Genomic DNA, 71,871 nt, shown 5'->3' with positions numbered 1-71,871 from the left:
GGGTTGCAGGAGAAACTTTTAGTCTGGTTTCTCAGTCTGTTTCCTAGTGCCGGTTTGAAGTTCCTGCAGTTTTCCCTGTAATACAGAGTTGGAGCTCGTACCTCCCCATATATATGTATGGAGTGGAGTTTGCAAGTGAAAAGAAACTTTGTGTTCCGATCAAGCTAGGTGATGTTTGGCTTTCACACACACTTGTCTCACAGAACTGAGCATGTGGAGAGACGTTCATTCATCTAGCAAAGGGAACGGGTTGCAGGAGAAACTTTTACTCTAGTTTCTCAGTCTGTTTCCAAGTGCCGGTTTGAAGTTCCTGCATTTTTCACTGTAAAACCGTGTTGGAGCTAGTACCTCCCCATATATATGTATGGAGTGGAGTTTGCAACTGAAAAGTATCTTTGTGTTCCCAACAAGCTAGGTGAAGGACGGCTTTCACACACACATTTCTCTCAGAACTGAGCATGTGGAGAGACGTTCGTTCATCTAGCACAAAGGGAACGGTTTGCAGGAGAAATTTTACTCTGGTTTCTCAGTCTGTTTCCTACTGCCGGTTTGAAGTTCCCGCATTTTTCACTGTAAAATCGAGTTGGAGCTAGTACCTCCCCATATATATGTATGGATTGGAGTTTGCAAGTGAAAAGAAACTTTGTGTTCCCAACAAGCTATTTGAAGGACGGCTTTCACACACACTTATCTCTCAGAACTGAGCATGTGGAGAGACCTTCGTTCATCTAGCACAAAGGGAACGGGTTGCAGGAGAAACTTTTCCTCTGGTTTCTCAGTCTGTTTCCTAGTGCTGGTTTGAAGTTCCTGCAGTTTTCACTGTAAAAGAGAGTTGGAGCTCGTACCTCCCCATATATATGTATGGAGTGTAGTTTGCAAGTGAAAAGAAACTTTGTTTTCCCAACAAGCTAGGTGAAGGACGGCTTTCACACACACTTATCTCTCAGAACTGAGCATGTGGAGAGACGTTCGTTCATCTAGCAAAAAGTGAACGAGTTACAGGAGAAATTTTACTCTGGTATCTCAGTCTGTTTCCTAGTGCCGGGTTGAAGTTCCTGCAGTTTTCACTGTAAAACCGAGTTGGAGTTCGTACCTCCCCATATATATGTATGGATTGGAGTTTGCAACTGAAAAGAAACTTTGTGTTCCCAGCAAGCTATGTGAAGAACGGCTTTCACACACATTTTTCTCTCAGACCTGAGCATGTGGAGAGACGTTCGTTCATCTAGCACAAAGGGAAAGGTTTGCAGGAGAAATTTTACTCTGGTTTCTCTGTCTGTTTCCTACTGCAGGTTTGATGTTCCTGCAGGTTTCACTGTAAAGCCGAGTTAGACCTAGAACCTCCCCATATATATGTATGGATTGGAGTTTGCAAGTGAAAAGAAACTTTGTGTTCCCAACAAGCTAGTTGAAGAACGGCTTTCACACACACTTTTATCTCAGAAATGAGCATGTGGAGAGACCTTCGTTCATCTAGCACAAAGGGAAGGGGTTGCAGGAGAAACTTTTCCTCTGGTTTCTCAGTCTGTTTCCTAGTGCCGGTATGAAATTCCGGCAGTTTTCACTGTAAAAGAGAATTGGAGCTCGTACCAACCCATCTATATGTATGGAGTGGAGTTTGCAAGTGAAAAGAAACTTTGTGTTCCCAACAAGCTAGGTGAAGGACGGCTTTCACACACACTTATCTCTCAGAACTGAGCATGTGGAGAGACGTTCGTTCATTTAGCACAAAGGGAACGAGTTACAGGAGAAATTTTTACTCTGGTTTCTCAGTCTGTTTCCTAGTGCCGGTTTGAAGTTCCTGCAGTTTTCACTGTAAAACCGAGTTGGAGCTCGTACCTCCCCATATATTTGTATGGATTGGAGTTTGCAACTGAAAAGAAACTTTGAGTTCCCAACAAGCTAAGTGAAGGACGGCTTTTACACACACTTATCTCTCAAAACTGAGCATGTAGAGAGACGTTCGTTCATCTAGCACAAAATGAACGGGTTGCACGAGAAACTTTTACTCTGGTTTCTCAGTCTGTTTCCTAGTGCCGGTTTGAATTTCCTGCAGTTTGCACTGTAAAACCGAGTTGGAGCTCGTACCTCCCCATATATATGTATGGAGTGGAGTTTGCAATTGAAAAGAAACTTTGTGTTCCCAACAAGCTAAGTGAAGAACGGCTTTCACACACACTTATCTCTCAGAACTGAGCATGTAGAGAGACGTTCGTTCATCTAGCACAAATGGAACGGGTTGCAGGAGAAACTTTTACTCTGGTTTCTCAGTCTGTTTCCTAGTGCCGGTTTGAAGTTCCTGCAGTTTTCACCGTAAAACCGAGTTGGAGCTAGTACCTCCCCATATATATGTATTGATTGGAGTTTGCAAGTGAAAAGAAACTTTGTTTTCCCAACAAGCTAGTTGAAGGACGGCTTTCACACACACTTATCTCTCAGAACTGAGCATGTGGAGTGACGTTCTTTCATCTAGCACAAAGGGAACGGGTTGCAGGAGAAACTTTTACTCTGGTTTCTCAGTCTGTTTCCTAGTGCCGGTTTGAAATTCCTGCAGTTTTCACTGTAATACAGAGTTGGAGCTCGTACCTCCCCATATATATGTATGGAGTGGAGTTTGCAAGTGAAAAGAAACTTTGTGTTCCCAACAAGCTAGTTGAAGAACGGCTTTGACACACACTTATCACTCAGAACTGAGCATGTGGAGAGACGTTCGTTCATCTAGCACAAAGGGAACGGGTTGCAAGAGAAACTTTTACTCTGGTTTCTCAGTCTGTTTCCCAGTGCCGGTTTGAAGTTCCTGAGTTTTCATTGTAAAACCGAGTTGGAGCTAGTACCTCCCCATCTATATGTATGGAGTGGAGTTTGCAAGTGAAAAGAAACTTTGTGTTCCCAACAAGCTAAGTGAAAAACGGCTTTAACACACACTTATCTCACAGAACTGAGCATGTGAAGAGACGTTCGTTCATCTAGCACAAAGGGAACGAGTTACAGGAGAAATTTTTATTCTGGTTTCTCAGTCTGTTTCCTAGTGCCGGGTTGAAGTTCCTGCAGTTTTCACTGTAAAACCGAGTTGGAGCTCGTACCTCCCCATATATATGTATGGATTGGAGTTTGCAAGTGTAAAGAAACTTTGTGTTCCCAACAAGCTAGTTGAAGGACGGCTTTCACACACACTTATCTCTCAGATCTGAGCATGTGGAGAGAATTTCGTTCATCTAGCACAAAGGGAAGGGGTTGCAGGAGAAACTTTTCCTCTGGTTTCTCAGTCTGTTTCCTAGTGCCGGTTTGAAGTTCCTGCAGTTTTCACTGTAAAAGAGAGTTGGAGCTCGTACCTACCCATATATATGTATGGAGTGTAATTTGTAAGTTAAAAGAAACTTTGTGTTCCCAACAAGCTAGGTGAAGGACGGCTTTCACACACACTTATCTCTCAGAACTGAGCATGTGGAGAGACGTTCGTTCATCTAGCACAAAGGGAACGAGTTACAGGAGAAATTTTTACTCTGGATTCTCAGTCTGTTTCCTAGTGCCGGGATGTAGTTCCTGCACTTTTCACTGTAAAACCGAGTTGGAGCTCGTACCTCCCCATATATTTGTATGGATTGGAGTTTGCAACTGAAAAGAAACTTTGAGTTCCCAACAAGCTAAGTGAAGGACGGCTTTTACACACACTTATCTCTCAAAACTGAGCATGTAGAGAGACGTTCGTTCATCTAGCACAAAATGAACGGGTTGCACGAGAAACTTTTACTCTGGTTTCTCAGTCTGTTTCCTAGTGCCGGTTTGAATTTCCTGCAGTTTGCACTGTAAAACCGAGTTGGAGCTCGTACCTCCCCATATATATGTATGGAGTGGAGTTTGCAAGTGAAAAGAAACTTTGTGTTCCCAACAAGCTAAGTGAAGAACGGCTTTCACACACACTTATCTCTCAGAACTGAGCATGTAGAGAGACGTTCGTTCATCTAGCACAAATGGAACGTGTTGCAGGAGAAACTTTTACTCTGGTTTCTCAGTCTGTTTCCTAGTGCCGGTTTGAAGTTCCTGCAGTTTTCACCGTAAAACCGAGTTGGAGCTAGTACCTCCCCATATATATGTATTGATTGGAGTTTGCAAGTGAAAAGAAACTTTGTTTTCCCAACAAGCTAGTTGAAGGACGGCTTTCACACACACTTATCTCTCAGAACTGAGCATGTGGAGTGACGTTCTTTCATCTAGCACAAAGGGAACGGGTTGCAGGAGAAACTTTTACTCTGGTTTCTCAGTCTGTTTCCTAGTGCCGGTTTGAAATTCCTGCAGTTTTCACTGTAATACAGAGTTGGAGCTCGTACCTCCCCATATATATGTATGGAGTGGAGTTTGCAAGTGAAAAGAAACTTTGTGTTCCCAACAAGCTAGTTGAAGAACGGCTTTGACACACACTTATCTCTCAGAACTGAGCATGTGGAGAGACGTTCGTTCATCTAGCACAAAGGGAACGGGTTGCAAGAGAAACTTTTACTCTGGTTTCTCAGTCTGTTTCCCAGTGCCGGTTTGAAGTTCCTGAGTTTTCATTGTAAAACCGAGTTGGAGCTAGTACCTCCCCATCTATATGTATGGAGTGGAGTTTGCAAGTGAAAAGAAACTTTGTGTTCCCAACAAGCTAAGTGAAAAACGGCTTTAACACACACTTATCTCACAGAACTGAGCATGTGAAGAGACGTTCGTTCATCTAGCACAAAGGGAACGAGTTATAGGAGAAATTTTTATTCTGGTTTCTCAGTCTGTTTCCTAGTGCCGGGTTGAAGTTCCTGCAGTTTTCACTGTAAAACCGAGTTGGAGCTCGTACCTCCCCATATATATGTATGGATTGGAGTTTGCAAGTGTAAAGAAACTTTGTGTTCCCAACAAGCTAGTTGAAGGACGGCTTTCACACACACTTATCTCTCAGAACTGAGCATGTGGAGTGACGTTCGTTCATCTAGCACAAAGGGAACGGTTTGCAGGAGAAATTTTACTCTGGTTTCTCAGTCTGTTTCCTACTGCCGGTTTGAAGTTCCCGCAGTTTTCTCTGTAAAATCGAGTTGGAGCTAGTACCTCCGCATATATATGTATGGATTGGAGTTTGCAAGTGAAAAGAAACTTTGTGTTCCCAACAAGCTATTTGAAGGACGGCTTTCACACACACTTATCTCTCAGAACTGAGCATGTGGAGAGACCTTCGTTCATCTAGCACAAAGGGAAGGGGTTGCAGGAGAAACTTTTCCTCTGGTTTCTCAGTCTGTTTCCTAGTGCCGGTTTGAAGTTCCTGCAGTTTTCACTGTAAAAGAGAGTTGGAGCTCGTACCTACCCATATATATGTATGGAGTGTAATTTGTAAGTTAAAAGAAACTTTGTGTTCCCAACAAGCTAGCTGAAGGACGGCTTTCACACACACTTATCTCTCAGAACTGAGCATGTGGAGAGACGTTCGTTCATCTAGCACAAAGGGAACGAGTTACAGGAGAAATTTTTACTCTGGTTTCTCAGTCTGTTTCCTAGTGCCGGGTTGTAGTTCCTGCACTTTTCACTGTAAAACCGAGTTGGAGCTCGTACCTCCCCATATATTTGTATGGATTGGAGTTTGCAACTGAAAAGAAACTTTGAGTTCCCAACAAGCTAAGTGAAGGACGGCTTTTACACATACTTATCTCTCAAAACTGAGCATGTAGAGAGACGTTCGTTCATCTAGCACAAAATGAACGGGTTGCAGGAGAAACTTTTACTCTGGTTTCTCAGTCTCTTTCCTAGTGCCCGTTTGAATTTCCTGCAGTTTGCACTGTAAAACCGAGTTGGAGCTCGTACCTCCCCATATATATGTATGGAGTGGAGTTTGCAAGTGAAAAGAAACTTTGTGTTCCCAACAAGCTAAGTGAAGAACGGCTTTCACACACTCTTATCTCTCAGAACTGAGCATGTAGAGAGACGTTCGTTCATCTAGCACAAATGGAACGGGTTGCAGGAGAAACTTTTACTCTGGTTTCTCAGTCTGTTTCCTAGTGCCGGTTTGAAGTTCCTGCAGTTTTCACTGTAAAACCGAGTTGGAGCTCGTACCTCCCCATATATATGTATGGATTGGAGTTTGCAAGTGAAAAGAAACTTTGTTTTCCCAACAAGCTAGTTTAAGAACGGCTTTCACACACACTTATCTCTCAGAACTGAGCATGTGGAGTGACGTTCGTTCATCTAGCACAAAGGGAACGGGTTGCAGGAGAAACTTTTACTCTGGTTTCTCAGTCTGTTTCCTAGTGCCGGTTTGAAGTTCCTGCAGTTTTCACTGTAATACAGAGTTGGAGCTCGTACCTCCCCATATATATGTATGGAGTGGAGTTTGCAATTGAAAAGAATCTTTGTGTTCCCAACAAGCTAGTTGAAGGACGGCTTTGACACACACTTATCTCTCAGAACTGAGCATGTGGAGAGACGTTCGTTCATCTAGCACAAAGGGAACGGGTTGTAAGAGAAACTTTTACTCTGGTTTCTCAGTCTGTTTCCCAGTGCCGGTTTGAAGTTCCTGAGTTTTCATTGTAAAACCGAGTTGGAGCTAGTACCTCCCCATCTATATGTATGGAGTGGAGTTTGCAAGTGAAAAGAAACTTTGTGTTCCCAACAAGCTAAGTGAAAAACGGCTTTAACACACACTTATCTCACAGAACTGAGCATGTGAAGAGACGTTCGTTCATCTAGCACAAAGGGAACGGGTTCCAGGAGAAACTTTTACTCTGGTTTCTCAGTCTGTTTCCTAGTGCCAGTTACAAGTTACTGCCGTTTTCACTGTAAAACAGAGTTGGAGCTAGTACATCCCCATATATATGTATGGATTGGAGTTTGCAAGTGAAAAGAACTTTGTGTTCCCAACAAGCTAGGTGAAGGATGGCTTTCACACACACTTATCTCTCAGAACTGAGCATGAGGACAAACGTTCATTCATCTAGCACAAAGGGAACGGGTTGCAGGAGAAACTTTTACTCTGGATTCTCAGTCTGTTTCCTAGTGCCGGTTTGAAGTTCCTGCAATTTTCATTGTAAAAACGAGTTGGAGCTAGTACCTCCCCATATATATGTATGGAGTGGAGTTTGCCAGTGAAAAGAAACTTTGTGTTCCGAACAAGCTAGTTGAAGTTTGGCTTTCACACACACTTGTCTCACAGAACTGAGCATGTGGAGAGACGTTCATTCATCTAGCACAAAGGGAACTGGTTGCAGGAGAAACTTTTACTCTAGTTTCTCAGTCTGTTTCCTAGTGCCGGTTTGAAGTTCCTGCAGTTTTCACTGTAAAACCGAGTTGGAGCTAGTACCTCCCCATATATATGTATGGAGTGGAGTTTGCAACTGAAAAGAATCTTTGTGTTCCCAACAAGCTAGGTGAAGGACGGCTTTCACACACACATTTCTCTCAGAACTGAGCATGTGGAGAGACGTTCGTTCATCTAGCACAAAGGGAACGGGTTGCAGGAGAAATTTTACTCTGGTTTCTCAGTCTCTTTCCTACTGCCGGTTTGAAGTTCCCGCAGTTTTCACTGTAAAATCGAGTTGGAGCTAGTACCTCCGCATATATATGTATGGATTGGAGTTTGCAAGTGAAAAGAAACTTTGTGTTCCCAACAAGCTATTTGAAGGACGGCTTTCACACACACTTATCTCTCAGAACTGAGCATGTGGAGAGACCTTCGTTCATCTAGCACAAAGGGAAGGGGTTGCAGCAGAAACTTTTCCTCTGGTTTCTCAGTCTGTTTCCTAGTGCTGGTTTGAAGTTCCTGCAGTTTTCACTGTAAAAGAGAGTTGGAGCTCGTACCTCCCCATATATATGTATGGAGTGTAATTTGTAAGTTAAAAGAAACTTTGTGTTCCCAACAAGCTAGGTGAAGGACGGCTTTCACACACACTTATCTCTCAGAACTGAGCATGTGGAGAGACGTTCGTTCATCTAGCACAAAGGGAACGGGTTCCAGGAGAAACTTTTACTCTGGTTTCTCAGTCTGTTTCCTAGTGCCGGGTTGTAGTTCCTGCACTTTTCACTGTAAAACCGAGTTGGAGCTCGTACCTCCCCATATATTTGTATGGATTGGAGTTTGCAACTGAAAAGAAACTTTGAGTTCCCAACATGCTAAGTGAAGGACGGCTTTTACACATACTTATCTCTCAAAACTGAGCATGTAGAAAGACGTTCGTTCATCTAGCACAAAATGAACGGGTTGCAGGGGAAACTTTTACTCTGGTTTCTCAGTCTGTTTCCTAGTGCCCGTTTGAATTTCCTGCAGTTTGCACTGTAAAACCGAGTTGGAGCTCGTACCTCCCCATATATATGTATGGAGTGGAGTTTGCAAGTGAAAAGAAACTTTGTGTTCCCAACAAGCTAAGTGAAGAACGGCTTTCACACACTCTTATCTCTCAGAACTGAGCATGTAGAGAGACGTTCGTTCATCTAGCACAAATGGAACGGGTTGCAGGAGAAAATTTTACTCTGGTTTCTCAGTCTGTTTCCTAGTGCCGGTTTGAAGTTCCTGCAGTTTTCACTGTAAAACCGAGTTGGAGCTCGTACCTCCCCATATATATGTATGGATTGGAGTTTGCAAGTGAAAAGAAACTTTGTTTTCCTAACAAGCTAGTTTAAGAATGGCTTTCACACACACTTATCTCCCAGAACTGAGCATGTGGAGTGACGTTCGTTCATCTAGCACAAAGGGAACGGGTTGCAGGAGAAACTTTTACTCTGGTTTCTCAGTCTGTTTCCTAGTGCCGGTTTGAAGTTCCTGCAGTTTTCACTGTAATACAGAGTTGGAGCTCGTACCTCCCCATATATATGTATGGAGTGGAGTTTGCAATTGAAAAGAATCTTTGTGTTCCCAACAAGCTAGTTGAAGGACGGCTTTGACACACACTTATCTCTCAGAACTGAGCATGTGGAGAGACGTTCGTTCATCTAGCACAAAGGGAACGGGTTGCAAGAGAAACTTTTACTCTGGTTTCTCAGTCTGTTTCCCAGTGCCGGTTTGAAGTTCCTGAGTTTTCATTGTAAAACCGAGTTGGAGCTAGTACCTCCCCATCTATATGTATGAAGTGGAGTTTGCAAGTGAAAAGAAACTTTGTGTTCCCAACAAGCTAAGTGAATAACGGCTTTAACACACACTTATCTCACAGAACTGAGCATGTGAAGAGACGTTCGTTCATCTAGCACAAAGGGAACGGGTTCCAGGGGAAACTTTTACTCTGGTTTCTCAGTCTGTTTCCTAGTGCCAGTTACAAGTTACTGCCGTTTTCACTGTAAAACAGAGTTGGAGCTAGTACATCCCCATATATATGTATGGATTGGAGTTTGCAAGTGAAAAGAACTTTGTGTTCCCAACAAGCTAGGTGAAGGATGGCTTTCACACACACTTATCTCTCAGAACTGAGCATGAGGACAAACGTTCATTCATCTAGCACAAAGGGAACGGGTTGCAGGAGAAACTTTTACTCTGGATTCTCAGTCTGTTTCCTAGTGCCGGTTTGAAGTTCCTGCAATTTTCATTGTAAAAACGAGTTGGAGCTAGTACCTCCCCATATATATGTATGGAGTGGAGTTTGCCAGTGAAAAGAAACTTTGTGTTCCGAACAAGCTAGTTGAAGTTTGGCTTTCACACACACTTGTCTCACAGAACTGAGCATGTGGAGAGACGTTCATTCATCTAGCACAAAGGGAACGGGTTGCAGGAGAAACTTTTACTCTAGTTTCTCAGTCTGTTTCCTAGTGCCGGTTTGAAGTTCCTGCAGTTTTCACTGTAAAACCGAGTTGGAGCTAGTACCTACCCATATATATGTATGGAGTGGAGTTTGCAACTGAAAAGAATCTTTGTGTTCCCAACAAGCTAGGTGAAGGACGGCTTTCACACACACATTTCTCTCAGAACTGAGCATGTGGAGAGACGTTCGTTCATCTAGCACAAAGGGAACGGTTTGCAGGAGAAATTTTACTCTGGTTTCTCAGTCTGTTTCCTACTGCCGGTTTGAAGTTCCCGCAGTTTTCACTGTAAAATCGAGTTGGAGCTAGTACCTCCGCATATATATGTATGGATTGGAGTTTGCAAGTGAAAAGAAACTTTGTGTTCCCAACAAGCTAGTTGAAGGACGGCTTTCACACACACTTATCTCTCAGAACTGAGCATGTGGAGAGACCTTCGTTCATCTAGCACAAAGGGAAGGGGTTGCAGGAGAAACTTTTCCTCTGGTTTCTCAGTCTGTTTCCTAGTGCTGGTTTGAAGTTCCTGCAGTTTTCACTGTAAAAGAGAGTTGGAGCTCGTACCTCCCCATATATATGTATGGAGTGTAGTCTGCAAGTGAAAAGAAACTTTGTTTTCCCAACAAGCTAGGTGAAGGACGGCTTTCACACACACTTATCTCTCAGAACCTAGCATGTGGAGAGGCGTTCGTTCATTTAGCAAAAAGGGAACGAGTTACAGGAGAAATTTTTACTCTGGTTTCTCAGTCTGTTTCCTAGTGCCGGGTTGAAGTTCCTGCAGTTTTCACTGTAAAACCGAGTTGGAGCTCGTACCTCCCCATATATATGTATGGATTGGAGTTTGCAAGTGAAAAGAAACTTTGTGTTCCCAACAAGCTAGTTGAAGGACGGCTTTCACACACACTTATCTCTCAGTACTGAGCATGTAGAGTGACGTTCGTTCATCTAGCACAAAGGGAAAGGGTTGCAGGAGAAATTTTACTCTGGTTTCTCAGTCTGTTTCCTAGTGCCGGGTTGAAGTTCCTGCATATTTCACTGTAAAACCGAGTTGGAGTTCGTACCTCCCCATATATATGTATGGATTGGAGTTTGCAACTGAAAAGAAACTTTGTGTTCCCAGCAAGTTATGTGAAGGACGGCTTTCACACACATTTTTCTCTCAGACCTGAGCATGTGGAGAGACGTTCGTTCATCTAGCACAAAGGGAACGGTTTGCAGGAGAAAAGTTACTCTGGTTTCTCTGTCTGTTTCCTACTGCCGGTTTGAAGTTCCTGCAGGTTTCACTGTAAAACCGAGTTAGACCTAGAACCTCCCCATATATATGTATGGATTGGAGTTTGCAAGTGAAAAGAAACTTTGTGTTTCCAACAAGCTAGGTGAAGGGCCGGCTTTCAAACACACTTATCTCTCAGAACTGAGCATGTGGAGAGACTTTCGTTCATCTAGCAGAAAGGGAAGGGGTTGCAGGAGAAACTTTTCCTCTGGTTTCTCAGTCTGTTTCCTAGTGCCGGTTTGAAGTTCCTGCAGTTTTCACTGTAAAAGTGAGTTGGAGCTCGTACCTACCCATATATATGTATGGAGTGTAATTTGCAAGTTAAAAGAAACTTTGTGTTCCCAACAAGCTAGGTGAAGGACGGCTTTCACACACACTTATCTCTCAGAACTGAGCATGTGGAGAGACGTTCGTTCATCTAGCACAAAGGGAACGATTTACAGGAGAAATTTTTACTCTGGATTCTCAGTCTGTTTCCTAGTGCCGGGTTGAAGTTCCTGCAGTTTTCACTGTAAAACCGAGTTGGAGCTCGTACCTCCCCATATATTTGTATGGATTGGAGTTTGCAACTGAAAAGAAACTTTGAGTTCCCAACAAGCTAAGTGAAGGACGGCTTTTACACACACTTATCTCTCAAAACTGAGCATGTAGAGAGACGTTCGTTCATCTAGCACAAAATGAACGGGTTGCAGGAGAAACTTTTCCTCTGGTTTCTCAGTCTGTTTCCTAGTACCGGTTTGAATTTCCTGCAGTTTGCACTGTAAAACCGAGTTGGAGCTCGTACCTCCCCATATATATGTATGGAGTGGAGTTTGCAAGTGAAAAGAAACTTTGTGTTCCCAACAAGCTAAGTGAAGAACGGCTTTCACACACACTTATCTCTCAGAACTGAGCATGTAGAGAGACGTTCATTCATCTAGCACAAATGGAACGGGTTGCAGGAGAAACTTTTACTCTGGTTTCTCAGTCTGTTTCCTAGTGCCGGTTTGAAGTTCCTGCAGTTTTCACCGTAAAACCGAGTTGGAGTTAGTACCTCCCCATATATATGTATGGATTGGAGTTTGCAAGTGAAAAGAAACTTTGTGTTCCCAACAAGCTAGTTGAAGGACGGCTTTCACACACACTTATCTCTCAGAACTGAGCATGTGGAGTGACGTTCGTTCATCTAGCACAAAGGGAACGGTTTGCAGGAGAAACTTTTACTCTGGTATCTCAGTCTGTTTCCTAGTGCCGGTTTGAAGTTCCTGCAGTTTTCACTGTAATACAGAGTTGGAGCTCGTACCTCCCCATATATATGTATGGAGTGGAGTTTGCAAGTGAAAAGAAACTTTGTGTTCCCAACAAGCTAGTTGAAGGACGACTTTGACACACACTTATCTCTCAGAACTGAGCATGTGGAGAGACGTTCGTTCATCTAGCACAAAGGGAACGGGTTGCAAGGGAAACTTTTACTCTGGATTCTCAGTCTGTTTCCTAGTGCCGGTTTGAATTTCCTGAGTTTTCATTGAAAAAACCGAGTTGGAGCTAGTACCTCCCCATCTATATGTATGGAGTGGAGTTTGCAAGTGAAAAGAAACTTTGTGTTCCCAACAAGCTAAGTGAAGAACGGCTTTAACACACACTTATCTCACAGAACTCAGCATGTGAAGAGACGTTCGTTCATCTAGCACAAAGGGAAAGGATTCCAGGAGAAATTTTACTCTGGTTTCTCAGTCTGATTCCTAGTGCCAGTTAGAAGTTACTGCCGTTTTCACTGTAAAGCCGAGTTGGAGCTAGTACCTCCCCATATATATGTATGGATTGGAGTTTGCAAATGAAAAGAACTTTGTATTCCCAACAAGCTAGGTGAAGGATGGCTTTCACACACACTTATCTCTCAGAAGTGAGCATGAGGAGAAACGTTCGTTCATCTAGCACAAATGGAACGGGTTGCAGGAGAAACTTTTACTCTGGATTCTCAGTCTGTTTCCTAGTGCCGGTATGAAGTTCCTGCAATTTTCATTGTAAAAACGAGTTGGAGCTAGTACCTCCCCATATATATGTATAGAGTGGAATTTGCAAGTGAAAAGAAACTTTGTGTTCCGAACAAGCTAGGTGAAGTTTGGCTTTCACACACACATATCTCACAGAACTGAGCATGTGGAGAGACGTTCGTTCATCTAGCACAAAGGGAACGGGTTGGAGGAGAAACTTTTACTCTAGTTTCTCAGTCTGTTTCCTAGTGCCGGTTTGAAGTTCCTGCAGTTTTCACTGTAAAACCGAGTTGGAGCTAGTACCTCCCCATATATATGTATGGAGTGGAGTTTGCAACTGAAAAGAATCTTTGTGTTCCCAACAAGCTAGGTGAAGAACGGCTTTCACACACACTTATCTCTCAGAACTGAGCATGTAGAGAGACGTTCGTTCATCTAGCACAAATGGAACGGGTTGCAGGAGAAACATTTACTCTGGTTTCTCAGTCTGTTTCCTAGTGCCGGGTTGAAGTTCCTGCAGTTTTCACCGTAAAACCGAGTTGGAGCTCGTACCTCCCCATATATTTGTATGGATTGGAGTTTGCAACTGAAAAGAAACTTTGATTTCCCAACAAGCTAAGTGAAGGACGGCTTTTACACACACTTATCACTCAAAACTGAGCATGTAGAGAGACGTTCGTTCATCTAGCACAAAATGAACGGGTTGCAGGAGAAACTTTTACTCTGGTTTCTCAGTCTGTTTCCTAGTGCCGGTTTGAAGTTCCTGCAGTTTTCACTGTAATACAGAGTTGGAGCTCGTACCTCCCCATATATATGTATGGAGTGGAGTTTGCAAGTGAAAAGAAACTTTGTGTTCCCAACAAGCTAGTTGAAGGACAACTTTGACACACACTTATCTCTCAGAACTGAGCATGTGGAGAGACGTTCGTTCATCTAGCACAAAGGGAACGGGTTGCAAGGGAAACTTTTACTCTGGATTCTCAGTCTGTTTCCTAGTGCCGGTTTGAATTTCCTGAGTTTTCATTGTAAAACCGAGTTGGAGCTAGTACCTCCCCATCTATATGTATGGAGTGGAGTTTGGAAGTGAAAAGAAACTTTGTGTTCCCAACAAGCTAAGTGAAGAACGGCTTTAACACACACTTATCTCACAGAACTCAGCATGTGAAGAGACGTTCGTTCATCTAGCACAAAGGGAAAGGATTCCAGGAGAAACTTTTACTCTGGTTTCTCAGTCTGATTCCTAGTGCCAGTTAGAAGTTACTGCCGTTTTCACTGTAAAGCCGAGTTGGAGCTAGTACCTCCCCATATATATGTATGGATTGGAGTTTGCAAATGAAAAGAACTTTGTATTCCCAACAAGCTAGGTGAAGGATGGCTTTCACACACACTTATCTCTCAGAAGTGAGCATGAGGAGAAACGTTCGTTCATCTAGCACAAATGGAACGGGTTGCAGGAGAAACTTTTACTCTGGATTCTCAGTCTGTTTCCTAGTGCCGGTATGAAGTTCCTGCAATTTTCATTGTAAAAACGAGTTGGAGCTAGTACCTCCCCATATATATGTATAGAGTGGAATTTGCAAGTGAAAAGAAACTTTGTGTTCCGAACAAGCTAGGTGAAGTTTGGCTTTCACACACACATATCTCACAGAACTGAGCATGTGGAGAGACGTTCGTTCATCTAGCACAAAGGGAACGGGTTGGAGGAGAAACTTTTACTCTAGTTTCTCAGTCTGTTTCCTAGTGCCGGTTTGAAGTTCCTGCAGTTTTCACTGTAAAACCGAGTTGGAGCTAGTACCTCCCCATATATATGTATGGAGTGGAGTTTGCAACTGAAAAGAATCTTTGTGTTCCCAACAAGCTAGGTGAAGAACGGCTTTCACACACACTTATCTCTCAGAACTGAGCATGTAGAGAGACGTTCGTTCATCTAGCACAAATGGAACGGGTTGCAGGAGAAACATTTACTCTGGTTTCTCAGTCTGTTTCCTAGTGCCGGGTTGAAGTTCCTGCAGTTTTCACCGTAAAACCGAGTTGGAGCTCGTACCTCCCCATATATTTGTATGGATTGGAGTTTGCAACTGAAAAGAAACTTTGATTTCCCAACAAGCTAAGTGAAGGACGGCTTTTACACACACTTATCACTCAAAACTGAGCATGTAGAGAGACGTTCGTTCATCTAGCACAAAATGAACGGGTTGCAGGAGAAACTTTTACTCTGGTTTCTCAGTCTGTTTCCTAGTGCCGGTTTGAATTTCCTGCAGTTTGCACTGTAAAACCGAGTTGGAGGTCGTACCTCCCCATATATATGTATGGAGTGGAGTTTGCAAGTGAAAAGAAACTTTTTGTTCCCAACAAGCTAAGTGAAGAACGGCTTTCACACACACTTATCTCTCAGAACTGAGCATGTAGAGAGACGTTCGTTCATCTAGCACAAATGGAACGGGTTGCAGGAGAAACTTTTACTCTGGTTTCTCAGTCTGTTTCCTAGTGCCGGTTTGAAGTTCCTGCAGTTTTCACCGTAAAACCGAGTTGGATCTAGTACCTCCCCATATATATGTATGGATTGGAGTTTGCAAGTGAAAAGAAACTTTGTGTTCCCAACAAGCTAGTTGAAGGACGGCTTTCACACACACTTATCTCTCAGAACTGAGCATGTGGAGTGACGTTCGTTCATCTAGAACAAAGGGAACGGGTTGCAAGAGAAACTTTTACTCTGGTTTCTCAGTCTGTTTCCCAGTGCCGGTTTGAAGTTCCTGAGTTTTCATTGTAAAACCGAGTTGGAGCTAGTAACTCCCCATCTATATGTATGGAGTGGAGTTTGCAAGTGAAAAGAAACTTTGTGTTCCCAACAAGCTAGTTGAAGGACGGCTTTCACACACACTTATCTCTCAGAACTGAGCATGTGGAGAGACGTTCGTTCATCTAGCACAAAGGGAACGGGTTGCAAGAGAAACTTTTACTCTGGTTTCTCAGTCAGTTTCCCAGTGCCGGTTTGAAGTTCCTGAGTTTTCATTGTAAAACCGAGTTGGAGCTAGTACCTCCCCATCTATATGTATGGAGTGGAGTTTGCAAGTGAAAAGAAACTTTGTGTTCCCAACAAGCTAAGTGAAAAACGGCTTTAACACACACTTATCTCACAGAACTGAGCATGTGAAGAGACGTTCGTTCATCTAGCACAAAGGGAACGTGTTACAGGAGAAATTTTTATTCTGGTTTCTCAGTCTGTTTCCTAGTGCCGGGTTGAAGTTCCTGCAGTTTTCACTGTAAAACCGAGTTGGAGCTCGTACCTCCCCATATATATGTATGGATTGGAGTTTGCAAGTGTAAAGAAACTTTGTGTTCCCAACAAGCTAGTTGAAGGACGGCTTTCACACACACTTATCTCTCAGAACTGAGCATGTGGAGTGACGTTCGTTCATCTAGCACAAAGGGAACGGGTTGCAGGAGAAATTTTACTCTGGTTTCTCAGTCTGTTTCCTAGTGCCAGTTACAAGTTACTGCCGTTTTCACTGTAAAACAGAGTTGGAGCTAGTACATCCCCATATATATGTATGGATTGGAGTTTGCAAGTGAAAAGAACTTTGTGTTCCCAACAAGCTAGGTGAAGGATGGCTTTCACACACACTTATCTCTCAGAACTGAGCATGAGGACAAACGTTCATTCATCTAGCACAAAGGGAACGGGTTGCAGGAGAAACTTTTACTCTGGATTCTCAGTCTGTTTCCTAGTGCCGGTTTGAAGTTCCTGCAATTTTCATTGTAAAAACGAGTTGGAGCTAGTACCTCCCCATATATATGTATGGAGTGGAGTTTGCCAGTGAAAAGAAACTTTGTGTTCCGAACAAGCTAGTTGAAGTTTGGCTTTCACACACACTTGTCTCACAGAACTGAGCATGTGGAGAGACGTTCATTCATCTAGCACAAAGGGAACGGGTTGCAGGAGAAACTTTTACTCTAGTTTCTCAGTCTGTTTCCTAGTGCCGGTTTGAAGTTCCTGCAGTTTTCACTGTAAAACCGAGTTGGAGCTAGTACCTCCCCATATATATGTATGGAGTGGAGTTTGCAACTGAAAAGAATCTTTGTGTTCCCAACAAGCTAGGTGAAGGACGGCTTTCACACACACATTTCTCTCAGAACTGAGCATGTGGAGAGACGTTCGTTCATCTAGCACAAAGGGAACGGTTTGCAGGAGAAATTTTACTCTGGTTTCTCAGTCTGTTTCCTACTGCCGGTTTGAAGTTCCCGCAGTTTTCACTGTAAAATCGAGTTGGAGCTAGTACCTCCGCATATATATGTATGGATTGGAGTTTGCAAGTGAAAAGAAACTTTGTGTTCCCAACAAGCTAGTTGAAGGACGGCTTTCACACACACTTATCTCTCAGAACTGAGCATGTGGAGAGACCTTCGTTCATCTAGCACAAAGGGAAGGGGATGCAGGAGAAACTTTTCCTCTGGTTTCTCAGTCTGTTTCCTAGTGCTGGTTTGAAGTTCCTGCAGTTTTCACTGTAAAAGAGAGTTGGAGCTTGTACCTCCCCATATATATGTATGGAGTGTAGTTTGTAAATTAAAAGAAACTTTGTGTTCCCAACAAGCTAGGTGAAGGACGGCTTTCACACACACTTATCTCTCAGAACTGAGCATGTGGAGAGACGTTCGTTCATCTAGCACAAAGGGAACGGGTTCCAGGAGAAACTTTTACTCTGGTTTCTCAGTCTGTTTCCTAGTGCCGGGTTGTAGTTCCTGCACTTTTCACTGTAAAACCGAGTTGGAGCTCGTACCTCCCCATATATTTGTATGGATTGGTGTTTGCAACTGAAAAGAAACTTTGAGTTCCCAACAAGCTAAGTGAAGGACGGCTTTTACACATACTTATCTCTCAAAACTGAGCATGTAGAGAGACGTTCGTTCATCTAGCACAAAATGAACGGGTTGCAGGGGAAACTTTTACTCTGGTTTCTCAGTCTGTTTCCTAGTGCCCGTTTGAATTTCCTGCAGTTTGCACTGTAAAACCGAGTTGGAGCTCGTACCTCCCCATATATATGTATGGAGTGGAGTTTGCAAGTGAAAAGAAACTTTGTGTTCCCAACAAGCTAAGTGAAGAACGGCTTTCACACACTCTTATCTCTCAGAACTGAGCATGTAGAGAGACGTTCGTTCATCTAGCACAAATGGAACGGGTTGCAGGAGAAACTTTTACTCTGGTTTCTCAGTCTGTTTCCTAGTGCCGGTTTGAAGTTCCTGCAGTTTTCACTGTAAAACCGAGTTGGAGCTCGTACCTCCCCATATATATGTATGGATTGGAGTTTGCAAGTGAAAAGAAACTTTGTTTTCCCAACAAGCTAGTTTAAGAATGGCTTTCACACACACTTATCTCCCAGAACTGAGCATGTGGAGTGACGTTCGTTCATCTAGCACAAAGGGAACGGGTTGCAGGAGAAACTTTTACTCTGGTTTCTCAGTCTGTTTCCTAGTGCCGGTTTGAAGTTCCTGCAGTTTTCACTGTAATACAGAGTTGGAGCTCGTACCTCCCCATATATATGTATGGAGTGGAGTTTGCAATTGAAAAGAATCTTTGTGTTCCCAACAAGCTAGTTGAAGGACGGCTTTGACACACACTTATCTCTCAGAACTGAGCATGTGGAGAGACGTTCGTTCATCTAGCACAAAGGGAACGGGTTGCAAGAGAAACTTTTACTCTGGTTTCTCAGTCTGTTTCCTAGTGCCGGTTTGAATTTCCTGCAGTTTGCACTGTAAAACCGAGTTGGAGGTCGTACCTCCCCATATATATGTATGGAGTGGAGTTTGCAAGTGAAAAGAAACTTTTTGTTCCCAACAAGCTAAGTGAAGAACGGCTTTCACACACACTTATCTCTCAGAACTGAGCATGTAGAGAGACGTTCGTTCATCTAGCACAAATGGAACGGGTTGCAGGAGAAACTTTTACTCTGGTTTCTCAGTCTGTTTCCTAGTGCCGGTTTGAAGTTCCTGCAGTTTTCACCGTAAAACCGAGTTGGATCTAGTACCTCCCCATATATATGTATGGATTGGAGTTTGCAAGTGAAAAGAAACTTTGTGTTCCCAACAAGCTAGTTGAAGGACGGCTTTCACACACACTTATCTCTCAGAACTGAGCATGTGGAGTGACGTTCGTTCATCTAGAACAAAGGGAACGGGTTGCAAGAGAAACTTTTACTCTGGTTTCTCAGTCTGTTTCCCAGTGCCGGTTTGAAGTTCCTGAGTTTTCATTGTAAAACCGAGTTGGAGCTAGTAACTCCCCATCTATATGTATGGAGTGGAGTTTGCAAGTGAAAAGAAACTTTGTGTTCCCAACAAGCTAGTTGAAGGACGGCTTTCACACACACTTATCTCTCAGAACTGAGCATGTGGAGAGACGTTCGTTCATCTAGCACAAAGGGAACGGGTTGCAAGAGAAACTTTTACTCTGGTTTCTCAGTCAGTTTCCCAGTGCCGGTTTGAAGTTCCTGAGTTTTCATTGTAAAACCGAGTTGGAGCTAGTACCTCCCCATCTATATGTATGGAGTGGAGTTTGCAAGTGAAAAGAAACTTTGTGTTCCCAACAAGCTAAGTGAAAAACGGCTTTAACACACACTTATCTCACAGAACTGAGCATGTGAAGATACGTTCGTTCATCTAGCACAAAGGGAACGTGTTACAGGAGAAATTTTTATTCTGGTTTCTCAGTCTGTTTCCTAGTGCCGGGTTGAAGTTCCTGCAGTTTTCACTGTAAAACCGAGTTGGAGCTCGTACCTCCCCATATATATGTATGGATTGGAGTTTGCAAGTGTAAAGAAACTTTGTGTTCCCAACAAGCTAGTTGAAGGACGGCTTTCACACACACTTATCTCTCAGAACTGAGCATGTGGAGTGACGTTCGTTCATCTAGCACAAAGGGAACGGGTTGCAGGAGAAATTTTACTCTGGTTTCTCAGTCTGTTTCCTAGTGCCAGTTACAAGTTACTGCCGTTTTCACTGTAAAACAGAGTTGGAGCTAGTACATCCCCATATATATGTATGGATTGGAGTTTGCAAGTGAAAAGAACTTTGTGTTCCCAACAAGCTAGGTGAAGGATGGCTTTCACACACACTTATCTCTCAGAACTGAGCATGAGGACAAACGTTCATTCATCTAGCACAAAGGGAACGGGTTGCAGGAGAAACTTTTACTCTGGATTCTCAGTCTGTTTCCTAGTGCCGGTTTGAAGTTCCTGCAGTTTTCACTGTAAAAGAGAGTTGGAGCTTGTACCTCCCCATATATATGTATGGAGTGTAGTTTGTAAATTAAAAGAAACTTTGTGTTCCCAACAAGCTAGGTGAAGGACGGCTTTCACACACACTTATCTCTCAGAACTGAGCATGTGGAGAGACGTTCGTTCATCTAGCACAAAGGGAACGGGTTCCAGGAGAAACTTTTACTCTGGTTTCTCAGTCTGTTTCCTAGTGCCGGGTTGTAGTTCCTGCAGTTTTCACTGTAAAACCGAGTTGGAGCTCGTACCTCCCCATATATTTGTATGGATTGGAGTTTGCAACTGAAAAGAAACTTTGAGTTCCCAACAAGCTAAGTGAAGGACGGCTTTTACACATACTTATCTCTCAAAACTGAGCATGTAGAGAGACGTTCGTTCATCTAGCACAAAATGAACGGGTTGCAGGGGAAACTTTTACTCTGGTTTCTCAGTCTGTTTCCTAGTGCCCGTTTGAATTTCCTGCAGTTTGCACTGTAAAACCGAGTTGGAGCTCGTACCTCCCCATATATATGTATGGAGTGGAGTTTGCAAGTGAAAAGAAACTTTGTGTTCCCAACAAGCTAAGTGAAGAACAGCTTTCACACACTCTTATCTCTCAGAACTGAGCATGTAGAGAGACGTTCGTTCATCTAGCACAAATGGAACGGGTTGCAGGAGAAACTTTTACTCTGGTTTCTCAGTCTGTTTCCTAGTGCCGGTTTGAAGTTCCTGCAGTTTTCACTGTAAAACCGAGTTGGAGCTCGTACCTCCCCATATATATGTATGGATTGGAGTTTGCAAGTGAAAAGAAACTTTGTTTTCCCAACAAGCTAGTTTAAGAATGGCTTTCACACACACTTATCTCCCAGAACTGAGCATGTGGAGTGACGTTCGTTCATCTAGCACAAAGGGAACGGGTTGCAGGAGAAACTTTTACTCTGGTTTCTCAGTCTGTTTCCTAGTGCCGGTTTGAAGTTCCTGCAGTTTTCACTGTAATACAGAGTTGGAGCTCGTACCTCCCCATATATATGTATGGAGTGGAGTTTGCAATTGAAAAGAATCTTTGTGTTCCCAACAAGCTAGTTGAAGGACGGCTTTGACACACACTTATCTCTCAGAACTGAGCATGTGGAGAGACGTTCGTTCATCTAGCACAAAGGGAACGGGTTGCAAGAGAAACTTTTACTCTGGTTTCTCAGTCTGTTTCCCAGTGCCGGTTTGAAGTTCCTGAGTTTTCATTGTAAAACCGAGTTGGAGCTAGTACCTCCCCATCTATATGTATGGAGTGGAGTTTGCAAGTGAAAAGAAACTTTGTGTTCCCAACAAGCTAAGTGAAAAACGGCTTTAACACACACTTATCTCACAGAACTGAGCATGTGAAGAGACGTTCGTTCATCTAGCACAAAGGGAACGGGTTCCAGGAGAAACTTTTACTCTGGTTTCTCAGTCTGTTTCCTAGTGCCAGTTACAAGTTACTGCCGTTTTCACTGTAAAACCGAGTTGGAGCTAGTACATCCCCATATATATGTATGGAGTGAGGTTTGCAAGTGAAAAGAACTTTGTGTTCCCAACAAGCTAGGTGAAGGATGGCTTTCACACACACTTATCTCTCAGAACTGAGCATGAGGACAAACGTTCATTCATCTAGCACAAAGGGAACGGGTTGCAGGAGAAACTTTTACTCTGGATTCTCAGTCTGTTTCCTAGTGCCGGTTTGAAGTTCCTGCAATTTTCATTGTAAAAACGAGTTGGAGCTACTACCTCCCCATATATATGTATGGAGTGGAGTTTGCCAGTGAAAAGAAACTTTGTGTTCCGAACAAGCTAGTTGAAGTTTGGCTTTCACACACACTTGTCTCACAGAACTGAGCATGTGGAGAGACGTTCATTCATCTAGCACAAAGGGAAGGGGTTGCAGGAGAAACTTTTACTCTGGTTTCTCAGTCTGTTTCCTAGTGCTGGTTTGAAGTTCCTGCAGTTTTCACTGTAAAAGAGAGTTGGAGCTCGTACCTCCCCATATATATGTATGGAGTGTAGTCTGCAAGTGAAAAGAAACTTTGTTTTCCCAACAAGCTAGGTGAAGGACGGCTTTCACACACACTTATATCTCAGAACTGAGCATGTGGAGAGGCGTTCGTTCATTTAGCAAAAAGGGAACGAGTTACAGGAGAAATTTTTACTCTGGTTTCTCAGTCTGTTTCCTAGTGCCGGGTTGAAGTTCCTGCAGTTTTCACTGTAAAACCGAGTTGGAGCTCGTACCTCCCCATATATATGTATGGATTGGAGTTTGCAAGTGAAAAGAAACTTTGTGTTCCCAACAAGCTAGTTGAAGGACGGCTTTCACACACACTTATCTCTCAGAACTGAGCATGTGGAGTGACGTTCGTTCATCTAGCACAAAGGGAAAGGGTTGCAGGAGAAATTTTACTCTGGTTTCTCAGTCTGTTTCCTAGTGCCGGGTTGAAGTTCCTGCATATTTCACTGTAAAACCGAGTTGGAGTTCGTACCTCCCCATATATATGTATGGATTGGAGTTTGCAACTGAAAAGAAACTTTGTGTTCCCAGCAAGTTATGTGAAGGACGGCTTTCACACACATTTTTCTCTCAGACCTGAGCATGTGGAGAGACGTTCGTTCATCTAGCACAAAGGGAACGGTTTGCAGGAGAAATTTTACTCTGGTTTCTCTGTCTGTTTCCTACTGCCGGTTTGAAGTTCCTTCAGGTTTCACTGTAAAACCGAGTTAGACCTAGAACCTCCCCATATATATGTATGGATTGGAGTTTGCAAGTGAAAAGAAACTTTGTGTTTCCAACAAGCTAGGTGAAGGGCCGGCTTTCAAACACACTTATCTCTCAGAACTGAGCATGTGGAGAGTCTTTCGTTCATCTAGCACAAAGGGAAGGGGTTGCAGGAGAAACTTTTCCTCTGGTTTCTCAGTCTGTTTCCTAGTGCCGTTTTGAAGTTCCTGCAGTTTTCACTGTAAAAGTGAGTTGGAGCTCGTACCTACCCATATATATGTATGGAGTGTAATTTGCAAGTTAAAAGAAACTTTGTGTTCCCAACAAGCTAGGTGAAGGACGGCTTTCACACACACTTATCTCTCAGAACTGAGCTTGTGGAGAGACGTTCGTTCATCTAGCACAAAGGGAACGATTTACAGGAGAAATTTTTACTCTGGATTCTCAGTCTGTTTCCTAGTGCCGGGTTGAAGTTCCTGCAGTTTTCACTGTAAAACCGAGTTGGAGCTCGTACCTCCCCATATATTTGTATGGATTGGAGTTTGCAACTGAAAAGAAACTTTGAGTTCCCAACAAGCTAAGTGAAGGACGGCTTTTACACACACTTATCTCTCAAAACTGAGCATGTAGAGAGACGTTCGTTCATCTAGCACAAAATGAACGGGTTGCAGGAGAAACTTTTCCTCTGGTTTCTCAGTCTGTTTCCTAGTACCGGTTTGAATTTCCTGCAGTTTGCACTGTAAAACCGAGTTGGAGCTCGTACCTCCCCATATATATGTATGGAGTGGAGTTTGCAAGTGAAAAGAAACTTTGTGTTCCCAACAAGCTAAGTGAAGAACGGCTTTCACACACACTTATCTCTCAGAACTGAGCATGTAGAGAGACGTTCATTCATCTAGCACAAATGGAACGGGTTGCAGGAGAAACTTTTACTCTGGTTTCTCAGTCTGTTTCCTAGTGCCGGTTTGAAGTTCCTGCAGTTTTCACCGTAAAACCGAGTTGGAGTTAGTACCTCCCCATATATATGTATGGATTGGAGTTTGCAAGTGAAAAGAAACTTTGTGTTCCCAACAAGCTAGTTGAAGGACGGCTTTCACACACACTTATCTCTCAGAACTGAGCATGTGGAGTGACGTTCGTTCATCTAGCACAAAGGGAAAAGTTTGCAGGAGAAACTTTTACTCTGGTATCTCAGTCTGTTTCCTAGTGCCGGTTTGAAGTTCCTGCAGTTTTCACTGTAATACAGAGTTGGAGCTCGTACCTCCCCATATATATGTATGGAGTGGAGTTTGCAAGTGAAAAGAAACTTTGTGTTCCCAACAAGCTAGTTGAAGGACGACTTTGACACACACTTATCTCTCAGAACTGAGCATGTGGAGAGACGTTCGTTCATCTAGCACAAAGGGAACGGGTTGCAAGGGAAACTTTTACTCTGGATTCTCAGTCTGTTTCCTAGTGCCGGTTTGAATTTCCTGAGTTTTCATTGTAAAACCGAGTTGGAGCTAGTACCTCCCCATCTATATGTATGGAGTGGAGTTTGCAAGTGAAAAGAAACTTTGTGTTCCCAACAAGCTAAGTGAAGAACGGCTTTAACACACACTTATCTCACAGAACTCAGCATGTGAAGAGACGTTCGTTCATCTAGCACATAGGGAAAGGATTCCAGGAGAAACTTTTACTCTGGTTTCTCAGTCTGATTCCTAGTGCCAGTTAGAAGTTACTGCCGTTTTCACTGTAAAGCCGAGTTGGAGCTAGTACCTCCCCATATATATGTATGGATTGGAGTTTGCAAATGAAAAGAACTTTGTATTCCCAACAAGCTAGGTGAAGGATGGCTTTGACACACACTTATCTCTCAGAAGTGAGCATGAGGAGAAACGTTCGTTCATCTAGCACAAATGGAACGGGTTGCAGGAGAAACTTTTACTCTGGATTCTCAGTCTGTTTCCTAGTGCCGGTATGAAGTTCCTGCAATTTTCATTGTAAAAACGAGTTGGAGCTAGTACCTCCCCATATATATGTATAGAGTGGAATTTGCAAGTGAAAAGAAACTTTGTGTTCCGAACAAGCTAGGTGAATTTTGGCTTTCACACACACATATCTCACAGAACTGAGCATGTAGAGAGACGTTCGTTCATCTAGCACAAAGGGAACGGTTTGGAGGAGAAACTTTTACTCTAGTTTCTCAGTCTGTTTCCTAGTGCCGGTTTGAAGTTCCTGCAGTTTTCACTGTAAAACCGAGTTGGAGCTAGTACCTCCCCATATATATGTATGGAGTGGAGTTTGCAACTGAAAAGAATCTTTGTGTTCCCAACAAGCTAGGTGAAGAACGGCTTTCACACACACTTATCTCTCAGAACTGAGCATGTAGAGAGACGTTCGTTCATCTAGCACAAATGGAACGGGTTGCAGGAGAAACTTTTACTCTGGTTTCTCAGTCTGTTTCCTAGTGCTGGGTTGAAGTTCCTGCAGTTTTCACCGTAAAACCGAGTTGGAGCTCGTACCTCCCCATATATTTGTATGGATTGGAGTTTGCAACTGAAAAGAAACTTTGATTTCCCAACAAGCTAAGTGAAGGACGGCTTTTACACACACTTATCTCTCAAAACTGAGCATGTAGAGAGACGTTCGTTCATCTAGCACAAAATGAACGGGTTGCAGGAGAAACTTTTACTCTGGTTTCTCAGTCTGTTTCCTAGTGCCGGTTTGAATTTCCTGCAGTTTGCACTGTAAAACCGAGTTGGAGGTCGTACCTCCCCATATATATGTATGGAGTGGAGTTTGCAAGTGAAAAGAAACTTTGTGTTCCCAACAAGCTAAGTGAAGAACGGCTTTCACACACACTTATCTCTCAGAACTGAGCATGTAGAGAGACGTTCGTTCATCTAGCACAAATGGAACGGGTTGCAGGAGAAACTTTTACTCTGGTTTCTCAGTCTGTTTCCTAGTGCCGGTTTGAAGTTCCTGCAGTTTTCACCGTAAAACCGAGTTGGATCTAGTACCTCCCCATATATATGTATGGATTGGAGTTTGCAAGTGAAAAGAAACTTTGTGTTCCCAACAAGCTAGTTGAAGGACGGCTTTCACACACACTTATTTCTCAGAACTGAGCATGTGGAGTGACGTTCGTTCATCTAGAACAAAGGGAACGGGTTGCAAGAGAAACTTTTACTCTGGTTTCACAGTCTGTTTCCCATTGCCGGTTTGAAGTTCCTGAGTTTTCATTGTAAAACCGAGTTGGAGCTAGTAACTCCCCATCTATATGTATGGAGTGGAGTTTGCAAGTGAAAAGAAACTTTGTGTTCCCAACAAGCTAGTTGAAGGACGGCTTTCACACACACTTATCTCTCAGAACTGAGCATGTGGAGAGACGTTCGTTCATCTAGCACAAAGGGAACGGGTTGCAAGAGAAACTTTTACTCTGGTTTCTCAGTCAGTTTCCCAGTGCCGGTTTGAAGTTCCTGAGTTTTCATTGTAAAACCGAGTTGGAGCTAGTACCTCCCCATCTATATGTATGGAGTGGAGTTTGCAAGTGAAAAGAAACTTTGTGTTCCCAACAAGCTAAGTGAAAAACGGCTTTAACACACACTTATCTCACAGAACTGAGCATGTGAAGAGACGTTCGTTCATCTAGCACAAAGGGAACGAGTTACAGGAGAAATTTTTATTCTGGTTTCTCAGTCTGTTTCCTAGTGCCGGGTTGAAGTTCCTGCAGTTTTCACTGTAAAACCGAGTTGGAGCTCGTACCTCCCCATATATATGTATGGATTGGAGTTTGCAAGTGTAAAGAAACTTTGTGTTCCCAACAAGCTAGTTGAAGGACGGCTTTCACACACACTTATATCTCAGAACTGAGCATGTGGAGTGACGTTCGTTCATCTAGCACAAAGGGAACGGGTTGCAGGAGAAATTTTACTCTGGTTTCTCAGTCTGTTTCCTAGTGCCGGGTTGAAGTTCCTGCATATTTCACTGTAAAACCGAGTTGGAGTTCGTACCTCCCCATATATATGTATGGATTGGAGTTTGCAACTGAAAAGATAGTTTGTGTTCCCAGCAAGCTATGTGAAGGACGGCTTTCACACACACTTTTCTCTCAGAACTGAGCATGTGGAGAGACGTTCGTTCATCTAGCACAAAGGGAACGGGTTGGAGGAGAAACTTTTACTCTAGTTTCTCAGTCTGTTTCCTAGTGCCGGTTTGAAGTTCCTGCAGTTTTCACTGTAAAACCGAGTTGGAGCTAGTACCTCCCCATATATATGTATGGAGTGGAGTTTGCAACTGAAAAGAATCTTTGTGTTCCCAACAAGCTAGGTGAAGGACGGCTTTCACACACACATTTCTCTCAGAACTGAGCATGTGGAGAGACGTTAGTTCATCTAGCACAAAGGGAACGGTTTGCAGGAGAAATTTTACTCTGGTTTCTCAGTCTGTTTCCTACTGCCGGTTTGAAGTTCCCGCAGTTTTCACTGTAAAACCGAGTTGGAGCTAGTACCTCCCCATATATATGTATGGATTCGAGTTTGCAAGTGAAAAGAAACTTTGTGTTCCCAACAAGCTAGTTGAAAGACGGCTTTCACACACACTTATCTCTCAGAACTGAGCATGTGGAGAGACCTTCGTTCATCTAGCACAAAGGGAAGGGGTTGCAGGAGAAACTTTTCCTCTGGTTTCTCAGTCTGTTTCCTAGTGCCGGTTTGAAGTTCCTGCAGTTTTCACTGTAAAAGAGAGTTGGAGCTCGTACCTCCCCATATATATGTATGGAGTGTAGTTTGCAAGTGAAAAGAAACTTTGTGTTCCCAACAAGCTAGGTGAAGGACGGCTTTCACACACACTTATCTCTCAGAACTGAGCATGTGGAGTGACGTTCGTTCATCTAGCACAAAGGGAACGGGTTGCAGGAGAAACTTATAATCTGGTTTCTCAGTCTGTTTCCTAGTGCCGGTATGAAGTTCCTGCAGTTTTCTCTGTAATACAGAGTTGGAGCTCGTACCTCCACATGTATATGTATGGAGTGGAGTTTGCAAGTGAAAAGAAACTTTGTGTTCCCAACAAGCTAAGTGAAGAACGGCTTTAACACACACTTATCTCACAGAACTCAGCATGTGAAGAGACGTTCGTTCATCTAGCACAAAGGGAACGGGTTCCAGGAGAAACTTTTACTCTGGTTTCTCAGTCTGTTTCCTAGTGTCAGTTAGAAGTTACTGCCGTTTTCACTGTAAAACCGAGTTGGAGCTAGTACCTCCCCATATATATGTATGGATTGGAGTTTGCAAGTGAAAAGAACTTTGTGTTCCCAACAAGCTAGGTGAAGGATGGCTTTCACACACACTTATCTTTCAGAACTGAGCATGAGGAGAAACGTTCGTTCATCTAGCACAAATGGAACGGGTTGCAGGAGAAACTTTTACTCTGGTTTCTCAGTCTGTTTCCTAGTGCCGGTTAGAAGTTCCTGCAGTTTTCATTGTAAAACCGAGTTGAAGCTAGTACCTCCCCATGTATATGTATGGATTAGAGTTTGCAAGTGAAAAGAAACTTTGTGTTCCGAACAAGCTAGATGAAGGACGGCTTTCACACACACTTATATCTCAGAAATGGGCATGTGGAGAGACGTTCGTTCATCTAGCACAAAGGGATAGGGTTGCAGGAGAAACTTTTACTCTGGTTTCTCAGTCTGTTTCCTAGTGCCGGTTTGAAGTTCCTTCAGTTTTCACCATAAAACCGAGTTGGAACTAGTACCTCCCCATATATATGTATGGATTGGAGTTTGCAAGTGAAAAGAAACTTTGTGTTCCCAACAAGCTAGGTGAAGTTCGGCTTTCACACACACTTATCTCTGAGAACTGAGCATGTGGAGGTACCTTCGTTCATCTAGCACAAAGGGAACGGTTTGCAGGAGAAATTTTACTCTGGTTTCTCAGTCTGTTTCCTACTGCCGGTTTGAAGTTCCCGCAGTTTTCACTGTAAAACCGAGTTGGAGCTAGTACCTCCCCATATATATGTATGGATTCGAGTTTGCAAGTGAAAAGAAACTTTGTGTTCCCAACAAGCTAGTTGAAAGACGGCTTTCACACACACTTATCTCTCAGAACTGAGCATGTGGAGAGACCTTCGTTCATCTAGCACAAAGGGAAGGGGTTGCAGGAGAAACTTTTCCTCTGGTTTCTCAGTCTGTTTCCTAGTGCCGGTTTGAAGTTCCTGCAGTTTTCACTGTAAAAGAGAGTTGGAGCTCGTACCTCCCCATATATATGTATGGAGTGTAGTTTGCAAGTGAAAAGAAACTTTGTGTTCCCAACAAGCTAGGTGAAGGACGGCTTTCACACACACTTATCTCTCAGAACTGAGCATGTGGAGTGACGTTCGTTCATCTAGCACAAAGGGAACGGGTTGCAGGAGAAACTTATAATCTGGTTTCTCAGTCTGTTTCCTAGTGCCGGTATGAAGTTCCTGCAGTTTTCTCTGTAATACAGAGTTGGAGCTCGTACCTCCACATGTATATGTATGGAGTGGAGTTTGCAAGTGAAAAGAAACTTTGTGTTCCCAACAAGCTAAGTGAAGAACGGCTTTAACACACACTTATCTCACAGAACTCAGCATGTGAAGAGACGTTCGTTCATCTAGCACAAAGGGAACGGGTTCCAGGAGAAACTTTTACTCTGGTTTCTCAGTCTGTTTCCTAGTGTCAGTTAGAAGTTACTGCCGTTTTCACTGTAAAACCGAGTTGGAGCTAGTACCTCCCCATATATATGTATGGATTGGAGTTTGCAAGTGAAAAGAACTTTGTGTTCCCAACAAGCTAGGTGAAGGATGGCTTTCACACACACTTATCTTTCAGAACTGAGCATGAGGAGAAACGTTCGTTCATCTAGCACAAATGGAACGGGTTGCAGGAGAAACTTTTACTCTGGTTTCTCAGTCTGTTTCCTAGTGCCGGTTAGAAGTTCCTGCAGTTTTCATTGTAAAACCGAGTTGAAGCTAGTACCTCCCCATGTATATGTATGGATTAGAGTTTGCAAGTGAAAAGAAACTTTGTGTTCCGAACAAGCTAGATGAAGGACGGCTTTCACACACACTTATATCTCAGAAATGGGCATGTGGAGAGACGTTCGTTCATCTAGCACAAAGGGATAGGGTTGCAGGAGAAACTTTTACTCTGGTTTCTCAGTCTGTTTCCTAGTGCCGGTTTGAAGTTCCTTCAGTTTTCACCATAAAACCGAGTTGGAACTAGTACCTCCCCATATATATGTATGGATTGGAGTTTGCAAGTGAAAAGAAACTTTGTGTTCCCAACAAGCTAGGTGAAGTTCGGCTTTCACACACAATTATCTCTGAGAACTGAGCATGTGGAGGTACCTTCGTTCATCTAGCACAAAGGGAACGGGTTGCAGGAGAAACTTTTACTCTGGTTTCTCAGTCTGTTTCCTAGTGCCGGTTAGAAGTTCCTGCAGTTTTCATTGTAAAACCGAGTTGGAGCTTGTACCTTCCCATATATATGTATGGATTGGTGTTTGCAAGTGAAAAGAAACTCTGTGTTCCCAACAAGCTAAGTGAAGGACGGCTATCACACACACTTATCTCTCAGAACTGAGCATGTGGAGAGACGTTCGTTCATCTAGCGCAAAGGGAACGGGTTGCAGGAGTAATTTTTACTCTGGTTTCTCAGTCTGTTTCCTAGTGCCGGGTTGAAGTTCCTGCAGTTTTCACTGTAAAACAGAGTTGGAGCTAGAACCTCCCCATATATATGTATGGATTGGAGTTTGCAAGTGAAAATAAACTTTGTGTTCCCAACAAGCTAGGTGAAGGACGGCTTTCACACACACTTATCTCTCAGAACTGAGCATGTAGAGAGACGTTCGTTCATCTAGCACAAATGGATCGGGTTGCAGGAGAAACTTTTACTCTGGTTTCTCAGTCTGTTTCCTAGTGCCGGTTTGAAGTTCCTGCAGTTTTCACCGTAAAACTGAGTTGGAGCTAGTACCTCCCCATATATATGTATGGATTGGAGTTTGCAAGTGAAAAGAAACTTTGTGTTCCCAAGAAGCTAGGTGAAGGACGGCTTTCACACACACTTATCTCTCAGAACTGAGCATGTGGAGGGACCTTCGTTCATCTAGCACAAAGGGAACGGGTTGCAGGAGAAACTTTTACTCTGGTTTCTCAGTCTGTTTCCTAGTGCCGGTTAGAAGTTCCTGCAGTTTTCATTGTAAAACCGAGTTGAAGCTAGTACCTCCCCATATATATGTATGGATTGGAGTTTGCAAGTGAAAAGAAACTTTGTGTTCCCAACAAGCTAGGTGAAGGACGGCTTTCACACACACTTATCTCTCAGAACTGAGCATGTAGAGAGACGTTCGTTCATCTAGCACAAAGGGAAAGGTTTGCAGGAGAAACTTTTACTCAGGTTTCTCAGTCTGTTTCCTAGTGCCGGTTTGAAGTTCCTGCAGTTTTCACCGTAAAACCGAGTTGGAGCTAGTACCCCCCCATATGTATGTATGGAGTGGAGTTTGCAAGTGAAAAGAAACTTTGTGTTCCCAACAAGCTAGGTGAAGAACGGCTTTCACACACACTTATCTCTCAGAACTGAGCATGTGGAGGGACGTTCGTTCATCTAGCACAAACGGAACGGGTTGCAGGAGAAACTTTTATTCTGGTTTCTCAGACTGTTTCCTAGTGCCGGTTAGAAGTTCCTGCAGTTTTCATTGTAAAACCGAGTTGGAGCTAGTACCGACCCATATATATGTATGGATTGGAGTTTGCAAGTGAAAAGAAACTTTGTGTTCCCAACAAGCTAGGTGAAGGACGGCTTTCACACACACTTATTTCTCAGAACTGAGCATGTAGACAGACGTTCGTTCATCTAGCGCAAAGGGAACGGGTTGCAGGGGTAATTTTTACTCTGGTTTCTCAGTCTGTTTCCTAGTGCCGGGTTCAAGTTCCTGCAGCTTTCACTGTAAAACCGAGTTGGAGCTAGTACCTCCCCATATATATGTATGGATTGGAGTTTGCAAGTGAAAAGAAACTTTGTGTTCCCAACAAGCTAGGTGAAGGACGGCTTTCACACACACTTATTTCTCAGAACTGAGCATGTAGAGAGACTTTCGTTCATCTAGCACAAAGGGATCGGGTTGCAGGAGAAACTTTTACTCTGGTTTCTCAGTCTGTTTCCTAGTGCCGGTTTGAAGTTCCTGCAGTTTTCACCGTAAAACTGAGTTGGAGCTAGTACCTCCTCATATATATGTATGGATTGGAGTTTGCAAGTGAAAAGAAACTTTGTGTTCCCAACAAGCTAGGTGAAGGACGGCTTTCACACACACTTATTTCTCAGAACTGAGCATGTGGAGGTACCTTTGTTCATCTAGCACAAAGGGAACGGGTTGCAGGAGAAACTTTTACTCTGGTTTCTCAGTCTGTTTCCTAGTGCCGGTTAGAAGTTCCTGCAGTTTTCATTGTAAAACCGAGTTGAAGCTACTACCTCCCCATATATATGTATGGATTGGAGTTTGCAAGTGAAAAGAAACTTTGTGTTCCCAACAAGCTAGGTGAAGGACGGCTTTCACACACACTTATCTCTCAGAACTGAGCATGTGGAGGGACCTTCGTTCATCTAGCACATAAGGGAACGGGTTGCAGGAGAAACTTTTACTCAGGTTTCTCAGTCTGTTTCCTAGTGCCGGTTTGAAGTTCCTGCAGTTTTCACCGTAAAACCGAGTTGGAGCTAGTACCTCCCCATATGTATGTATGGATTGAAGTTTGCAAGTGAAAAGAAACTTTGTGTTCCCAACAAGCTAGGTGAAGGACGGCTTTGACACACACTTATCTCTCAGAACTGAGCATGTGGAGAGACGTTCGTTCATCTAGCATAAAGGGAACGGGTTGCAAGAGAAACTTTTACTCTGGTTTCTCAGTCTGTTTCCTAGTGCCGGTTAGAAGTTCCTGCAGTTTTCACTGTAAAACCGAGTTGGAGCTTGTACCTTCCCATACATATGTATGGATTGGTGTTTGCAAGTGAAAAGAAACTTTGTGTTCCCAACAAGCTAAGTGAAGGACGGCTTTCACACACACTTATCTCTCAGAACTGAGCATGTAGAGAGACGTTCGTTCATCTAGCACAAAGGGATCGGGTTGCAGAAGAAACTTTTACTCTGGTTTCTCAGTCTGTTTCCTAGTGCCAGTTTGAAGTTCCTGCAGTTTGCACTGTAAAACCGAGTTGGAGCTCGTACCTCCCCATATATATGTATGGATTGGAGTTTGCAAGTGAAAAGAAACTTTGTGTTCCCAACAAGCTAGGTGAAGTACGGCTTTCAAACACACTTATCTCTCAGAACTGAGCATGTAGAGAGACGTTCGTTCATCTAGCACAAAGGGAACGGGTTGCAGGAGAAACTTTTTCTCTGGTTTCTCAGTCTGTTTCCTAGTGCCGGTTTGAATTTCCTGCAGTTTTCACCGTAAAACCGAGTTGGAGCTAGTACCTCCCCATATATATTTATGGATTGGAGTTTGCAAGTGAAAAGAAACTTTGTGTTCCCAACAAGCTAGGTGAAGGTCGGCTTTCACACACACTTATCTCTCAGAACTGAGCATGTGGAGGGACCTTCGTTCATCTAGCACAAAGGGAACGGGTTGCAGGAGAAACTTTTACTCTGGTTTCTCAGTCTGTTTCCTAGTGCCGGTTTGAAGTTCCTGCAGTTTTCACTGTAATACAGAGTTGGAGCTCGTACCTCCCCATATATATGTATGGAGTGGAGTTTGCAAGTGAAAAGAAACTTTGTGTTCCCAACAAGCTAGGTGAAGGACGGCTTTGACACACTCTTATCTCTCAGAACTGAGCATGTGGAGAGACGTTCGTTCATCTATCACAAAGGGAACGGGTTGCAAGAGAAAATTTTACTGTGGTTTCTCAGTCTGTTTCCTAGTGCCGGTTTGAAGTTCCTGAGTTTTCAGTGTAAAACAGAGTTGGAGCCTTTACCTCCCCATAAATATGTATGGTTTGGGGTTTGCAAGTGAAAAGAAACTTTGTGTTCCCAACAAGCTAAGTGAAGAACGGCTTTAACACACACTTATCTCTCAGAATTGAGCATGTGAAGAGACGTTCGTTCATCCAGCACAAAGGGAACGGGTTCCAGGAGAAACTTTTACTCTGGTTTCTCAGTCTGTTTCCTAGTGCCAGTTAGATGTTCCTGCAGTTTTCACTGTAAAACCGAGTTGGAGTTAGTACCTCCCCATATATATGTATGGATTGGAGTTTGCAAGTGAAAAGAACTTTGTTTTCCCAACAAGCTAGGTGAAGGATGGCTTTCACACACACTTATCTCTCAGAACAGAGCATGAGGAGAAACGTTCGTTCATCTAGCGCAAAGGGAACGGGTTGCAGTACAAACTTTTACTCTGGTTTCTCAGTCTGTTTCCTAGTGCCGGTTAGAAGTTCCTGCAGTTTTCATTGTAAAACCGAGTTGAAGCTATTACCTCCCCATATATATGTATGGATTGGAGTTTGCAAGTGAAAAGAAACTTTGTGTTCCCAACAAGCTAGGTGAAGGACGGCTTTCACACACACTTACCTCTCAGAACTGAGCATGTGGAGAGACGTTCGTTCATCTAGCACAAAGGGAACGGGATGCAGGAGAAACTTTTACTCTGGTTTCTCAGTCTGTTTCCTAGTGCCGGTTTGAAGTTCCTGCAGTTTTCACTGTAAAACCGAGTTGGAGTTCGTACCTCCCCATATATATGTATGGAGTGGAGTTTGCAACTGAAAAGAAAATATGTGTTCCCAACAAGCTAGGTGAAGGACGGCTTTCACACACACTTATCTCTCAGAACTGAGCATGTGGAGAGACGTTCGTTCATCTAGCACAAAAGGAACGGTTTGCAGGAGAAACTTTTACTCTAGTTTCTCAGTCTGTTTCCTAGTGCCGGTTTGAAGTTCCTGCAGTTTTCATTGTAAAACAGAGTTGGAGCTAGTACCTCTCCATGTATATGTATGGAGTGGAGTTTGCAATTGAAAAGAATCTTTGTGTTCCCAACAAGCTAAGTGAAGACCGGCTTTCACACACACCTATCTCTCAGAACTGAGCATGTGAAGAGACGTTCATTCATTTAGCAAAAAATGGAACGGTTTCCAGGAGAAACTTTTACTGTGGATTCTCAGTCTGTTTCCTAGTGCCAGTTAGAATTTCCTGCAATTTTCACTGTAAAACCGAGTTGGAGCTAGTACCTCCCCTTATATATGTATGGATTGGAGTTTGCAAGTGAAAAGAAACTTTGTGTTCCCAACAAGCTAAGTGAAGGACGGTTTTCACACACTCTTATCTCTCAGAACTGAGCATGTGGAGAGACGTTCGTTCATCTAGCACAAAGTGAACGGGTTGTAGGTAAAACTTTTACTCTGGTTTCTCAGACTGTTCCTAGTGCCGGGTTGAAGTTCCTGCTGTTTTCACTGTAAAAGCGATGTGGAGCTCGTACCTCCCCATATATATGTATGGAGTGGTGTTTGCAAATGAAAAGAAACTTTGTGTTCCCAGAAAGCTATGTGAAGGACGGCTTTCACACACATTTATCTCACAGAACTGAGCATGTGGAGAGACGTTCGTTCATCTCGATCAAAGGGAACGGGTTGCAGGAGAAACTTTTACTCTGGTTTCTCAGTCTGTTTCCTAGTGCCGGTTTGAAGTTCCTGCAGTTTTCACTGTAAAACCGAGTTGGAGCTAGTACCTCCCCATATATATGTTTGGATTGGAGTTTGCAAGTGAAAAGAAACTTTGTGTTCCCAACAAGCTAGATGAAGGACGGCTTTCACACACACTTATCTCTCAGAACTGAGCATGTGCAGAGAGGTTCGTTCATCTAGCACAAAGGGAACTGGTTGCAGGAGAAACTTTTTCTCTGGTTTCTCAGACTGTTTCCTAGTGCCGGTTAGATGTTCCTGCAGTTTGCACTGTAAAACCGAGTTGGAGCTCGTACCTCCCCATATATATGTATGGAGTGGTGTTTGCAAGTTAAAAGAAACTTTGTGTTCACAAAAAGTTATTTGAAGGACGGCTTTGACACACACTTATCTCTCAGAACTGAGCATGTGGAGAGACGTTCGTTCACCTAGCACAAAGGGAGCGGTTTGCAGGGAAACTTTTCCTCTGGTTTCTCAGTCTGTTTCCTAGTGCCGGTTTGAAGTTCCTGCAGTTTTCACTGTAAACCCGAGTTGGAGCTAGTACCTCCCCATATATATGTATGGATTGGAGTTTGCAAGTGAAAAGAAACTTTGTGTTCCCAACAAGCTAGGTGAAGGACGGCTTTCACACACACTTTTCTCTTAGAACTGAGCATGTGGAGAGACCTTCGTTCATCTAGCACAAAGGGAAGGGGTTGCAGGAGAAACTTTTCCTCTGGTTTCTCAGTCTGTTTCCTAGTGCCGGTTTGAAGTTCCTGCAGTTTTCACTGTAAAAGAGAGTTGGAGCTCGTACCTCCCCATATATATGTATGGAGTGTAGTTTGCAAGTGAAAACAAACTTTGTGTTCCCAACAAGCTATGTGAAGGACGGCTTTCACACACAATTTTCTCTTAGATCTGAGCATGTGGAGAGACCTTCGTTCATCTAGCTCAAAGGGAAGGGGTTGCAGGAGAAACTATTCCTCTTGTTTCTCAGTCTGTTTCCTAGTGCCGGTTTGAAGTTCCTGCAGTTTTCACTGTAAAAGAGAGTTGGAGCTCGTACCTACCCATATATATGTATGGAGTGTAGTTTGCAAGTGAAAAGAAACTTTGTGTTCCCAACAAGCTAGGTGAAGGACGGCTTTCACACACACTTATCTCTCAGAACTGAGCATGTGGAGAGACGTTCGTTCATCTAGCACAAAGGGAACGAGTTACAGGAGAAATTTTTACTCTGGTTTCTCAGTCTTTTTCCTAGTGCCGGGTTGAAGTTCCTGCAGTTTTCACTGTAAAACCGATTTGGAGCTCGTACCTCCCCATATATTTGTATGGATTGGAGTTTGCAAGTGAAAAGAAACTTTGAATTCCCAACAAGCTAAGTGAAGGACGGCTTTTACACACACTTATCTCTCAGAACTGAGCATGTGGAGAGACGTTTGTTCATCTTGCACAAAGGGAACGGGTTGCAGGAGAAACTTTTACTCTGGTTTCTCAGTCTCTTTCCTAGTGCCGATTTTAAGTTCCTGCAGTTTTCATTGCCAAACCGAGTTGGAGCTAGTATCTCCCCATACATATGTATGGATTGGAGTTTGCAAGTGAAAAGAAACTTTGTGTTCCCAACAAGCTAGGTGAAGGACGGCTTTCACACACACTTATCTCTCAGAACTGAGCATGTGGAGGGACGTTCGTTCATCTAGCACAAAGGGAACGGGTTGCAGGAGAAACTTTTACTCTGGTTTCTCAGTCTGTTTCCTAGTGCCGATTTTAAGTTCCTGCAGTTTTCATTGCCAAACCGAGTTGGAGCTAGTACCTCCCCATATATACGTATGGATTGGAGTTTGCAATTGAAAAGAAACTTTGTGTTCCCAACAAGCTAGGTGAAGGACGGCTTTCACACACACTTATCTCTCAGAACTTAGCATGTAGAGAGACGTTCGTTCATCTAGCACAAAGGGATCGGGTTGAAGGAGAAACTTTTACTCTGGTTTCTCAGTCTGTTTCCTAGTGCCGGTTTGAAGTTCCTGCAGTTTGCACTGTAAAACCGAGTTGGAGCTCGTACCTCCCCATATATATGTATGGATTGGAGTTTGCAAGTGAAAAGAAACTTTGTGTTCCCAACAAGCTAAGTGAAGGACGGCTTTCACACACACTTATCTCTCAGAACTGAGCATGTAGAGAGACGTTCGTTCATCTAGCACAAAGGGAAAGGTTTGCAGGAGAAACTTTTACTCAGGTTTCTCAGTCTGTTTCCTAGTGCCGGTTTGAAGTTCCTGCAGTTTTCACCGTAAAACCGAGTTGGAGCTAGTACCCCCCCATATGTATGTATGGAGTGGAGTTTGCAAGTGAAAAGAAACTTTGTGTTCCCAAAAAGCTAGGTGAAGGACGGCTTTCACACACACTTATCTCTCAGAACTGAGCATGTGGAGGGACGTTCGTTCATCTAGAACAAAGGGAATGGGTTGCAGGAGAAACTTTTACTCTGGTTTCTCAGTCTGTTTCCTAGTGCCGGTTAGAAGTTCCTGCAGTTTTCATTGTAAAACCGAGTTGGAGCTAGTACCGACCCATATATATGTATGGATTGGAGTTTGCAAGTGAAAAGAAACTTTGTGTTCCCAACAAGCTAGGTGAAGGAAGGCTTTCACACACACTTATTTCTCAGAACTGAGCATGTAGAGAGACGTTCGTTCATCTAGCGCAAAGGGAACGGGTTGCAGGAGTAATTTTTACTCTGGTTTCTCAGTCTGTTTCCTAGTGCCGGGTTGAAGTTCCTGCAGTTTTCACTGTAAAACCGAGTTGGAGCTAGTACCTCCCCATATATATGTATGGATTGGAGTTTGCAAGTGAAAAGAAACTTTGTGTTCCCAACAAGCTAGGTGAAGGACGGCTTTCACACACACTTATTTCTCAGAACTGAGCATGTAGAGAGACGTTCGTTCATCTAGCACAAAGGGATCGGGTTGCAGGAGAAACATTTACTCTGGTTTTTCAGTCTGTTTCCTAGTGCCGGTTTGAAGTTCCTGCAGTTTTCACCGTAAAACTGAGTTGGAGCTAGTACCTCCCCATATATATGTATGGATTGGAGTTTGCAAGTGAAAAGAAACTTTGTGTTCCCAACAAGCTAGGTGAAGGACGGCTTTCACAAACACTTATTTCTCAGAACTGAGCATGTGGAGGTACCTTCGTTCATCTAGCACAAAGGGAACGGGTTGCAGGAGAAACTTTTACTCTGGTTTCTCAGTCTGTTTCCTAGTGCCGGTTAGAAGTTCCTGCAGTTTTCATTGTAAAACCGAGTTGAAGCTACTACCTCCCCATATATATGTATGGATTGGAGTTTGCAAGTGAAAAGAAACTTTGTGTTCCCAACAAGCTAGGTGAAGGACGGCTTTCACACACACTTATCTCTCAGAACGTAGCATGTGGAGGGACCTTCGTTCATCTAGCACAAAGGGATCGGGTTGCAGGAAAAACTTTTCCTCTGGTTTCTCAGTCTGTTTCCTAGTGCCGGTTTGAAGTTCCTGCAGTTTGCACTGTAAAACCGAGTTGGAGCTCGTACCTCCCCATATATATGTATGGATTGGAGTTTGCAAGTGAAAAGAAACTTTGTGTTCCCAACAAGCTAGGTGAAGGACGGCTTTCACACACACTTATCTCTCAGAACTGAGCATGTAGAGAGACGTTCGTTCATCTAGCACAAAGGGATCGGGTTGCAGGAAAAACTTTTCCTCTGGTTTCTCAGTCTGTTTCCTAGTGCCGGTTTGAAGTTCCTGCAGTTTGCACTGTAAAACCGAGTTGGAGCTAGTACCTCCCCATATATATGTATGGATTGGAGTTTGCAAGTGAAAAGAAACTTTGTGTTCCCAACAAGCTAGGTGAAGGACGGCTTTCACACATACTTATCTCTCAGAACTGAGCATGTGGAGGGACCTTCGTTCATCTAGCACAAAGGGAACGGTTTGCAGGAGAAACTTTTACACTGGTTTCTCAGTCTGTTTCCTAGTGCCGGTTTGAAGTTCCTGCAGTTTTCACTGTAATACAGAGTTGGAGCTCGTACCTCCCCATATATATGTGTGGAGTGGAGTTTGCAAGTGAAAAGAAACTTTGTGTTCCCAACAAGCTAGGTGAAGTACGGCTTTGACACACTCTTATCTCTCAGAACTGAGCATGTGGAGAGACGTTCGTTCATCTATCACAAAGGGAACGGTTTGCAAGAGAAACTTTTACTGTGGTTTCTCAGTCTGTTTCCTAGTGCCGGTTTGAAGTTCCTGAGTTTTCAGTGTAAAACAGAGTTGGAGCCTTTACCTCCCCATCTATATGTATGGATTGGGGTTTGTAAGTGAAAAGAAACTTTGTGTTCCCAACAAGCTAAGTGAAGAACGGCTTTAACACACACTTATCTCACAGAACTGAGCTTGTGAAGAGACGTTCGTTCATCTAGCACAAAGGGAACGGGTTCCAGGAGAAACTTTTACTCTGGTTTCTCAGTCTGTTTCCTAGTGCCAGTTAGATGTTCCTGCAGTTTTCACTGTAAAACCGAGTTGGAGTTAGTACCTCCCCATATATATTTATGGATTGGAGTTTGCAAGTGAAAAGAACTTTGTTTTCCCAACAAGCTAGGTGAAGGATGGCTTTCACACACACTTATCTCTCAGAACAGAGCATGAGGAGAAACGTTCGTTCATCTAGTGCAAAGGGAACGGGTTGCACTAGAAACTTTTTCTCTGGTTTCTCAGTCTGTTTCCTAGTGCCGGTTAGAAGTTCCTGCAGTTTTCATTGTAAAACCGAGTTGAAGCTATTACCTCCCCATATATATGTATGGATTGGAGTTTGCAAGTGAAAAGAAACTTTGTGTTCCCAACAAGCTAGGTGAAGGGCGGCTTTCACACACACTTACCTCTCAGAACTGAGCATGTGGAGAGACGTTCGTTCATCTAGCACAAAGGGAACGGGTTGCAGGAGAAACTTTTACTCTGGTTTCTCAGTCTGTTTCCTAGTGCCGGTTTGAAGTTGCTGCAGTTTTCACTGTAAAACCGAGTTGGAGTTCGTACCTCCCCATATATATGTATGGAGTGGAGTTTGCAACTGAAAAGAAAATATGTGTTCCCAACAAGCTAGGTGAAGGGCGGCTTTCACACACACTTATCTCTCAGAACTGAGCATGTGGAGAGACGTTCGTTCATCTAGCACAAAAGGAACGGGTTGCAGGAGAAACTTTTACTCTAGTTTCTCAGTCTGTTTCCTAGTGCCGGTTTGAAGTTCCTGCAGTTTTCATTGTAAAACAGAGTTGGAGCTAGTACCTCCCCATGTATATGTATGGAGTGGAGTTTGCAATTGAAAAGAATCTTTGTGTTCCCAACAAGCTAAGTGAAGACCGGCTTTCACACACACCTATATCTCAGAACTGAGCATGTGAAGAGACGTTCATTCATTTAGCAAAAAAGGGAACGGTTTCCAGGAGAAACATTTACTGTGGATTCTCAGTCTGTTTCCTAGTGCCAGTTAGAAGTTCCTGCAATTTTCACTGTAAAACCGAGTTGGAGCTAGTACCTCCCCATATATATGTATGGATTGGAGTTTACAAGTGAAAAGAAACTTTGTGTTCCCAACAAGCTAAGTGAAGGACGGTTTTCACACACACTTATCTCTCAGAACTGAGCATGTGGAGAGACGTTCGTTCATCTAGCACAAAGTGAACGGGTTGTAGGAGAAACTTTTACTCTGGTTTCTCAGACTGTTCCTAGTGCCGGGTTGAAGTTCCTGCTGTTTTCACTGTAAAACCGAGGTGGAGTTCGTACCTCCCCATATATATGTATGGAGTGGTGTTTGCAAATGAAAAGAAACTTTGTGTTCCCAGAAAGCTTTGTGAAGGACGGCTTTCACACACATTTATCTCACAGAACTGAGCATGTGGAGAGACGTTCGTTCATCTCGATCAAAGGGAACGGGTTGCAGGAGAAACTTTTACTCTAGTTTCTCAGTCTGTTTCCTAGTGCCCGTTTGAAGTTAATGCAGTTTTCACTGTAAAACCGATTTGGAGCTTGAACCTCCCCATATATATGTATGGAGTGGGGTTTGCAACTGAAAAGAATCTTTGTGTTCCCAACAAGCTAGGTGAAGGACGGCTTTCACACACACTTATCTCTCAGAACTGAGCATGTGGAGAGACGTTCGTTCATCTAGAACAAAGAGAAAGGGTTGCAGGAGAAACTTTTACTCTGGTTTCTCAGACTGTTTCCTAGTGCCGGTTAGATGTTCCTGCAGTTTGCACTGTAAAACCGAGTTGGAGCTCGTACCTCCCCATATATATGTATGGAGTGGTGTTTGCAAGTTAAAAGAAACTTTGTGTTCACAAAAAGTTATTTGAAGGACGGTTTGGACACACACTTATCTCTCAGAACTGAGCATGTGGAGTGACGTTCGTTCATCTAGCACAAAGGGAGCGGTTTGCAGGGAAACTTTTCCTCTGGTTTCTCAGACTGTTTCCTACTGCCGGTTTGAAATTCCTTCATGATTCACTGTAAAACCGAGTTGGTGTTAGTACTTGCCCATATATATGTATGGAGTGGAGTGGGCAAGTGAAAAGAACCTTTCTGTTCCCAACAAGCTAGGAGAAGGACGGCTTTCACACACACTGACCTCTCAGAACTGAGCATGTGGAGAGACGTTCGTTCATCTAGCACAAAGGTAACGGGTTGCAGGAGAAACATTTACTCTGTTTTCTCAGTCTGTTTCCTAGTGCCGGTTTGAAGTTCCTGCAGTTTTCACTGTAAAACTGAGTTGGAGCTAGTACCTCCCCATATATATGTATGGATTGGAGTTTGCAAGTGAAAAGAAACTTTGTGTTCCCAACAAGCTAGGTGAAGTGGGGCTTTCACACACACGTATCTCTCAGAACTGAGCATGTGGAGAGACGTTCGTTCATCTAGCACAAAGGGAACGGGTTGCAGGAGAAATTTTTACTCTGGTATCTCAGTCTGTTTCCTAGTGCCGGTTAGAAGTTCCTGCATTTTTCATTGTAAAACCGAGTTGAAGCTAGTACCACCCATATATATGTATGGATTGGAGTTTGCAAGTGAAAAGAAACTTTGTGTTCCCAACAAGCTAGGTGAAGGACAGCTTTCACACACATTTACCTCTCAGAACTGAGCATGTGGAGAGACGTTCGTTCATCTAGCACAAATGTAACGGGTTGCAGGAGAAACTTTTACTCAGGTTTTTCAGTCTGTTTCCTAGTGCCGGTTTGAAGTTCCTGCAGTTTTCACTGTAAAACCGATTTGGAGTTCGTACCTCCCCATATATATGTATGGAGTGGAGTTTGCAACTGAAAAGAAAATTTGTGTTCCCAACAATCTAGCTGAAAGTCGGCTTTCACACACACTTATCTCTCAAAACTGAGCATGTGGAGAGACGTTCGTTCATCTAGCACAAATGGAACGGGTTGCAGGAGAAACTTTTACTCTAGTTTCTCAGTCTGTGTCATAGTGCCGGTTTGAAGTTCCTGCACTTTCACTGTAAAACCGTGTTGGAGCTCGTACCTCCCCATGTATATGTATGGAGTGTTGTTTGCAAGTGAAAAGAAACTTTGTGTTCCCTACAAGCTAGGTGAAATACGGCTTTGACTCACACTTATCTCTCAGAACTGAGCATGTGGAGAGACGTTCGTTCATCTAACACAAAAGGAACGGGTTGCAGGAGAAACCTTTACTCTGGTTTCTCAGTGTGTTTCCTAGTGCCTGGTGAAGTTCCTGCAGATTTCACTGTAAAACCGATTTGGATCTAGTACCTCCCCATATATATGTTTGGAGTGGAGTTTGCAAGTGAAAAGAAACTTTGTGTTCCCAACATGCTAGGTGAAGAACGGCTTTCACACACACTTATCTCTCAGAACTGAGCATGTGGAGAGACGTTCATTCATCTAGCACAAAGGGAACGGATTGCAGGAGAAACTTTTACTCAGGTTTCTCAGACTGTTTCCTAGTGCCGGTTTGAAGTTCCTGCAGTTTTCACTGTAAAACCGAGTTGGAGCTAGTACCTCCCCATATATATATATGGATTGGAGTTTGCAACTGAAAAGAAACTTTGTGTTCCCAAAAAGCTAGTGAAGGGCGGCTTTCACACACACTTATCTCTCAGAACTGAGCATGTGGAGAGACTTTCGTTCATCTAGCACAAAGGGAACGGGTTGCAGGTGTAATTTTTACTCTGGTTTCTCAGTCTGTTTCCTAGTGCCGGGTTGATGTTCCTGCAGTTTTCACTGTAAAACCGAGTTGGAGCTCGTACTTCCCCATATATATGTATGGAGTGGAGTTTGCAAGTGAAAAGAAACTTTGTGTTCCCAACAAGCTAAGTGAAGAACGGCTTTAACACACACTTATCTCTCAGAACTGAGCATGTGGAGAGACGTTCGTTCATCTAGCACAAAGTGAACGGGTTGTAGGAGAAACTTTTACTCTGGTTTCTCAGACTGTTCCTAGTGCCGGGTTGAAGTTCCTGCTGTTTTCACTGTAAAACCGAGGTGGAGTTCGTACCTCCCCATATATATGTATGGAGTGGTGTTTGCAAATGAAAAGAAACTTTGTGTTCCCAGAAAGCTTTGTGAAGGACGGCTTTCACACACATTTATCTCACAGAACTGAGCATGTGGAGAGACGTTCGTTCATCTCGATCAAAGGGAACGGGTTGCAGGAGAAACTTTTACTCTAGTTTCTCAGTCTGTTTCCTAGTGCCCGTTTGAAGTTAATGCAGTTTTCACTGTAAAACCGATTTGGAGCTTGAACCTCCCCATATATATGTATGGAGTGGGGTTTGCAACTGAAAAGAATCTTTGTGTTCCCAACAAGCTAGGTGAAGGACGGCTTTCACACACACTTATCTCTCAGAACTGAGCATGTGGAGAGACGTTCGTTCATCTAGAACAAAGAGAAAGGGTTGCAGGAGAAACTTTTACTCTGGTTTCTCAGACTGTTTCCTAGTGCCGGTTAGATGTTCCTGCAGTTTGCACTGTAAAACCGAGTTGGAGCTCGTACCTCCCCATATATATGTATGGAGTGGTGTTTGCAAGTTAAAAGAAACTTGGTGTTCACAAAAAGTTATTTGAAGGACGGTTTGGACACACACTTATCTCTCAGAACTGAGCATGTGGAGTGACGTTCGTTCATCTAGCACAAAGGGAGCGGTTTGCAGGGAAACTTTTCCTCTGGTTTCTCAGACTGTTTCCTACTGCCGGTTTGAAATTCCTTCATGATTCACTGTAAAACCGAGTTGGTGTTAGTACTTGCCCATATATATGTATGGAGTGGAGTGGGCAAGTGAAAAGAACCTTTCTGTTCCCAACAAGCTAGGAGAAGGACGGCTTTCACACACACTGACCTCTCAGAACTGAGCATGTGGAGAGACGTTCGTTCATCTAGCACAAAGGTAACGGGTTGCAGGAGAAACATTTACTCTGTTTTCTCAGTCTGTTTCCTAGTGCCGGTTTGAAGTTCCTGCAGTTTTCACTGTAAAACTGAGTTGGAGCTAGTACCTCCCCATATATATGTATGGATTGGAGTTTGCAAGTGAAAAGAAACTTTGTGTTCCCAACAAGCTAGGTGAAGGACGGCTTTCACACACACTTATCTCTCAGAACTGAGCATGTGGAGAGACGTTCGTTCATCTAGCACAAATGGAACGGGTTGCAGGAGAAACTTTTACTCTAGTTTCTCAGTCTGTGTCATAGTGCCGGTTTGAAGTTCCTGCAGTTTCACTGTAAAACCGTGTTGGAGCTCGTACCTCCCCGTGTATATCTATGGAGTGGAGTTTGCAAGTGAAAAGAAACTTTGTGTTCCCTACAAGCTAGGTGAAATACGGCTTTGACTCACACTTATCTCTCAGAACTGAGCATGTGGAGAGACGTTCGTTCATCTAACACAAAAGGAACGGGTTGCAGGAGAAAACTTTGCTCTGGTTTCTCAGTGTGTTTCCTAGTGCCTGGTGAAGTTCCTGCAGATTTCACTGTAAAACCGATTTGGATCTAGTACCTCCCCATATATATGTTTGGAGTGGAGTTTGCAAGTGAAAAGAAACTTTGTGTTCCCAACAAGCTAGGTGAAGAACGGCTTTCACACACACTTATCTCTCAGAACTGAGCATGTGGAGAGACGTTCGTTCATCTAGCACAAAGGGAACGGATTGCAGGAGAAACTTTTACTCTGGTTTCTCAGTCTGTTTCCTAGTGCCGGTTTGAAGTTCCTGCAGTTTTCACTGTAAAACCGAGTTGCAGCTAGTACCTCCCCATATATATATATGGATTGGAGTTTGCAACTGAAAAGAAACTTTGTGTTCCCAAAAAGCTAGTGAAGGGCGGCTTTCACACACACTTATCTCTCAGAACTGAGCATGTGGAGAGACTTTCGTTCATCTAGCACAAAGGGAACGGGTTGCAGGAGAAATTTTTACTCTGGTTTCTCAGTCTGTTTCCTAGTGCCGGGTTGATGTTCCTGCAGTTTTCACTGTAAAACCGAGTTGGAGCTCGTACCTCCCCATATATATGTATGGATTGGAGTTTGCAAGTGAAAAGAACTTTGTGTCCCCAACAAGCTAGGTGAAGTACGGCTTTCACACACATTTACCTCTCAGAACTGAGCATGAGGAGAAACGTTCGTTCATCTAGCACAAAGGTAACGGGTTGCAGGAGAAATTTTTCTCTGGTTTCTCAGTCTGTTTCCTAGTGCCGGTTTGAAGTTCCTGCAGTTATCACTGTAAAACCGAGTTGGAGCTCGTACCTCCCCATATATATGTATGGAGTGGAGTTTGCAACTGAAAAGAATCTTTGTGTTCCCAACAAGCTAGGTGAAGGACGGCTTTCACTCACACTTATCTCTCAGAACTGAGCATGTGGAGAGATTATCGTTCATCTAGCACAAAGGGAACGGGATGCAGGAGAAATTTTTACTCTGGTTTCTCAGACTGTTTCCTACTGCCGGTTTGAAATTCCTGCATGTTTCACTGTAAAACCGAGTTGGTGTTAGTACTTGCCCATATATATGTATGGAGTGGAGTGGGCAAGTGAAAAGAAACTTTGTGTTCCCAACAAGCTAGGAGAAGGACGTCTTTCACACACATTTACCTCTCAGAACTGAGCATGTGGAGAGACGTTCGTTCATCTAGCACAAAGGTAACGGGTTGCAGGAGAAACATTTACTCTGTTTTCTCAGTCTGTTTCCTAGTGACGGTTTGAAGTTCCTGCAGTTTTCACTGTAAAACTGAGTTGGAGCTAGTACATCCCCATATATATGTATGGATTGGAGTTTGCAAGTGAAAAGAAACTTTGTGTTCCCAACAAGCTAGGTGAAGTGGGGCTTTCACACACACGTATCTCTCAGAACTGAGCATGTGGAGAGACGTTCGTTCATCTAGCACAAAGGGAACGGGTTGCAGGAGAAACTTTTACTCTGGTTTCTCAGTCTGTTTCCTAGTGCCGGTTTGAAGTTCCTGCATTTTTCACTGTAAAACCGAGTTGGAGCTCGTACCTCCCCATATATACGTATGGAGTGGAGTTTGCAAGTGAAAAGAACTTTGTGTTCCCAACAAGCTAAGTGAAGGACGGCTTTTACACACACTTATCTATCAGAACTGAGCATGTGGAGAGACGTTCGTTCATCTAGCACAAAGGGAACGGGTTGCAGTTGTAATTTTTGCTCTGGATTCTCAGTCTGTTTCCTAGTGCCGGGTTGAAGTTCCTGCAGTTTTCACTGTAAAACCGAGTTGGAGCTAGTACCTCCCCATATATATATATGGATTGGAGTTTGCAACTGAAAAGAAACTTTGTGTTCCCAAAAAGCTAGTGAAGGGCGGCTTTCACACACACTTATCTCTCAGAACTGAGCATGTGGAGAGACTTTCGTTCATCTAGCACAAAGGGAACGGGTTGCAGGTGTAATTTTTACTCTGGTTTCTCAGTCTGTTTCCTAGTGCCGGGTTGATGTTCCTGCAGTTTTCACTGTAAAACCGAGTTGGAGCTCGTACCTCCCCATATATATGTATGGATTGGAGTTTGCAAGTGAAAAGAACTTTGTGTCCCCAACAAGCTAGGTGAAGGACGGCTTTCACACAGATTTACCTCTCAGAACTGAGCATGAGGAGAAACGTTCGTTCATCTAGCACAAAGGTAACGGGTTGCAGGAGAAATTTTTCTCTGGTTTCTCAGTCTGTTTCCTAGTGCCGGTTTGAAGTTCCTGCAGTTTTCACTGAAAAACCGAGTTGGAGCTCGTACCTCCCCATATATATGTATGGAGTGGAGTTTGCAACTGAAAAGAATCTTTGTGTTCCCAACAAGCTAGGTGAAGGACGGCTTTCACTCACACTTATCTCTCAGAACTGAGCATGTGGAGAGATTTTCGTTCATCTAGCACAAAGGGAACGGGTTGCAGGAGAAATTTTTACTCTGGTTTCTCAGACTGTTTCCTACTGCCGGTTTGAAATTCCTGCATGTTTCACTGTAAAACCGAGTTGGTGTTAGTACTTGCCCATATATATGTATGGAGTGGAGTGGGCAAGTGAAAAGAAACTTTGTGTTCCCAACAAGCTAGGAGAAGGACGGCTTTCACACACACTTACCTCTCAGAACTGAGCATGTGGAGAGACGTTCGTTCATCTAGCAAAAAGGTAACGGGTTGCAGGAGAAACATTTACTCTGTTTTCTCAGTCTGTTTCCTAGTGCCGGTTTGAAGTTCCTGCAGTTTTCACCGTAAAACATAGTTGGAGCTAGTACCTCCCCATATATATGTATGGATTGGAGTTTGCAAGTGAAAAGAAACTTTGTGTTCCCAAGAAGCAAAGTGAAGTACGGCTTTCACACACACTTATCTCTCAGAACTGAGCATGTGGAGGGACCTTCGTTCATCTAGCACAAAGGTAACGGGTTGCAGGAGAAACTTTTACTCTGGTTTCTCAGTCTGTTTCCTAGTGCCGGTTAGAAGTTCCTGCAGATTTCACCGTAAAACCGAGTTGGAGCTAGTACCCCCCCATATGTATGTATGGAGTGGAGTTTGCAAGTGAAAAGAAACTTTGTGTTCCCAAAAAGCTAGGTGAAGGACGGCTTTCACACACACTTATCTCTCAGAACTGAGCATGTGGAGGGACGTTCGTTCATCTAGAAAAAAGGGAATGGGTTGCAGGAGAAACTTTTACTCTGGTTTCTCAGTCTGTTTCCTAGTGCCGGTTAGAAGTTCCTGCAGTTTTCATTGTAAAACCGAGTTGGAGCTAGTACCGACCCATATATATGTATGGATTGGAGTTTGCAAGTGAAAAGAAACTTTGTGTTCCCAACAAGCTAGGTGAAGGAAGGCTTTCACACACACTTATTTCTCAGAACTGAGCATGTAGAGAGACGTTCGTTCATCTAGCGCAAAGGGAACGGGTTGCAGGAGTAATTTTTACTCTGGTTTCTCAGTCTGTTTCCTAGTGCCGGGTTGAAGTTCCTGCAGTTTTCACTGTAAAACCGAGTTGGAGCTAGTACCTCCCCATATATATGTATGGATTGGAGTTTGCAAGTGAAAAGAAACTTTGTGTTCCCAACAAGCAAGGTGAAGGACGGCTTTCACACACACTTATTTCTCAGAACTGAGCATGTAGAGAGACGTTCGTTCATCTAGCACAAAGGGATCGGGTTGCAGGAGAAACTTTTACTCTGGTTTTTCAGTCTGTTTCCTAGTGCCGGTTTGAAGTTCCTGCAGTTTTCACCGTAAAACTGAGTTGGAGCTAGTACCTCCCCATATATATGTATGGATTGGAGTTTGCAAGTGAAAAGAAACTTTGTGTTCCCAACAAGCTAGGTGAAGGACGGCTTTCACACACACTTATCTCTCAGAACGTAGCATGTGGAGGGACCTTCGTTCATCTAGCACAAAGGGATCGGGTTGCAGGAAAAACTTTTCCTCTGGTTTCTCAGTCTGTTTCCTAGTGCCGGTTTGAAGTTCCTGCAGTTTGCACTGTAAAACCGAGTTGGAGCTCGTACCTCCCCATATATATGTATGGATTGGAGTTTGCAAGTGAAAAGAAACTTTGTGTTCCCAACAAGCTAGGTGAAGGACGGCTTTCACACACACTTATCTCTCAGAACTGAGCATGTAGAGAGACGTTCGTTCATCTAGCACAAAGGGATCGGGTTGCAGGAAAAACTTTTCCTCTGGTTTCTCAGTCTGTTTCCTAGTGCCGGTTTGAAGTTCCTGCAGTTTGCACTGTAAAACCGAGTTGGAGCTAGTACCTCCCCATATATATGTATGGATTGGAGTTTGCAAGTGAAAAGAAACTTTGTGTTCCCAACAAGCTAGGTGAAGGACGGCTTTCACACATACTTATCTCTCAGAACTGAGCATGTGGAGGGACCTTCGTTCATCTAGCACAAAGGGAACGGGTTGCAGGAGAAACTTTTACACTGGTTTCTCAGTCTGTTTCCTAGTGCCGGTTTGAAGTTCCTGCAGTTTTCACTGTAATACAGAGTTGGAGCTCGTACCTCCCCATATATATGTGTGGAGTGGAGTTTGCAAGTGAAAAGAAACTTTGTGTTCCCAACAAGCTAGGTGAATTACGGCTTTGACACACTCTTATCTCTCAGAACTGAGCATGTGGAGAGACGTTCGTTCATCTATCACAAAGGGAACGGTTTGCAAGAGAAACTTTTACTGTGGTTTCTCAGTCTGTTTCCTAGTGCCGGTTTGAAGTTCCTGAGTTTTCAGTGTAAAACAGAGTTGGAGCCTTTACCTCCCCATCTATATGTATGGATTGGGGTTTGTAAGTGAAAAGAAACTTTGTGTTCCCAACAAGCTAAGTGAAGAACGGCTTTAACACACACTTATCTCACAGAACTGAGCTTGTGAAGAGACGTTCGTTCATCTAGCACAAAGGGAACGGGTTCCAGGAGAAACTTTTACTCTGGTTTCTCAGTCTGTTTCCTAGTGCCAGTTAGATGTTCCTGCAGTTTTCACTGTAAAACCGAGTTGGAGTTAGTACCTCCCCATATATATTTATGGATTGGAGTTTGCAAGTGAAAAGAACTTTGTTTTCCCAACAAGCTAGGTGAAGGATGGCTTTCACACACACTTATCTCTCAGAACAGAGCATGAGGAGAAACGTTCGTTCATCTAGTGCAAAGGGAACGGGTTGCATTAGAAACTTTTTCTCTGGTTTCTCAGTCTGTTTCCTAGTGCCGGTTAGAAGTTCCTGCAGTTTTCATTGTAAAACCGAGTTGAAGCTATTACCTCCCCATATATATGTATGGATTGGAGTTTGCAAGTGAAAAGAAACTTTGTGTTCCCAACAAGCTAGGTGAAGGACGGCTTTCACACACACTTACCTCTCAGAACTGAGCATGTGGAGAGACGTTCGTTCATCTAGCACAAAGGGAACGGGTTGCAGGAGAAACTTTTACTCTGGTTTCTCAGTCTGTTTCCTAGTGCCGGTTTGAAGTTCCTGCAGTTTTCACTGTAAAACCGAGTTGGAGTTCGTACCTCCCCATATATATGTATGGAGTGGAGTTTGCAACTGAAAAGAAAATATGTGTTCCCAACAAGCTAGGTGAAGGACGGCTTTCACACACACTTATCTCTCAGAACTGAGCATGTGGAGAGACGTTCGTTCATCTAGCACAAAAGGAACGGGTTGCAGGAGAAACTTTTACTCTAGTTTCTCAGTCTGTTTCCTAGTGCCGGTTTGAAGTTCCTGCAGTTTTCATTGTAAAACAGAGTTGGAGCTAGTACCTCCCCATGTATATGTATGGAGTGGAGTTTGCAATTGAAAAGAATCTTTGTGTTCCCAACAAGCTAAGTGAAGACCGGCTTTCACACACACCTATATCTCAGAACTGAGCATGTGAAGAGACGTTCATTCATTTAGCAAAAAAGGGAACGGTTTCCAGGAGAAACATTTACTGTGGATTCTCAGTCTGTTTCCTAGTGCCAGTTAGAAGTTCCTGCAATTTTCACTGTAAAACCGAGTTGGAGCTAGTACCTCCCCATATATATGTATGGATTGGAGTTTACAAGTGAAAAGAAACTTTGTGTTCCCAACAAGCTAAGTGAAGGACGGTTTTCACACACACTTATCTCTCAGAACTGAGCATGTGGAGAGACGTTCGTTCATCTAGCACAAAGTGAACGGGTTGTAGGAGAAACTTTTACTCTGGTTTCTCAGACTGTTCCTAGTGCCGGGTTGAAGTTCCTGCTGTTTTCACTGTAAAACCGAGGTGGAGCTCGTACCTCCCCATATATATGTATGGAGTGGTGTTTGCAAATGAAAAGAAACTTTGTGTTCCCAGAAAGCTTTGTGAAGGACGGCTTTCACACACATTTATCTCACAGAACTGAGCATGTGGAGAGACGTTCGTTCATCTCGATCAAAGGGAACGGGTTGCAGGAGAAACTTTTACTCTAGTTTCTCAGTCTGTTTCCTAGTGCCCGTTTGAAGTTAATGCAGTTTTCACTGTAAAACCGATTTGGAGCTTGAACCTCCCCATATATATGTATGGAGTGGGGTTTGCAACTGAAAAGAATCTTTGTGTTCCCAACAAGCTAGGTGAAGGACGGCTTTCACACACACTTATCTCTCAGAACTGAGCATGTGGAGAGACGTTCGTTCATCTAGAACAAAGAGAAAGGGTTGCAGGAGAAACTTTTACTCTGGTTTCTCAGACTGTTTCCTTGTGCCGGTTAGATGTTCCTGCAGTTTGCACTGTAAAACCGAGTTGGAGCTCGTACCTCCCCATATATATGTATGGAGTGGTGTTTGCAAGTTAAAAGAATCTTTGTGTTCACAAAAAGTTATTTGAAGGACGGTTTGGACACACACTTATCTCTCAGAACTGAGCATGTGGAGTGACGTTCGTTCATCTAGCACAAAGGGAGCGGTTTGCAGGGAAACTTTTCCTCTGGTTTCTCAGACTGTTTCCTACTGCCGGTTTGAAATTCCTTCATGATTCACTGTAAAACCGAGTTGGTGTTAGTACTTGCCCATATATATGTATGGAGTGGAGTGGGCAAGTGAAAAGAACCTTTCTGTTCCCAACAAGCTAGGAGAAGGACGGCTTTCACACACACTTACCTCTCAGAACTGAGCATGTGGAGAGACGTTCGTTCATCTAGCACAAAGGTAACGGGTTGCAGGAGAAACATTTACTCTGTTTTCTCAGTCTGTTTCCTAGTGCCGGTTTGAAGTTCCTGCAGTTTTCACTGTAAAACTGAGTTGGAGCTAGTACCTCCCCATATATATGTATGGATTGGAGTTTGCAAGTGAAAAGAAACTTTGTGTTCCCAACAAGCTAGGTGAAGTGGGGCTTTCACACACACGTATCTCTCAGAACTGAGCATGTGGAGAGACGTTCGTTCATCTAGCACAAAGGGAACGGGTTGCAGGAGAAATTTTTACTCTGGTTTCTCAGTCTGTTTCCTAGTGCCGGTTAGAAGTTCCTGCATTTTTCATTGTAAAACCGAGTTGAAGCTAGTACCACCCATATATATGTATGGATTGGAGTTTGCAAGTGAAAAGAAACTTTGTGTTCCCAACAAGCTAGGTGAAGGACAGCTTTCACACACATTTACCTCTCAGAACTGAGCATGTGGAGAGACGTTCGTTCATCTAGCACAAATGTAACGGGTTGCAGGAGAAACTTTTACTCAGGTTTTTCAGTCTGTTTCCTAGTGCCGGTTTGAAGTTCCTGCAGTTTTCACTGTAAAACCGATTTGGAGTTCGTACCTCCCCATATATATGTATGGAGTGGAGTTTGCAACTGAAAAGAAAATTTGTGTTCCCAACAATCTAGCTGAAAGTCGGCTTTCACACACACTTATCTCTCAAAACTGAGCATGTGGAGAGACGTTCGTTCATCTAGCACAAATGGAACGGGTTGCAGGAGAAACTTTTACTCTAGTTTCTCAGTCTGTGTCATAGTGCCGGTTTGAAGTTCCTGCACTTTCACTGTAAAACCGTGTTGGAGCTCGTACCTCCCCATGTATATGTATGGAGTGGAGTTTGCAAGTGAAAAGAAACTTTGTGTTCCCTACAAGCTAGGTGAAATACGGCTTTGACTCACACTTATCTCTCAGAACTGAGCATGTGGAGAGACGTTCGTTCATCTAACACAAAAGGAACGGGTTGCAGGAGAAACCTTTACTCTGGTATCTCAGTGTGTTTCCTAGTGCCTGGTGAAGTTCCTGCAGATTTCACTGTAAAACCGATTTGGATCTAGTACCTCCCCATATATATGTTTGGAGTGGAGTTTGCAAGTGAAAAGAAACTTTGTGTTCCCAACATGCTAGGTGAAGAACGGCTTTCACACACACTTATCTCTCAGAACTGAGCATGTGGAGAGACGTTCGTTCATCTAGCACAAAGGGAACGGATTGCAGGAGAAACTTTTACTCAGGTTTCTCAGACTGTTTCCTAGTGCCGGTTTGAAGTTCCTGCAGTTTTCACTGTAAAACCGAGTTGGAGCTAGTACCTCCCCATATATATATATGGATTGGAGTTTGCAACTGAAAAGAAACTTTGTGTTCCCAAAAAGCTAGTGAAGGGCGGCTTTCACACACACTTATCTCTCAGAACTGAGCATGTGGAGAGACTTTCGTTCATCTAGCACAAAGGGAACGGGTTGCAGGTGTAATTTTTACTCTGGTTTCTCAGTCTGTTTCCTAGTGCCGGGTTGATGTTCCTGCAGTTTTCACTGTAAAACCGAGTTGGAGCTCGTACCTCCCCATATATATGTATGGAGTGGAGTTTGCAAGTGAAAAGAAACTTTGTGTTCCCAACAAGCTAAGTGAAGAACGGCTTTAACACACACTTATCTCTCAGAACTGAGCATGTGAAGAGACGTTCGTTCATCTAGCACAAAGGGAACGGGTTCCAGGAGAAACTTTTACTCTGGTTTCTCAGTCTGATTCCTAGTGCCAGTTAGAAGTTCCTGCAGTTTTCACTGTAAAACCGAGTTGGAGCTAGTACCTCCCCTTATATATGTATGGATTGGTGTTTGCAAGTGAAAAGAACTTTGTGTCCACAACAAGCTAGCTGAAGGACGGCTTTCACACACATTTACCTCTCAGAACTGAGCATGAGGAGAAACGTTCGTTCATCTAGCACAAAGGTAACGGGTTGCAGGAGAAATTTTTCTCTGGTTTCTCAGTCTGTTTCCTAGTGCCGGTTTGAAGTTCCTGCAGTTTTCACTGTAAAACCGATTTGGAGTTCGTACCTCCCCATATATATGTATGGAGTGGAGTATGCAACTGAAAAGAAAATTTGTGTTCCCAACAATCTAGCTGAAAGGCGGCTTTCACACACACTTATCTCTCAGAACTGAGCATGTGGAGAGACGTTCGTTCATCTAGCACAAATGGAACGGGTTGCAGGAGAAACTATTACTCTAGTTTCTCAGTCTGTGTCATAGTGCCGGTTTGAAGTTCCTGCAGTTTCACTGTAAAACCGTGTTGGAGCTCGTACCTCCCCATGTATATCTATGGAGTGGAGTTTGCAAGTGAAAAGAAACTTTGTGTTCCCTACAAGCTAGGTGAAATACGGCTTTGACTCACACTTAACTCTCAGAACTGAGCATGTGGAGAGACGTTCGTTCATCTAACACAAAAGGAACGGGTTGCAGGAGAAACCTTTACTCTGGTTTCTCAGTGTGTTTCCTAGTGCCTGGTGAAGTTCCTGCAGATTTCACTGTAAAACCGATTTGGATCTAGTACCTCCCCATATATATGTTTGGAGTGGAGTTTGCAAGTGAAAAGAAACTTTGTGTTCCCAACATGCTAGGTGAAGAACGGCTTTCACACACACTTATCTCTCAGAACTGAGCATGTGGAGAGACGTTCGTTCATCTAGCACAAAGGGAACGGATTGCAGGAGAAACTTTTACTCAGGTTTCTCAGACTGTTTCCTAGTGCCGGTTTGAAGTTCCTGCAGTTTTCACTGTAAAACCGAGTTGGAGCTAGTACCTCCCCATATATATATATGGATTGGAGTTTGCAACTGAAAAGAAACTTTGTGTTCCCAAAAAGCTAGTGAAGGGCGGCTTTCACACACACTTATCTCTCAGAACTGAGCATGTGGAGAGACTTTCGTTCATCTAGCACAAAGGGAACGGGTTGCAGGTGTAATTTTTACTCTGGTTTCTCAGTCTGTTTCCTAGTGCCGGGTTGATGTTCCTGCAGTTTTCACTGTAAAACCGAGTTGGAGCTCGTACCTCCCCATATATATGTATGGAGTGGAGTTTGCAAGTGAAAAGAAACTTTGTGTTCCCAACAAGCTAAGTGAAGAACGGCTTTAACACACACTTATCTCTCAGAACTGAGCATGTGAAGAGACGTTCGTTCATCTAGCACAAAGGGAACGGGTTCCAGGAGAAACTTTTACTCTGGTTTCTCAGTCTGATTCCTAGTGCCAGTTAGAAGTTCCTGCAGTTTTCACTGTAAAACCGAGTTGGAGCTAGTACCTCCCCTTATATATGTATGGATTGGTGTTTGCAAGTGAAAAGAACTTTGTGTCCACAACAAGCTAGCTGAAGGACGGCTTTCACACACATTTACCTCTCAGAACTGAGCATGAGGAGAAACGTTCGTTCATCTAGCACAAAGGTAACGGGTTGCAGGAGAAATTTTTCTCTGGTTTCTCAGTCTGTTTCCTAGTGCCGGTTTGAAGTTCCTGCAGTTTTCACTGTAAAACCGAGTTGGAGCTCGTACCTCCCCATATATATGTATGGAGTGGAGTTTGCAACTGAAAAGAATCTTTGTGTTCCCAACAAGCTAGGTGAAGGACGGCTTTCACTCACACTTATCTCTCAGAACTGAGCATGTGGAGAGATTTTCGTTCATCTAGCACAAAGGGAACGGGTTGCAGGAGAAATTTTTACTCTGGTTTCTCAGACTGTTTCCTACTGCCGGTTTGAAATTCCTGCATGTTTCACTGTAAAACCGAGTTGGTGTTAGTACTTGCCCATATATATGTATGGAGTGGAGTGGGCAAGTGAAAAGAAACTTTGTGTTCCCAACAAGCTAGGAGAAGGACGGCTTTCACACACACTTTCCTCTCAGAACTGAGCATGTGGAGAGACGTTCGTTCATCTAGCACAAAGGTAACGGGTTGCAGGAGAAACATTTACTCTGTTTTCTCAGTCTGTTTCCTAGTGACGGTTTGAAGTTCCTGCAGTTTTCACTGTAAAACTGAGTTGGAGCTAGTACATCCCCATATATATGTATGGATTGGAGTTTGCAAGTGAAAAGAAACTTTGTGTTCCCAACAAGCTAGGTGAAGTGGGGCTTTCACACACACGTATCTCTCAGAACTGAGCATGTGGAGAGACGTTCGTTCATCTAGCACAAAGGGAACGGGTTGCAGGAGAAACTTTTACTCTGGTTTCTCAGTCTGTTTCCTAGTGCCGGTTTGAAGTTCCTGCATTTTTCACTGTAAAACCGAGTTGGAGCTCGTACCTCCCCATATATACGTATGGAGTGGAGTTTGCAAGTGAAAAGAACTTTGTGTTCCCAACAAGCTAAGTGAAGGACGGCTTTTACACACACTTATCTATCAGAACTGAGCATGTGGAGAGACGTTCGTTCATCTAGCACAAAGGGAACGGGTTGCAGTTGTAATTTTTGCTCTGGATTCTCAGTCTGTTTCCTAGTGCCGGGTTGAAGTTCCTGCAGTTTTCACTGTAAAACCGAGTTGGAGCTAGTACCTCCCCATATATATATATGGATTGGAGTTTGCAACTGAAAAGAAACTTTGTGTTCCCAAAAAGCTAGTGAAGGGCGGCTTTCACACACACTTATCTCTCAGAACTGAGCATGTGGAGAGACTTTCGTTCATCTAGCACAAAGGGAACGGGTTGCAGGTGTAATTTTTACTCTGGTTTCTCAGTCTGTTTCCTAGTGCCGGGTTGATGTTCCTGCAGTTTTCACTGTAAAACCGAGTTGGAGCTCGTACCTCCCCATATATATGTATGGATTGGAGTTTGCAAGTGAAAAGAACTTTGTGTCCCCAACAAGCTAGGTGAAGGACGGCTTTCACACAGATTTACCTCTCAGAACTGAGCATGAGGAGAAACGTTCGTTCATCTAGCACAAAGGTAACGGGTTGCAGGAGAAATTTTTCTCTGGTTTCTCAGTCTGTTTCCTAGTGCCGGTTTGAATTTCCTGCAGTTTTCACTGTAAAACCGAGTTGGAGCTCGTACCTCCCCATATATATGTATGGAGTGGAGTTTGCAACTGAAAAGAATCTTTGTGTTCCCAACAAGCTAGGTGAAGGACGGCTTTCACTCACACTTATCTCTCAGAACTGAGCATGTGGAGAGATTTTCGTTCATCTAGCACAAAGGGAACGGGTTGCAGGAGAAATTTTTACTCTGGTTTCTCAGACTGTTTCCTACTGCCGGTTTGAAATTCCTGCATGTTTCACTGTAAAACCGAGTTGGTGTTAGTACTTGCCCATATATATGTATGGAGTGGAGTGGGCAAGTGAAAAGAAACTTTGTGTTCCCAACAAGCTAGGAGAAGGACGGCTTTCACACACACTTACCTCTCAGAACTGAGCATGTGGAGAGACGTTCGTTCATCTAGCACAAAGGTAACGGGTTGCAGGAGAAACATTTACTCTGTTTTCTCAGTCTGTTTCCTAGTGACGGTTTGAAGTTCCTGCAGTTTTCACTGTAAAACTGAGTTGGAGCTAGTACATCCCCATATATATGTATGGATTGGAGTTTGCAAGTGAAAAGAATCTTTGTGTTCCCAACAAGCTAGGTGAAGTGGGGCTTTCACACACACGTATCTCTCAGAACTGAGCATGTGGAGAGACGTTCGTTCATCTAGCACAAAGGGAACGGGTTGCAGGAGAAACTTTTACTCTGGTTTCTCAGTCTGTTTCCTAGTGCCGGTTTGAAGTTCCTGCATTTTTCACTGTAAAACCGAGTTGGAGCTCGTACCTCCCAATATATACGTATGGAGTGGAGTTTGCAAGTGAAAAGAACTTTGTGTTCCCAACAAGCTAAGTGAAGGACGGCTTTTACACACACTTATCTATCAGAACTGAGCATGTGGAGAGACGTTCGTTCATCTAGCACAAAGGGAACGGGTTGCAGTTGTAATTTTTGCTCTGGATTCTCAGTCTGTTTCCTAGTGCCGGGTTGAAGTTCCTGCAGTTTTCACTGTAAAACCGAGTTGGAGCTCGTACCTCCCCATATATATGTATGGAGTGGAGATTGCAAGTGAAAAGAATCTTTGTGTTCCCAACAAGCTAGGTGAAGGACGGCTTTGACACACACTTATCTCTCAGAACTGAGCATGTGGAGAGACGTTCGTTCATCTAGCACAAAGGGAACGGGTTGCAGGGGAAACTTTTACTCTGGATTCTCAGTCTGTTTCCTAGTGCCGGTTTGAAGTTCCTGCAGTTTTCACTGTAAAACCGAGTTGGAGCTAGTACCTCCCCATATATATGTATGGATTGGAGTTTGCAAGTGAAAAGAAACTTTGTGTTCCCAACAAGCTAGGTGAAGGACGGCTTTCACACACACTTATCTCTCAGAACTGAGCATGTGGAGAGACGTTCGTTCATCTAGCGCAAAGGGAACGGGTTGCAGGGGTAATTTTTACACTGGTTTCTCAGTCTGTTTCCTAGTGCCGTGTAGAAATTCCTGCAGTTTTCACTGTAAAACCGAGTTGGAGCTCGTACCTCCCCATATATATGTATGGATTGGAGTTTGCAACTGAAAAGAAACTTTGTGTTCCCAACAAGCTATGTGAAGGACGGCTTTTACACACACTTATCTCTCAGAACTGAGCAAGTAGTGAGACGTTCTTTCATCTAGCACAAAGGGAACGGGTTGCAGGAGAAATTTACTCTGGATTCTCAGTCTGTTTCCTAGTGCCGGTTTGAAGTTCCTGCATGTTTCACTGTATAACCGAGTTGGTGTTAGTACTTGCCCATATATATGTATGGAGTGGAGTGGGCAAGTGAAAAGAAACTTTGTGTTCCCAACAAGCTAGGAGAAGGACGGCTTTCACACACACTTACCTCTCAGAACTGAGCATGTGGAGAGACGTTCGTTCATCTAGCACAAAGGTAACGGGTTGCAGGAGAAACATTTACTCTGTTTTCTCAGTCTGTTACCTAGTGCCGGTTTGAAGTTCCTGCAGTTTTCACTGTAAAACTGAGTTGGAGCTAGTACCTCCCCATATATATGTATGGATTGGAGTTTGCAAGTGAAAAGAAACTTTGTGTTCCCAACAAGCTAGGTGAAGTGCGGCTTTCACACACACTTGTCTCTCAGATCTGAGCATGTGGAGAGACGTTCGTTCACCTAGCACAAAGGGAACGGGTTGAAGAAGAAACTTTTACTCTCCTTTCTCAGTCTGTTTCCTAGTGCCGGTTTGAAGTTCCTGCATTTTTCACTGTAAAACCGAGTTGGAGCTCGTACCTCCCCATATATATGTATGGAGTGGAGTTTGCAAGTGAAAAGAACTTTGTGTTCCCAACAAGCTAAGTGAAGGACGGCTTTTACACACACTTATCTATCAGAACTGAGCATGTGGAGAGACGTTCGTTCATCTAGCACAAAGGGAACGGGTTGCAGATGTAATTTTTGCTCTGGATTCTTAGTCTGTTTCCTAGTGCCGGGTTGAAGTTCCTGCAGTTTTCACTGTAAAACCGAGTTGGAGCTCGTACCTCCCCATATATATGTATGGAGTGGAGATTGCAAGTGAAAAGAATCTTTGTGTTCCCAACAAGCTAGGTGAAGGACGGCTTTGACACACACTTATCTCTCAGAACTGAGCATGTGGAGAGACGTTCGTTCATCTAGCACAAAGGGAACGGGTTGCAGGGGAAACTTTTACTCTGGATTCTCAGTCTGTTTCCTAGTGCCGGTTTGAAGTTCCTGCAGTTTTCACTGTAAACCCGAGTTGGAGCTAGTACCTCCCCATATATATGTATGGATTGGAGTTTGCAAGTGAAAAGAAACTTTGTGTTCCCAACAAGCTAGGTGAAGGACGGCTTTCACACACACTTATCTCTCAGAACTGAGCATGTGGAGAGACGTTCGTTCATCTAGCGCATAGGGAACGGGTTGCAGAGGTAATTTTTACTCTGGTTTCTCAGTCTGTTTCCTAGTGCCGGGTAGAAGTTCCTGCAGTTTTCACTGTAAAACCGAGTTGGAGCTCGTACCTCCCCATATATATGTATGGATTGGAGTTTGCAACTGAAAAGAAACTTTGTGTTCCCAACAAGCTAGGTGAAGGACGGCATTTACACACACTTATCTCTCAGAACTGAGCAAGTAGTGAGACGATCTTTCATCTAGCACAAAGGGAACGGGTTGCAGGAGAAATTTATTCTGGATTCTCAGTCTGTTTCCTAGTGCCGGTTTGAAGTTCCAGCAGTTTTCACTGTAAAACCGAGTTGGGGCTAGTACCTCCCCATATATATGTATGGATTGGTGTTTGCAAGTGAAAAGAAACTTTGTGTTCCCAACAAGCTAGGTGAAGGACGGCTTTCACACACACTTATCTCTCAGAACTGAGCATGTATATAGACGTTCGTTCATCTAGCACAAAGGGAACGGGTTGCATGGGAAACTTTTACTCTGGTTTCTCAGTCTGTTTCCTAGTGCCGGTTTGAAGTTTCTGCAGTTTTCACTGTAAAGCCGAGTTGGAGCTAGTACCTCCCCATATATATGTATGGATTGGAGTTTGCAAGTGAAAAGAAACTTTGTGTTCCCAACAAGCTAAGTGAAGGACGGCTTTCACACACACTTATCTCTCAGAACTGAGCATGTAGAGAGACGTTCGTTCATCTAGCACAAAGGGAACGGGTTGCAGGGGAAACTTTTACACTGGTTTCTCAGTCTGTTTCCTAGTGCCGGTTTGAAGTTCCTGCAGTTTTCACTGTAAAACCGAGTTGGAGCTAGTACCTCCCCATATATATGTATGGATTGGCGTTTGCAAGTTAAAAGAAACTTTGTGTTCCCAACAAGCTAGGTGAAGGACGGCTTTCACACACACTTATCTCTCAGAACTTAGCATGTGGAGTGACCTTCGTTCATCTAGCACAAAGGGAACGGGTTGCAGGAGAAACTTTTACTCTGGTTTCTCAGTCTATTTCCTAGTGCCGGTTGAAGTTCCTGCAGTTTTCACTATAAAACAGATTTGGAAGTCGTACCTCCCCATATATATGTATGGAGTGGAGATTGCAAGTGAAAAGAAACTTTGTGTTCCCAACAAGCTAGGTGAAGGACGGCTTTCACACATTTATCTCTCAGAACTGAGCATGTGGAGAGACGTTCGTTCATCTAGCACAAAGGGAACGGGTTGCAGGATAAACTTTGCTCTGGTTTCTCAGTCTGTTTCCTAGTGCCGGTTTGAAGTCCCTGCAATTTTCATTGTAAAACCGAGTTGGAGCTAGTTCCTCCCCATATATATGTATGGAGTGGAGTTTGCAAGTGAAAAGAAACTTTGTGTTCCCAACAAGCTAGGTGAAGAACGGCTTTCACACACACTTATCTCTTAGAACTGAGCATGTGGAGGGACGTTCGTTCATCTAGCACAAAGGGAACGGGTTGCAGGAGAAACTTTTACTCTGGTTTCTCAGTCTGTTTCCTAGTGCCGGTTAGAAGTTCCTGCAGATTTCACTGTAAAACAGAGTTGGAGCTTGTACATCCAAATATATATGTATGGATTGGTGTTTGCAAGTGAAAAAAAACTTTGTGTTCCCAACAAGCTAAGTGAAGGACGGCTTTCACACACACTTATCTCTCAGAACTGAGCATGTGGAGAGACGTTCGTTCATCTAGCGCAAAGGGAACGGGTTGCAGGAGTAATACTTATTCTGGTTTCTCAGTCTGTTTCCTAGTGCCGGGTTGAAGTTCCTGCAGTTTTCACTGTAAAACCGAGTTGGAGCTGGTACCTCCCCATATATATGTATGGATTGGAGTTTGCAAGTGAAAAGAAACTTTGTGTCCCCAACAAGCTAGGTGAAGGACGGCTTTCACACACACTTATCTCTCAGAACTTAGCATGTAGAGAGACGTTCGTTCATCTAGCACAAAGGGATCGGGTTGAAGGAGAAACTTTTACTCTGGTTTCTCAGTCTGTTTCCTAGTTCCGGTTTGAAGTTCCTGAGATTTAATTGTAAAACCGAGTTGGAGCTAGTACCTCCCCATGTATATGAATGGAGTGGAGTTTGCAAGTGAAAAGAAACTTTGTGTTCTCAACAAGGTAAGTGAAGAACGGCTTTAACACACACTTATCTCACAGAACTGAGCATGTGAAGAAACTTTCGTTCATCTAGCATAAAGGGAACGGGTTCCAGGAGAAACTTTTACTCTGGTTTCTCAGTCTGTTTCATAGTGCCAGTTAGAAGTTCCTGCAGTTTTCACTGTAAAACCGAGTTGGAGCTAGTTCCTCCCCATATATATGTATGGATTGGAGTTTGCAAGTGAAAAGAAACTTTGTGTTCCCAACAAGCTAGGTGAAGGACGGCTTTCACACACATTTACCTCTCAGAACTGAGCATGTGGAGAGACGTTCGTTCATCTAGCACAAATGTAACGGGTTGCAGGAGAAACTTTTACTCTGGTTTTTCAGTCTGTTTCATAGTGCCGGTTTGAAGTTCCTGCAGTTTTCACTGTAAAACCGATTTGGAGTTCGTACCTCCCCATATATATGTATGGAGTGGAGTTTGCAACTGAAAAGAATATTTGTGTTCCCAACAATCTAGCTGAAAGGCGGCTTTGACTCACACTTATCTCTCAGAACTGAGCATGTGGAGAGACGTTCGTTCATCTAACACAAAAGGAACGGGTTGCAGGAGAAACCTTTACTCTGGTTTCTCAGTGTGTTTCCTAGTGCCTGGTGAAGTTCCTGCAGATTTCACTGTAAAACCGATTTGGATCTAGTACCTCCCCATATATATGTTTGGAGTGGAGTTTGCAAGTGAAAAGAAACTTTGTGTTCCCAACAAGCTATGTGAAGAACGGCTTTCACACACATTTATCTCTCAGAACTGAGCATGTGGAGAGACGTTCGTTCATCTAGCACAAAGGGAACGGATTGCAGGAGAAACTTTTACTCTGGTTTCTCAGTCTGTTTCCTAGTGCCGGTTTGAAGTTCCTGCAGTTTTCACTGTAAAACCGAGTTGGAGCTAGTACCTCCCCATATATATATATGGATTGGAGTTTGCAACTGAAAAGAAACTTTGTGTTCCCAAAAAGCTAGTGAAGGGCGGCTTTCACACACAATTATCTCTCAGAATTGAGCATGTGGAGAGACGTTCGTTAATCTAGCACAAAGGGAACGGGTTGCAGGTGTAATTTTTACTCTGGTTTCTCTGTCTGTTTCCTAGTGCCGGGTTGATGTTCCTGCAGTTTTCACTGTAAAACCGAGTTGGAGCTCGTACCTCCGCATATATATGTATGGAGTGGAGTTTGCAAGTGAAAAGAAACTTTGTGTTCCCAACAAGCTAAGTGAAGAACGGCTTTAACACACACTTATCTCTCAGAACTGAGCATGTGAAGAGACGTTCGTTCATCTAGCACAATGGGAACGGTTTCCAGGAGAAACTTTTACTCTGGTTTCTCAGTCTGATTCCTAGTGCCAGTTAGAAGTTCCTGCAGTTTTCACTGTAAAACCGAGTTGGAGCTAGTACCTCCCCTTATATATGTATGGATTGGAGTTTGCAAGTGAAAAGAACTTTGTGTCCCCAACAAGCTAGGTGAAGGACGGCTTTCACACACATTTACCTCTCAGAACTGAGCATGAGGAGAAACGTTCGTTCATCTAGCACAAAGGTAACGGGTTGCAGGAGAAATTTTTCTCTGGTTTCTCAGTCTGTTTCCTAGTGCCGGTTTGATATTCCTGCATGTTTCACTGTAAAACCGAGTTGGTGTTAGTACTTGCCCATATATATGTATGGAGTGGAGTGGGCAAGTGAAAAGAAACTTTGTGTTCCCAACAAGCTAGGAGAAGGACGGCTTTCACACACACTTACCTCTCAGAACTGAGCATGTGGAGAGACGTTCGTTCATCTAGCACAAAGGTAACGGGTTGCAGGAGAAACATTTACTCTGTTTTCTCAGTCTGTTTCCTAGTGCCGGTTTGAAGTTCCTGCAGTTTTCACTGTAAAACTGAGTTGGAGCTAGTACCTCCCCATATATATGTATGGATTGGAGTTTGCAAGTGAAAAGAAACTTTGTGTTCCCAACAAGCTAGGTGAAGTGGGGCTTTCACACACACGTATCTCTCAGAACTGAGCATGTGGAGAGACGTTCGTTCATCTAGCACAAAGGGAACGGGTTGCAGGAGAAACTTTTACTCTGGTTTCTCAGTCTGTTTCCTAGTGCCGGTTTGAAGTTCCTGCATTTTTCACTGTAAAACCGAGTTGGAGCTCGTACCTCCGCATATATATGTATGGAGTGGAGTTTGCAAGTGAAAAGAACTTTGTGTTCCCAACAAGCTAAGTGAAGGACGGCTTTTACACACACTTATCTATCAGAACTGAGCATGTGGAGAGACGTTCGTTCATCTAGAACAAAGGGAACGGGTTGCAGTTGTAATTTTTGCTCTGGATTCTCAGTCTGTTTCCTAGTTCCGGGTTGAAGTTCCTGCAGTTTTCACTGTAAAACCGAGTTGGAGCTCGTACCTCCCCATATATATGTATGGAGTGGAGATTGCAAGTGAAAAGAATCTTTGTGTTCCCAACAAGCTAGGTGAAGGACGGCTTTGACACACACTTATCTCTCAGAACTGAGCATGTGGAGAGACGTTCGTTCATCTAGCACAAAGGGAACGGGTTGCAGGGGAAACTTTTACTCTGGATTCTCAGTCTGTTTCCTAGTGCCGGTTTGAAGTTCCTGCAGTTTTCACTGTAAAACCGAGTTGGAGCTAGTACCTCCCCATATATATGTATGGATTGGAGTTTGCAAGTGAAAAGAAACTTTGTGTTCCCAACAAGCTAGGTGAAGGACGGCTTTCACACACACTTATCTCTCAGAACTGAGCATGTGGAGAGACTTTCGTTCATCTAGCGCAAAGGGAACGGGTTGCAGGGGTAATTTTTACACTGGTTTCTCAGTCTGTTTCCTAGTGCCGTGTAGAAGTTCCTGCAGTTTTCACTGTAAAACCGAGTTGGAGCTCGTACCTCCCCATATATATGTATGGATTGGAGTTTGCAACTGAAAAGAAACTTTGTGTTCCCAACAAGCTATGTGAAGGACGGTTTTAAACACACTTATCTCTCAGAACTGAGCAAGTAGTGAGACGTTCTTTCATCTAGCACAAAGGGAACGGGTTGCAGGAGAAATTTACTCTGGATTCTCAGTCTGTTTCCTAGTGCCGGTTAGAAGTTCCTGCATGTTTCACTGTAAAACCGAGTTGGTGTTAGTACTTGCCCATATATATGTATGGAGTGGAGTGGGCAAGTGAAAAGAAACTTTGTGTTCCCAACAAGCTAGGAGAAGGACGGCTTTCACACACACTTACCTCTCAGAACTGAGCATGTGGAGAGACGTTCGTTCATCTAGCACAAAGGGAACGGGTTGCAGGAGAAACATTTTCTCTGTTTTCTCAGTCTGTTACCTAGTGCCGGTTTGAAGTTCCTGCAGTTTTCACTGTAAAACTGAGTTGGAGCTAGTACCTCCCCATATATATGTATGGATTGGAGTTTGCAAGTGAAAAGAAACTTGTGTTCCCAACAAGCTAGGTGAAGTGCGGCTTTCACACACACGTGTCTCTCAGAACTGAGCATGTGGAGAGACGTTCGTTCACCTAGCACAAAGGGAACGTGTTGAAGAAGAAACTTTTACTCCGGTTTCTCAGTCTGTTTCCTAGTGCCGTTTTGAAGTTCCTGCATTTTTCACTGTAAAACCGAGTTGGAGCTCGTACCTCCCCATATATATGTATGGAGTGGAGTTTGCAAGTGAAAAGAACTTTGTGTTCCCAACAAGCTAAGTGAAGGACGGCTTTTACACACACTTATCTATCAGAACTGAGCATGTGGAGAGACGTTCGTTCATCTAGCACAAAGGGAACGGGTTGCAGATGTAATTTTTGCTCTGGATTCTTAGTCTGTTTCCTAGTGCCGGGTTGAAGTTCCTGCAGTTTTCACTGTAAAACCGAGTTGGAGCTCGTACCTCCCCATATATATGTATGGAGTGGAGATTGCAAGTGAAAAGAATCTTTGTGTTCCCAACAAGCTAGGTGAAGGACGGCTTTGACACACACTTATCTCTCAGAACTGAGCATGTGGAGAGACGTTCGTTCATCTAGCACAAAGGGAACGGGTTGCAGGGGAAACTTTTACTCTGGATTCTCAGTCTGTTTCCTAGTGCCGGTTTGAAGTTCCTGCAGTTTTCACTGTAAAACCGAGTTGGAGCTAGTACCTCCCCATATATATGTATGGATTGGAGTTTGCAAGTGAAAAGAAACTTTGTGTTCCCAACAAGCTAGGTGAAGGACGGCTTTCACACACACTTACCTCTCAGAACTGAGCATGTGGAGAGACGTTCGTTCATCTAGCGCAAAGGGAACGGGTTGCAGAGGTAATTTTTACTCTGGTTTCTCAGTCTGTTTCCTAGTGCCGGGTAGAAGTTCCTGCAGTTTTCACTGTAAAACCGAGTTGGAGCTCGTACCTCCCCATGTATATGTATGGATTGGAGTTTGCAACTGAAAAGAAACTTTGTGTTCCCAACAAGCTACGTGAAGGACGGCATTTACACACACTTATCTCCCAGAACTGAGCAAGTAGTGAGACGTTCTTTCATCTAGCACAAAGGGAACGGGTTGCAGGAGAAATTTATTCTGGATTCTCAGTCTGTTTCCTAGTGCCGGTTTGAAGTTCCTGCAGTTTTCACTGTAAAACCGAGTTGGGGCTAGTACCTCCCCATATATATGTATGGATTGGAGTTTGCAAGTGAAAAGAAACTTTGTGTTCCCAACAAGCTAGGTGAAGGACGGCTTTCACACACACTTATCTCTCAGAACTGAGCATGTATAGAGACGTTCGTTCATCTAGCACAAAGGGAACGGGTTGCATGGGAAACTTTTACTCTGGTTTCTCAGTCTGTTTCCTAGTGCCGGTTTGAAGTTTCTGCAGTTTTCACTGTAAAGCCGAGTTGGAGCTAGTACCTCCCCATATATATGTATGGATTGGAGTTTGCAAGTGAAAAGAAACTTTGTGTTCCCAACAAGCTAAGTGAAGGACGGCTTTCACACACACTTATCTCTCAGAACTGAGCATGTAGAGAGACGTTCGTTCATCTAGCACAAAGGGAACGGGTTGCAGGGGAAACTTTTACACAGGTTTCTCAGTCTGTTTCCTAGTGCCGGTTTGAAGTTCCTGCGGTATTCACTGTAAAACCGAGTTGGAGCTAGTACCTCCCCATATATATGTATGGATTGGAGTTTGCAAGTGAAAAGAAACTTTGTGTTCCCAACAAGCTAGGTGAAGGACGGCTTTCACACACACTTATCTCTCAGAACTTAGCATGTGGAGTGACCTTCGTTCATCTAGCACAAAGGGAACGGGTTGCAGGAGAAACTTTTACTCTGGTTTCTCAGTCTATTTCCTAGTGCCGGTTGAAGTTCCTGCAGTTTTCACTATAAAACAGATTTGGAAGTCGTACCTCCCCATATATATGTATGGAGTGGAGATTGCAAGTGAAAAGAAACTTTGTGTTCCCAACAAGCTAGGTGAAGGACGGCTTTCACACATTTATCTCTCAGAACTGAGCATGTGGAGAGACGTTCGTTCATCTAGCACAAAGGGAATGGGTTGCAGGAGAAACTTTGCTCTGGTTTCTCAGTCTGTTTCCTAGTGCCGGTTTGAAGTCCCTGCAATTTTCATTGTAATACCGAGTTGGAGCTAGTTCCTCCCCATATATATGTATGGAGTGGAGTTTGCAAGTGAAAAGAAACTTTGTGTTCCCAACAAGCTAGGTGAAGGACGGCTTTCACACACACTTATCTCTCAGAACTGAGCATGTGGAGGGACGTTCGTTCATCTAGCACAAAGGGAACGGGTTGCAGGAGAAACTTTTACTCTGGTTTCTCAGTCTGTTTCCTAGTGCCGGTTAGAAGTTCCTGCAGATTTCACTGTAAAACAGAGTTGGAGCTTGTACATCCCCATATAAATGTATGGATTGGTGTTTGCAAGTGAAAAAAAACTTTGTGTTCCCAACAAGCTAAGTGAAGGACGGCTTTCACACACACTTATCTCTCAGAACTGAGCATGTGGAGAGACGTTCGTTCATCTAGCGCAAAGGGAACGGGTTGCAGGAGTAATATTTATTCTGGTTTCTCAGTCTGTTTCCTAGTGCCGGGTTGAAGTTCCTGCAGTTTTCACTGTGAAACCGAGTTGGAGCTGGTACCTCCCCATATATATGTATGGATTGGAGTTTGCAAGTGAAAAGAAACTTTGTGTTCCCAACAAGCTAGGTGAAGGACGGCTTTCACACACACTTATCTCTCAGAACTTAGCATGTAGAGAGACGTTCGTTCATCTAGTACAAAGGGATCGGGTTGAAGGAGAAACTTTTACTCTGGTTTCTCAGTCTGTTTCCTAGTGCCGGTTTGAAGTTCCTGAGTTTTCATTGTAAAACAGAGTTGGAGCTAGTACCTCCCCATGTATATGAATGGAGTGGAGTTTGCAAGTGAAAAGAAACTTTGTGTTCTCAACAAGGTAAGTGAAGAACGGCTTTAACACACACTTATCTCACAGAACTGAGCATGTGAAGAAACTTTCGTTCATCTAGCATAAAGGGAACGGGTTCCAGGAGAAACTTTTACTCTGGTTTCTCAGTCTGTTTCCTAGTGCCAGTTAGAAGTTCCTGCAGTTTTCACTGTAAAACCGAGTTGGAGCTAGTACCTCCCCATATATATGTATGGATTGGAGTTTGCAAGTGAAAAGAAACTTTGTGTTCCCAACAAGCTAGGTGAAGGACGTCTTTCACACACATTTACCTCTCAGAACTGAGCATGAGGAGAAACGTTCGTTCATCTAGCACAAAGGTAACGGGTTGCAGGAGAAATTTTTCTCTGGTTTCTCAGTCTGTTTCCTAGTGCCGGTTTGAAGTTCCTGCAGTTTTCACTGTAAAACCGAGTTGGAGCTCGTACCTCCCCATATATATGTATGGAGTGGAGTTTGCAACTGAAAAGAAACTTTGTGTTCCCAACAAGCTAGGTGAAGGACGGCTTTCACTCACACTTATCTCTCAGAGCTGAGCATGTGGAGAGATTTTCGTTCATCTAGCACAAAGGGAACGGGTTGCAGGAGAAATTTTTACTCTGGTTTCTCAGACTGTTTCCTACTGCCGGTTTGAAATTCCTGCATGTTTCACTGTAAAACAGAGTTGGTGTTAGTACTTGCCCATATATATGTATGGAGTGGAGTGGGCAAGTGAAAAGAAACTTTGTGTTCCCAACAAGCTAGGAGAAGGACGGCTTTCACACACACTTACCTCTCAGAACTGAGCATGTGGAGAGACGTTCGTTCATCTAGCACAAAGGTAACGGGTTGCAGGAGAAACATTTACTCTGTTTTCTCAGTCTGTTTCCTAGTGCCGGTTTGAAGTTCCTGCAGTTTTCACTGTAAAACTGAGTTGGAGCTAGTACCTCCCCATATATATGTATGGATTGGAGTTTGCAAGTGAAAAGAAACTTTGTGTTCCCAACAAGCTAGGTGAAGTGGGGCTTTCACACACACGTATCTCTCAGAACTGAGCATGTGGAGAGACGTTCGTTCATCTAGCACAAAGGGAACGGGTTGCAGGAGAAACTTTTACTCTGGTTTCTCAGTCTGTTTCCTAGTGCCGGTTTGAAGTTCCTGCATTTTTCACTGTAAAACCGAGTTGGAGCTCGTACCTCCGCATATATATGTATGGAGTGGAGTTTGCAAGTGAAAAGAACTTTGTGTTCCCAACAAGCTAAGTGAAGGACGGCTTTTACACACACTTATCTATCAGAACTGAGCATGTGGAGAGACGTTCGTTCATCTAGAACAAAGGGAACGGGTTGCAGTTGTAATTTTTGCTCTGGATTCTCAGTCTGTTTCCTAGTTCCGGGTTGAAGTTCCTGCAGTTTTCACTGTAAAACCGAGTTGGAGCTCGTACCTCCCCATATATATGTATGGAGTGGAGATTGCAAGTGAAAAGAATCTTTGTGTTCCCAACAAGCTAGGTGAAGGACGGCTTTGACACACACTTATCTCTCAGAACTGAGCATGTGGAGAGACGTTCGTTCATCTAGCACAAAGGGAACGGGTTGCAGGGGAAACTTTTACTCTGGATTCTCAGTCTGTATCCTAGTGCCGGTTTGAAGTTCCTGCAGTTTTCACTGTAAAACCGAGTTGGAGCTAGTACCTCCCCATATATATGTATGGATTGGAGTTTGCAAGTGAAAAGAAACTTTGTGTTCCCAACAAGCTAGGTGAAGGACGGCTTTCACACACACTTATCTCTCAGAACTGAGCATGTGGAGAGACTTTCGTTCATCTAGCGCAAAGGGAACGGGTTGCAGGGGTAATTTTTACACTGGTTTCTCAGTCTGTTTCCTAGTGCCGTGTAGAAGTTCCTGCAGTTTTCACTGTAAAACCGAGTTGGAGCTCGTACCTCCCCATATATATGTATGGATTGGAGTTTGCAACTGAAAAGAAACTTTGTGTTCCCAACAAGCTTTGTGAAGGACGGCTTTTACACACACTTATCTCTCAGAACTGAGCAAGTAGTGAGACGTTCTTTCATCTAGCACAAAGGGAACGGGTTGCAGGAGAAATTTACTCTGGATTCTCAGTCTGTTTCCTAGTGCCGGTTAGAAGTTCCTGCATGTTTCCCTGTAAAACCGAGTTGGTGTTAGTACTTGCCCATATATATGTATGGAGTGGAGTGGGCAAGTGAAAAGAAACTTTGTGTTCCCAACAAGCTAGGAGAAGGACGGCTTTCACACACACTTACCTCTCAGAACTGAGCATGTGGAGAGACGTTCGTTCATCTAGCACAAAGGTAACGGGATGCAGGAGAAACATTTACTCTGTTTTCTCAGTCTGTTACCTAGTGCCGGTTTGAAGTTCCTGCAGTTTTCACTGTAAAATTGATTTGGAGCTAGTACCTCCCCATATATATGTATGGATTGGAGTTTGCAAGTGAAAAGAAACTTTGTGTTCCCAACAAGCTAGTTGAAGTGCGGCTTTCACACACACGTGTCTCTCAGAACTGAGCATGTGGAGAGACGTTCGTTCACCTAGCACAAAGGGAACGTGTTGAAGAAGAAACTTTT

Source organism: Camelus bactrianus, chromosome 10 (assembly GCF_048773025.1).
Source record: "Camelus bactrianus isolate YW-2024 breed Bactrian camel chromosome 10, ASM4877302v1, whole genome shotgun sequence".
Lineage (NCBI taxonomy): Eukaryota > Metazoa > Chordata > Mammalia > Artiodactyla > Camelidae > Camelus > Camelus bactrianus.
The sequence above is the reverse complement of the archived record's forward strand: the minus strand, read 5'-3'. Positions refer to the sequence as shown.